Source organism: Oryzias latipes, chromosome 10, assembly GCF_002234675.1.
Source record: "Oryzias latipes chromosome 10, ASM223467v1".
In the NCBI taxonomy this organism is placed as follows: domain Eukaryota; kingdom Metazoa; phylum Chordata; class Actinopteri; order Beloniformes; family Adrianichthyidae; genus Oryzias; species Oryzias latipes.
Genome location: NC_019868.2, coordinates 14,878,685 through 14,950,773, shown reverse-complemented (window position 1 = coordinate 14,950,773; position 72,089 = coordinate 14,878,685). Strand labels below are relative to the sequence as shown.

Genomic DNA, 72,089 nt, shown 5'->3' with positions numbered 1-72,089 from the left:
TTTCAAAACTCTTTAGAACCATGAAACATTCAAAATAAAAAAAACATGTATATTCAAACTAAAAGCAGTAGACTGGATGGTAAAACGTTGGGTATGTTTGTGAGGTGAAAGTACTAGGCTGAACTGAATAGAAATGTGTTTGTGGGACATGGTAATTGTAGGGTGTTAGTTGAGTTGCTACTGCATTGATGACAGCACGAGGTTGATAGGATGGCTGGCCAAGGGCGTTGTAGGTGAATCTCTGACCAGGGCGCCTATTTCTGGTAGATTTCCTCAAGACGGGTGATGAGTGACTTTGGATATCTTCTTTTTCATCGATCTGAGGAACATTGTCATCTTGTTGTAAAGGCTGGTCTATGAATGGCAGACTTTCATTCTGCCTCGTCTGTTCTCCTACAGTGAAACTATTCCTCTCAGATACAAGTTCAGCTGGTTCCGATTCTTCAAAGTCAGCGTTATCATTTTCACACAATATTGGTTCATTGTAGTAAGCTGGTTGATCAACCAAACAATCAGCTGTCCTCTGTGTTTCCCTTGGAAATCTCAGCCAGTAAGTTGGTTCCTCTTCTTCCTCATCAGACTCATTTGAGTTATGTGACTGGATCTGTGTTGGTGTTAACAAGAGCCTTGTTGACATTTTTGCCTTAGCATGGGCTTTTTGTGGTGGTGGTGGTTGTTCAACAGGTAAGTCGTTCACCTGGAGCAACAGATTCCGGTGTAGAGTTCGAATGGGATGGCTGTTTGTTTCAGGACTTACTTTATAGACTGGGTTGTCACCTAGTTGTTCTCTGACAACATAAATGGTCTTCTCCCAGTAGGGCTTCAACTTACATGGTCCTCCACGTTGTGCTACATTGCGTACAAGTACTCTGTCCCCTGGCTGAAGAGTAACACCTCTATTTTTCTTGTCATAATAGCGCTTTCCTTTGGCACTCGATTGTTGGCTATTAGTGCTGGCTATTTTATATGCCTCAATCATCTTCTCTGCCCACTTGTCTGCATAGTCTGTGCCTGTTTGGGCTTTGTCTTCTCCAACCAATCCAAAAATGAGGTCCACTGGGAGTCGAGGGTGTCGGCCGTAAAGCAGATAGTATGGGGAGAACCCTGTTGATTCATGTTTGGAGCAATTGTATGCATGCACAATGTGGGGTAAGTGATCTTTCCAATTTTCTTTTTCTTTCTCACCCAGTGTGCGGAGCATCTGCAATAAAGTTCGATTAAACCTCTCAGCAGGATTACCCTGGGGGTGGTAAGGTGAGGTTCTTGAGTGGTTCACACCAGCAAACTGTCTGAGAGTTCTAAAGAGTTTATTCTCAAACTCTCTACCCTGGTCATGGTGGAGTTTATGTGGATATCCAAAACGGGGGACAAAGTCGTTGAAAATCTTGTCGGCAGCAGTTTTCCCAGCCTTGTTTTTAGTGGGATAGGCTTGGGCAAACCTGGTGAAATGATCAACTACTACCAGGATATACTCATATCCGCCTCGACTGGCCTCTAAGTGTAGAAAATCAATACACACTAGCTCTAGTGGCGAGCTAGATGTGATGCTCCCCATGGGTGCTCTTTCAGGGACAGCGGGTTTCTTCTGTTTAATGCAGCGACATCTGCGAGTTACATATTCTTCCACATCCCTTTTCATAAATGGCCAGAAGAATCGCTCTCTTACCAGGCTTAAAACCCTCTCTACGCCAATATGTCCCATATTGTCGTGCAAGTGTGTCAGTGCAACCTGCTTGTAGGTGTCTGGCAACACTAACTGTTTCCGACCTTGGGTTTTCCTGTACAACAGATCATTTTCCACATGGAGCTTGCTCCACTCTCTAGAGAGCTTTCTTGTGTTTGTGTCCAAAGATCTGCGTTTTTCCTCTGTTAGTTCTGTGAAATTTTTCTTCAACTCCAGAATCTTTCTGATTACAGGGTCCTTCTGTTGTTCTCTCACCAGTTCCTCATGGTCTATCACAGGAAAAGACTTTGTGTGAGTTGGTTGTTCGGATGTGATGCTAAGGGAGGCCACCCATGCCACATCATTCTGCTGGGCTGTCCTGCTACCATCCCAGGTGGCACCCACTGCCTCCTCAGAAAGTCTCTCCGAACACTGACTCATATAGGTGTTAATATCTAGAGGACAGCGTGAGAGAACATCAGCATCAACATTCAGCTTTCCTGGTTTGTAGCGTATGTCAAAGTTAAAATCTGCTAATTGCCCCACCCACCTATGACCAACTGCATTAAGTTTGGCGGTGCCCATCACATATGTCAAAGGGTTGTTGTCAGTATAGACAGTGAAATGGGGGGCATAAAAGAGGTAGTCTCTAAATTTCTCACACACTGCCCACTTCAAAGCTAAAAACTCAAGGTTACAACTGTGAAGGTGGTAGCTCTGCTCTGCTGGTGTTAATGTACGGGACCCATACCCAATCACTCTCATTTTCCCATTTTGGTTTTGGTAAAGCACAGCTCCAAGGCCATTTTGAGAGGCATCTGTATGAAGTGTGAAAGGTTGGTCAAAGTCTGGGTAGGCTAAGACAGGTGGATTGGTCAGGATATTGATTAGATGTTCAAGGATCTGTTGGTGTTCAATATTCCATTCCACTGGGGTAGAAGAGGATAATTGCGGACCTTTGTTGTTCTTTTTCTGATACTTTGTTTGCAGGTCACTGGGGTTTTTCTGTAGCAATTCATACAGCGGTCTTGCTATTCTGGAAAAATCTTGGACATATGACCTGTAATAGCTAAGGAAGCCCAAAAGTCTTCTTACATCTCCTACTGTTTGTGGTGCCTTCTCTTTCAAGGCCTGCACTGCTTCAATGTCCTTTGGATCCACTCTCACCCCATCTGAGGAAACAAGGCGACCCACATACCTGACTTCTTTGCGGAAAAACTCACACTTTTCCGGTCTCAGCTTTACCCCATGACATTTCAATGCTCGGAGTACATGGCGCAGAGACTCAACATGTTCCTCAAATGATCTGGAAATGCAAAGAACATCATCTAAATAAGGAATGCAACATTCGTCCCTCAGGTCTTGTAGCATCTCTTCCATGCTTCTCTGGAATGCCGCTGGTGCGTTTGATAATCCAAATGGGATCCTGATCCACTCGTATAATCCCCAGGGTGTAGTGAAGGCAGTCAGATGTCTTGAGCCTTCGGAGATGAAACCTTGATGATAAGCTTTGCCTTGATCTAAGATAGAAAACCAGCTAAAGCCTCCGAGTGAATCGATCAAGTCTTGTATGCGTGGAAGAGGGTGTTTGTCTGGCACTGTCTTTTTGTTGAGGAGACGGTAGTCAATGCAGAGTCGCAACGATCCATCCTTTTTTCTGACACATACAATGGGTGCAGCATATGGAGACTGTGACTTAATAATCCACCCTTTCAATAGCAGTTCCTGGATGTATTCTTTTACCTCTTTATAGAGTGGTTTTGGGACTGAAGAGTACGCTTTTTGCACGGGGATGTCATCTGTGAGTCTAATGGGCATTTGGAGGGATGGAATGCACCCAATATCAGTGCTGTCTTTGGCGAAAGCCGTACTCTCTTCATACAGCATTTTCTCAACAATCTGTTGCAGTTCTGGTTTGAGGTGACTGAGGTCAACAGGTGGTTGCCATAGCTCAACTAAGGATGTGACAGGGGCGTTGACATTGTTGACTTCAGCCGGGCTTGTTGGTTTTGATATTTCAACTTGTTCTTCTTCAGCACCCAATGTTTTTCTGAGCAGCTCAAAAACCATAGCATGTGCTTCAGCAGGAGACTCTTGTAAGTTAATCATAGCTTGGAGAACATTAGCACCTAATAGAGGCTGGGGCAGAGGGAGCTGACTGACCAACAATAATGCCAACATTATTGTTTCCCCAGTTCAAAGCTGTCTAACTGAAAAATAATTTATTTTATTGTCTTCAACTCTAGCAAAGTTCCCTATAGTCTCTTAGCTTTAGTATTAAAAAGTAAAACATCTATTTTCTCAAGAAGAAATATTTTTGGACTGTGGGAGGAAGCCGGAATGCCCAGAGAAAACCCACATTTACGAGAACATGCAAACTCCACATAAAAAGTCCTAACTCGTGGTCACTTAACTCTTTAAGGTGCCTGTTTGCTGAATTTAGAGACATTTTAATAAAGTATTGAAAATGATCACTGTAAATTACAATGTCAACACTCTCAAAAAATGAACCATAGAAATTTAAGCAAAAATAGATTTATTAAAAAAATACAAACGAAAAACTTTAAATGTTTAAAAAGGAAAATACACAAGCAATTATTTAGGGGCTTTGATTAATGACAAACAGAACCTTAATTATGTGTGTGGGACTCTTTTCGGTTTCTTTTTTCTTTTTTGTTGTTAGTTATTTTTTTTTACCAAATTAAACAGGGGGGGGGGGGGGGTTATGGGATATGCTGATAGTAATGAGCTTCCTTTATAAAGTAACCTATGGGTTCTGCTATGTGAAACTAGATTGCAATTTCAAAAGGAGATTAAACATTTAAGAGAGATATGCATAAAAAGCCAAACATAAAAAGTAGAACATAGTGTATTTATATGAAGAGGCTAGGCCTATAGCATAAAAAAAAATCACAAAAATATACAAAATACCCAAATTTATAGCTACCAAAAAAGAAAAGACAAGTTTTGTGTATTTCTTTATCATAACTCGTGGTGGCGCTGTACACCAACAGAAGAAAATCTCCATATTCTAGCCGTCAGAGAGAACAAACATTATTGCGCTTCTGGCTGCAGATTATAACAAAAAGGCGTCTACGATCGCTAGTCGAGTTCATTTAGCTACTTTGTTTTATTAACATATCAGATTGTTTTTTGTCTGGATCAGCGATGAAGTGGATCTTTCCTTTTGTTCATCTTCGTCGGGTTTCTTTGCTTCTCCTTTTGTTCCGGGCCGCTTATGGAGACGTGAGCTTTTCTTTCCCAGAGGAGATGAAACGAGGATCGGTCATTGGAAATGTCGCCAAAGATCTCGGGCTGCAGACGGCCGCACTGTCCGCCAGAAGAGCGCGCATCGACACCGACGGGACTGACAAACGTTACTGTGACATAAACCTGAAGAACGGAGAGCTGATTGTGGCCGACAGGATTGACCGCGAGGGGCTTTGCGGAGAAAAGGTTTCCTGCATTTTAAAACACGAGCTCGTGCTGGAAAATCCTCTCGAGCTTCATCGTGTGAACCTTCATGTTCAAGATATTAATGATAACTCTCCGCTATTCAATGAAGAATCGATCAATTTAGAAATTCGGGAGTCTGCGGACAAGGGAGCGCGCTTTATGATCGAGGAGGCGCACGATGCGGATGTGGGAGAAAATTCAGTGCAGCGATACAACCTTCAGAAGAACGATCATTTTATTCTGGCTGCGAATGGAAACAACATTGAGCTTGTTCTAGATAAAGAACTTGATCGTGAAAAGCAGAAGGAAATGGATCTGCTCCTCACAGCTGTAGATGGTGGATCTCCTCAGAAATCAGGAACAGTCGTCATCCACATCACCGTGCTGGATGCCAATGATAACGCCCCAGTGTTCAGCCAGGCCGTGTATGAAGCCAGTCTGCCCGAAAACTCCCCTTTAGAGACTGTGGTGGTTACAGTGAGCGCAACAGACGCAGATGAGGGAGTCAATGGAGATGTTTCTTATGACTTTAGCCACGTTACCGAAGAGGTAAAACAAATATTTAATATTAATCGTAAAACAGGTGAAATTCTGGTGAAAGGTGCAATTGATTATGAAAGTACAACATCATTTGAAATACGTGTTAAAGCGAAGGATGGTTTGGGACTTTCATCTTATGCTAAAGTAATTATTTCTATCACTGACGTGAATGACAACGCCCCTATAATCAGTCTGAAGTCTCTGTCCAGCTCCATCCCAGAGAACGCCCCTCCTGGTACAGAGGTGGGCATCATTAATGTGCAGGACAGAGACTCTGACAAGAATGGACAGGTCCGCTGTTCCATTCAAGCAAACGCTCCGTTTAAATTGGTTCCTTCCATCAAAAACTATTATTCTGTGGTGAGCACAGGACAGCTGGACCGTGAACTAGTGTCTGATTACAACATTACCATCAGTGCCACTGATGAGGGCTCTCCACCTCTGTCCTCATCTAAAACTGTTCACTTATCTGTAGCTGACATCAACGACAACCCACCTGTGTTTGAGGAACAGTCGTACAGCGCATATGTGAGCGAAAACAACCAAGCTGGCTCCACTTTATGTTCTGTGAGCGCTCGAGACCCCGACTGGAGACAAAACGGTACAGTGATTTATTCTCTGCTAGCTGCTGAGGTGAACGGAGCCCCGGTGTCCTCCTATGTCTCTGTGAACGGAGACACGGGGCTGATCCACGCTGTCAGGTCATTTGATTATGAACAGTTGAGGAGTTTTCAAGTGCAGGTGATGGCCAGAGACAACGGTTCTCCTCCACTGAGCAGCAATTTGAGTGTGAGTGTGTTCATCTCAGATGTGAATGACAACTCTCCTCAGATTCTGTACCCCGCCCCAGAGGGCAGCTCCTTCATGACTGAGCTGGTCCCCAAAGCTGCACATGGAGGCTCTCTGGTGTCCAAAGTGATCGCTGTGGACGCAGACTCCGGACAGAATGCCTGGCTGTCCTATCATATAGTCAAATCCACTGATCCAGGACTTTTCACCATTGGTCTGCACAGTGGAGAGATCAGGACGCAGCGGGACATTTCCCAATCTGACAGCATGAAACAGAACCTGATTGTGGCAGTCAAAGATAACGGACAGCCCTCTCTGTCTGCCACCTGTGCCATGTATTTACTGATCTCGGATAACTTGGCTGAGGTTCCAGAACTGAAGGATATTTCTTACAATGAGAAGAACTCCAAACTGACTTCCTATCTGATCATCGCTCTGGTTTGCGTGTCCACCTTCTTCCTGACCTTCATCATCATCATCTTGGGTGTGAGGTTTTGTCGCAGGAGAAAGCCCCGACTGTTGTTTGATGGAGCAGTTGCCATCCCCAGCGGTTATCTGCCTCCTAATTATGCAGATGTTGACGGCACAGGAACTTTACACAGCGCTTACAATTATGACGCATACCTGACAACAGGATCTAGAACCAGTGACTTTAAGTTTGTGTCCTCTTACAATGACAACACGCTGCCTGCTGACCAGACTCTGAGGAAAAGTCCCACTGACTTTCTCGAGGCTTTTGGAGATAACGAGGCTTCTCCTGAGGTACGCATTATTCTACTCACGTAAAGCAATTGAACAGTGTTAGCAATTCTTTGGAGACAAGACAAACAAAAATTGTTGTTTTTTTTCTCTTTTTTTTTGCCTCAGTTAATATTGTTGTTAGTCCAAGATGTATTGGTTTCAAGTAATTCTTGCTGATAATTTTCTCATTCTTATTTTTTCACAATATCTAAAATAATGTCATAATTTTGTCAGTTTTGTCAATTTTTTGTGACAGCATCACACAGTTGCAGATTTGCCAGCTGCCCATCCATGATACTATCAACCATCCCACCACATCCTAAGGGCGATCTATTGGGTTTTGATCATGTGATTGTGGGGGCCATTTGAGTCCAGTTTCATGTTGTCGGTGACAAATTATGACCCTACCATCTGAATGTCACAGCAGAAATGGAGGCTCATAAGACCAGACAACATTTTTCAATTTTTTTATTGTCCAATTTTGATGAGCCTGTGTCAATTGTAGCATCAGTTTCCTGTTCTTCGCTGACTGGAGTAGCACCCGGTGTTGTTTTCTGCTGCTGTAGTCCATTTGTCTCAAGGTTGGTCATTTTGTGCGTTCAGAGATGCTATTCTGCATATCTTGGTTGTGACAAGGGGGCTTTTTCTGCTCTATGCAAGACTGCTTTTCTGCTGGCTAATGTGACCTCTCCATGGTGCTGAAGACTAAGTCCAATTACCTGAAAACAAGATATTCTAGCTTCTAAAAGTTACTTTGTAGGTGTTTCATTTTTCTTTTCTTTTATTTTTTTTTCTTATACTGACTAGACAGGTTCATTAGTGCTCAAGTAGTGGACATTTGGTAAATTATTATAAGTTAACTTATAATTATTATAAATTATAAGTTTTTTCTCATTGTCCAGTAGTTAAGTTCACCTTTTACAATAAATGAGCCGTGTTTGGTTGTGTGGAACTTTTGCTAGCTATTCTTAACTGTTTTATGAAGACAAGAAGTTTTAATTATGAACGTGATATTTTGGATGTGTGCTAGTTATCCCGGTTTCTTTTTTATTTATTTGTTTTTTTGTTACTGAGAATTATTCAGGCTATTCAACACTGATTGTGCTCTAATAATGGAACATCGATGTTTTGTCAATTATTGATTGGAGCATTCATTTCAAATTGTTGTTTTTAATTTTCTGTTTCCTACTCCGTTTTGAATTTTGCGATACACATTACCTTCTGTTCTCTTGAAATATAACTAATTTTTAGCCTAATCTTCTCTTTAAAAGCTTTTAACCTTTTTTATATGCATTTTTAAAACAATAATGAAAAAATACAGTGTTGCAAATCCCTTAATATTGTTACTGTTGCTGTTTTTTTTTGTTTAGGAATCATTATGAACAACTTAGGTGGTCCCTGTAGGTCTGATTTTGTCAATGTTTGAAAATGTGAACAAGTGTGTTTACGCAGATGCTTTCTAAAGGAGAGTTTGTGACAAGGAATAACATTTAAAAGCAGACATTTATTATTCGGCAACAAGTAATTTACTTACACAGTGATGGTCTGCTTAGCTGTTGTAGATCAATGTAATACTATTTATCTTAGTGTGGTGGTGGTTCATTTATTCTGATGGTTTCACTATGTAGTTTTTATGTTATGAGGCAGAGAAATGGGACATTGTTGTTTCAGATACCATTTTCCATTTCTGTCATATAAACTTCAGTAATCTGCTCACTGTGTTTGTCTCTACTCTCTGGCTTGAGTGAATGTTTTAAATGCAGAGGTTTCAGCAAATTAGTACATGTTCCCCCAATATTGTTGTAATATAGATGCAAAAATGATATTGTAAAATTATTTAAATGTGAACCTGTGCAAACATGATTTGCCACACTTAAATCTTCCAATAGCTGCTGGTTCATTGAAAACATCTGGGTGAAAAGCTTTTTAAGTGATCATTTTAAAATTATTCTTTTATTTTGGTTTACTTTCATTGTAACTTATTGTCCATAAAAATAATAAAAACAAAAATATACCATGCTTAGAGTTAAAAGGACACATACTGCACCATCCTACACTCAATGTGGGATCTTGGACGGTATGTTTAACCATAAGTGATACATTTCAATTAGAGATTATTGTATTTATTTAATTGCTCTATTTGTTTTAATTTTATGGTATTTGAATAAAGCAAATATATGACATTATTGTTATTATTCAATGTTTTTATAATAATAATAATAATAATAATAATAATAATAATAATAATAATAATAATAATAATAATAATAATAATAATAATAATAATAATGCATTTTATTTGGTAACAGTTAAACAGTTTACAAATAAGAAGGGGGAAAAAAACAATTCTCTGGGAGATTGTTTTGGAGTCAGAAGTAACTGAAAGGCTCTGTCTCCCACTGTGGTTAGCCTGGTCAGTGGTTGGTGAAGGCAATGAGTAAAATTTGAGCGGAGGATTTAAGAAGTGGTGTGCGGGGAAAGGAGCTAACTAAGATAGGCAGGGGCAGTTCCATGGATGCATTGATAGGTGAGGAGAAAGAGTTGTTAATGAGTTCTGGAACGGCTGGGCAACCAGTGAAGTGACTAAAGAACAGGAGTGATGTGGTCAAATTTATGCCTCCTTGTCAGGACCCTAGCAGCGCAGTTTTGGATGTGCTGAAGCTTTTGCAGGCTCCTGCCAGGAATCCCAACAAGGAGAGTATAGTAGTAGTCGAGTCTGGAGGAGATAAGTTTTTCTGCACCGGACTGGGTGAGTGTGGAGTGGAGCTTTGCAATATTTTTAAGATGGAGAAAAGACACTTTGGAGAGGTGATGTATATGATGATCAAATGTGAGATTAGAGTCGATTTTGACACCAAGATTTAACATAGGTCTGGAAACCAGACTGAAATTTGTCATAGAAGCCACGCGTTGAGAGATGATGGTGGAGTTGAGCGCCAAAACATTTTTTGAGAACCTTGGACAGGAGCGGTAAGTTGGAAATGGGTCTGTATTCTGCCAAGTTATTGGGACCCAGTGTGATTTTTTTTTTTAAGTATGGTCTAATAATGGCGGTTTTGAGAGCTGGGGGAACATGACCAATTTGAAATGATTGCTTAATTATAGTTGTGATAGTTGGACTTACACCTCAAATGTTGTCTTTGATCAGGGCTGTTGGAAGGGGGTCAAGTGAGCAGGTTAAGAATTTCATAACCTTCAAGATTGCCTCAACCTCTTTCTGTGTAGTGAGTGTGAATTCAGAAGGGGTCCTTGGAGCGGTCAGGTTGCAGATGGGTTTGGAATAGAAGTTTGATCGTATGGAAGATATTTTACTGGTAAAAAAAATCCATGACTCTATCACAGCTGCTGACACTAGCATCACTAATGGTAAGTGTGGGGGGCTTAAGCAGAGAGTGTATGGTAGAAAACAGTTTTGAATTTCCAGTGTTACTGTTGATTTTGTAGGACTAAAACTTAGACCTGGCCATTGTGAGGGCTCTGCAATAGACTTTTTGATGGTCAAGATAGGCCTGTTTATGTACTGCCAAGTTGGTTTTTTATTAGTTTTTGTTCCATGGCTCGCCCAACTCTTTTAAGAATTTGCAGTACATTTGTGTACCATGAGGCTGATCTTGTGAAAGAGACGGTTTTTGATTTCAGGGGTGCATGGGATTGCAGAATGTTATGAAGTGTAAACATTTTTGTATGTCCTTTTATATGGTTGCATGATGACTGTTTTGTTATGTTTGTGATCTATTGCTAATTCTAGCAAAACAACATTATGGTCAGATTAGCCCAAGTCGTAGACTTCCATGCTGGTAGTAAAGGGCTGTGTCAGTGATAACCAAATCCAGAATGTGTCCTTTAGAGTGTGTGGGTTCTTCCTGTTCTCCTTCCTCTCAGAAGGAGATCAGGAAGTTGGAGTTAGTTTTACAATGCCTCTCCCCCTTAGTATGATCTATGTTATTATATATTTTGTATTTATTTGAATGTTTGTGAATGTGAGTGTGTGGGTTGTTTTACATGCTGTGTTAGTTGTAAGGTGTCAAGCAGTTCCAAAAACTCAACAGCAGAATGGTTGGTGGGAGTCCCTACATGTAAATTGAAGTCACCTATGAGTGTACTAGGTGAAGTTGCGCATAATGTCATCAGGAGGTCTTGGAGTTCATTGAGGAAGCCGGGGTGCATTTTGGGTAGTCGGTAAATAAGGATTATTGTTATTGTTGTTTTTCTGTTCTACATTTAATAACAAGCATTCAAATGTAGATAATGCAGGTTGTAAAATGGGTGTCAGTTGAAGTTTTCTGCAAGATATGACGGGTAGGCCTCCTCCACGACCAGTATTTCTGCTTTTTTCAAAGTAGGTGTAATCTGGGGAGCAGGCTTCATTTAGTGTCAGGTACAGCTCTGGTTAATTCCAGGTTTCAGTTAAACACATCACAACAATATTTATGTCAGTGATGTGTTCAAATATTCAAGATGATTTATTTGAAACGGACTGCAAATTATTATTTTTTTTTTAAATTGGGCATTGCTTTAAGTCTTGGAAGAGAGCGGAGCCCCTGGGAGTCCACTCCACGTTTTTTATTTCTCCAGTGATGCCCCAGATGATCATTTGTCCAGATAGTTGGCGTGTTCTGATGACGTAAGCGGCAGTGGAGTTTTGAATTTGCTGCAATAGGAGACCGGTAAAAAGTATTGCTGGGATATGTCCACATGTTGTTCAAAGTATTTGGTTTGTAAGGATATTGTGGGGGGCGCACATATCGACGGATCCCCGCGCTGTCTGATGTGGCAGTGGCGGAGATTTTTGAGGCCATCTTGTGGGGACTCTCACCTGAGGCGCTTGACTTGTGGGTTGGCATGACGTGGCCGGCCATAGTGATTCCCTGCTGTTTCGGGGCCGTGACGGCTTCATCCATCCAACTTCTGAGGTTGTTGAGGTCGCTGGTGTCATCACAGAGCTCATCGGGGGGATGAGAAGGTTCGGGTAAGTACATTGGTTCACTTCGTAGAGTGTGCACAGTGAATGTACCTAAAAGTTTTCGGAGGTGGTGCTCCTGTTGTTTGATCATGGTGTAGAGCACGGGTCTCAAACTCGCGGCCCGCGGGCTATTTGGGGCCCCCAAGATGATATTTTGCGGTCCCCGCCTTAATATGAATGTTTAATGTTCATGCGGCCCGCCAGTCTGTATGAATGACACATTTTCAGTGTCGTTCGCGGAGCTGACCAACCAACCAACCAATCGCAGTGGAGTATATGACTCTTGGGGGCGTGACATTGACCGGGCTTGAAAGCAGGAGAACAGTTAAGGCAGGACACCTGACAGCCCCCTCCCCGGACCACATTAAGGGGTTCCTTACTTTACTTTATTCATCTATTCGCTCGTAATTTTCTAAATACATGCAGTCAGTGCTGAACTTTTCTCTGGCCGCACAGACCCGGAGGAGGGTTAAGTTTAAGGCGGCGTATCAACCCCGACCAAACGGTTCTTTGCGCCCCCGCAGGAGATTGGTCGCTGCGGAGAATAAATGTCACACACAGGCGTGACAGCTAACGGGGCTCTAACATTAAACACGTGCGAGCAACAACACGACTTAGTCTGGGACACACTGAAAACACGTGGGGAAAATGCAACGATAGACGTGTTTAAGATAAACCAGCTCCGCGCCTGGATGCGGGGGGCGGGGCGGTGAAGGCGAAGCTGCAGCGAGACAGAAGGAGAACAGGAAGTTGGAGTTAGTTTTAATATGCCTACCCCCCTTAGTACGATCCGTGTTATTATATCTCTTATATATTTATTTGAATGTTTTGTAATGCATGTCGCCTTTTTTAATCAATAGGTATTTTAAATTATTTTAATTTAATTGATAACTCAACTACAAAAGCCATCAGGACCCATTTCCCACAATGCATTGGTTTGTAGTCATTTGGCAGCTTGCAGTCAGTGCAGTATTACATTTCCAGCTGTTCACTCAGGTTGGGGCGTTGCTCCCACTTCTTTCTGGTGATATTTTTGTGATGATTGACAGGTCATGTTGGAGCAAAAGCAAAAACATATGTCACACACCAGGTGATCTGCGCAGCGTTTTGTCCACCTGGGTGATCTCACGCTTATTGTGCATCTTGGCTGCACCTAGTATTTGGTGTCGCCCACATGAATTTCCATCCGTTTTTTTTTTAAATAAAAATATATGAGTTGATGACCGGCTGCTCTACGGTAACTTGTGACCAGGGTTTAAATGTGCAAAAAGTCATAAGAAAGAAAATCTAAAAATGGTTACTGAATTTTGTTTCTTCTTTACTGATTTGTGTTTTAAAAAGTAAACTTAAAAAAAAGTCATTCAGCACAGACTCAAAATTGGGAGTACATCCTCTCTGATGTCTCCACCTTCAATTTCAATAAGTCCAAGAACATCCAGATTTACAGACAATCATCTTCAACCACACTGAGTGTCTTAGCTGTTTGGGAGGAAGTGCTGCCAAGTGTCCAGCAGTAAGAAGAAGACAAGAAAAGCCGTGTTCAAAAGAACCCATTGATGTATTTACATAACTAGAATTGGAGTCTTCTTTTGTGGTTAATAGTTATAATTCAACAGTGTTAACTGAACTGTGTTAATAAGGACATTTAAATCAGAAAACAGTAGATATAGAAGACTAAATAAACAGAAATGTATTACTGATTTATTTACTTATTGATTTTTTTATTTATGTATTGTATTTGAATGAGAGTTTCATGAGTACATTTTGTACAGACAACAGTTAATGATATAGTATAGTAAAGTATAGTACATGTTCTATACAAATTTATTGGCTCTCAGACACTCACAAGTTGCGTATGTGTGTGTGCATTGAAGTTGCGGCCCTCCCTCAGCTAGACCCTGCCTTCAGTGACCTCCAGGTAAATTGAGTTTGAGACCCCTGGTGTAGAGAAAGGTGTCTCGGCTGGCAGCCGGTCCTGGGCATTGATGGATATCAGCGGACAGCAGAAGGTAGATGGCAATGACCAAAGCAGGGCTTTGTTGTGGCTTTATTTTAATTTCAGAGTGCGTTTTTATACGCCTGTAGAGATGTGGATGGATGAAGGTGGTAGCCAGGGCAAGATTCCCGAGTCCAAAATGTTTGTTTGGTTTGAATTCTGTTTTTGGTCGCATCTATGATGGCTTATTACTGCTGTTTAATACATTGAGATTTAAAGTTTGATAGTTGCCACTACACTTTAAACTGTTAAGCAATACATAAACAAGCAGAGCTGCGACTACACCTGCTGAACCTGGCATCTTGGCATTATTGTTTCACCAGTTCAAAGCTGTTTAACGGAAAAATAATCTATTTTACTGTTTTTAACTCCAGCAGAGTTGCCTATATTCTCTTAGCTTTAGTATTAAGAAATAAAACATCTATTTTCTTAAGAAATATTTTTGGGCTGTGGGAGGAAGCCGGAATGCCCAGAGAAAACCCACATTTACGAGAACACGCAAACTCCACACAAAAGTCCTAACTGGTGGTCACTTAACTCTTTAAGGTGCCTGTTTGCTGAATTTAGAGACATTTTAATAAAGTATTGAAAGTGATCACTGTAAATTACAATGTCAACACTCTCAAAAAATGAACCATAGAAATTTAATCAAAAATAGATTTATTAAAAACATACAAACAAAAAACTTTAAATGTTTAAAAAGGAAAATACACAAGCAATTATTTAGGGGCTTTGATTAATGACAAACAGAACCTTAATTATGTGTGTGGGACTCTTTTCTTTCTTTTTTTTCTTTTTCTTTTTTTTGTTGTTAGTTTTTTTGTTTACCAAATAAAACATTGTATTATGGGATATGCTGATAGTAATGAGCTTCATTTATAAAGTAACCTATGGGTTCTGCTATGTGAAACTAGATTGCAATTTCAAAAGGAGATTAAACATTTAAGAGAGATATGCATAAAAAGCCAAACATAAAAAGTAGAACATAGTGTATTTATATGAAGAGGCTAGGCCTATAGCATAAAAAAAATCACAAAAATATACAAAATACCCAAATTTATAGCTACCAAAAAAGAAAAGACAAGTTTTGTGTATTTCTTTATCATAACTCGTGGTGGCGCTGTACACCAGCAGAAAATATTCTTCCTATCCTAGCCTTCGGAGAGGACACACATTATTCTGCTTCTGACTGCTGATTTCAACAAAAAGGCGTCTACGATCGTTAGTCGAGTTCATTTAGCTACTTTGTGTTATCAACATATCAGATTGTTTTTTGTCTGGATCAGCGATGAAGTGGATCTTTCCTTTTGTTCACCTTCATCGGGTTTCTTTGCTTCTCCTTTTGTTCCGGGCCGCTTATGGAGACGTGAGCTTTTCTTTCCCAGAGGAGATGAAACGAGGATCGGTCATTGGAAATGTCGCCAAAGATCTCGGGCTGCAGACGGCCGCACTGTCCGCCAGAAGAGCGCGCATCGACACCGACGGGACTGACAAACGTTACTGCGACATAAACCTGAAGAACGGAGAGCTGATTGTGGCCGACAGGATTGACCGCGAGGGGCTTTGCGGAGAAAAGGTTTCCTGCATTTTAAAACACGAGCTCGTGCTGGAAAATCCTCTCGAGCTTCATCGTGTCAACCTTCATGTTCAAGATATTAATGACAACTCGCCAAAGTTTAAAGAAAAAAATATCAATTTAGAAATTCGTGAGTCTGCGGACAGGGGAGCGCGCTTTATGATCGAGGAGGCGCACGATGCGGATGTGGGAGAAAATTCAGTGCAGCGATACAACCTTCAGAAGAACGATCATTTTATTCTGGCTGCGAATGGAAACAACATTGAGCTTGTTCTAGATAAAGAACTTGATCGTGAAAAGCAGAAGGAAATGGATCTGCTCCTCACAGCTGTAGATGGTGGATCTCCTCAGAAATCAGGAACAGTCGTCATCCACATCACCGTGCTGGATGCCAATGATAACGCCCCAGTGTTCAGCCAGGCCGTGTATGAAGCCAGTCTGCCCGAAAACTCCCCTTTAGAGACTGTGGTGGTTACAGTGAGCGCAACAGACGCAGATGAGGGAGTCAATGGAGATGTTTCTTATGAATTCGGACATGTTACAGAAGAAGTGATGAAAACCTTCAGTATTGATGTGAAAGTGGGTAAAATTCTGGTGAAAGGTGCAATTGATTATGAAAGTACAACATCATTTGAAATACGTGTTAAAGCGAGGGATGGTTTGGGACTTTCATCTTATGCTAAAGTAATTATTTCTATCACTGACGTGAATGACAACGCCCCTATAATCAGTCTGAATTCTTTGTCTAACTCCATCCCAGAGAATGCCCCTCCTGGTACAGAGGTGGGCATCATTAATGTGCAGGACAGAGACTCTGACAAGAACGGACAGGTCCGCTGCTCCATTCAAGCAAACGCTCCTTTTAAGTTGGTTCCTTCCATCAAAAACTATTATTCTGTGGTGAGCACAGGACAGCTGGACCGTGAACTAGTGTCTGATTACAACATTACCATCAGCGCCACTGATGAGGGCTCTCCACCTCTGTCCTCATCTAAAACTGTCCACTTATCTGTAGCTGACATCAACGACAACCCACCTGTGTTTGAGGAACAGTCGTACAGCGCATATGTGAGTGAAAACAACCAAGCTGGCTCCACTTTATGTTCCGTGAGCGCTCGAGACCCCGACTGGAGACAAAACGGTACAGTGATTTATTCTCTGCTAGCTGCTGAGGTGAACGGAGCCCCGGTGTCCTCCTATGTCTCTGTGAACGGAGACACAGGGCTGATCCACGCTGTCAGGTCGTTTGATTATGAACAGTTGAGGAGTTTTCAAGTGCAGGTGATGGCCAGAGACAACGGTTCTCCTCCACTGAGCAGCAACGTGAGCGTGAGTGTGTTCATCTCTGATGTGAACGACAACTCTCCTCAGATTCTGTACCCCGCCCCAGAGGGCAGCTCCTTCATGACTGAGCTGGTCCCCAAAGCTGCACATGGAGGCTCTCTGGTGTCCAAAGTGATCGCGGTGGACGCCGACTCCGGTCAGAACGCCTGGCTGTCCTATCATATAGTCAAATCCACTGATCCAGGACTTTTCACCATTGGTCTGCACAGTGGAGAGATCAGGACGCAGCGGGACATTTCCCAATCTGACAGCATGAAACAGAACCTGATTGTGGAAGTCAAAGATAACGGACAGCCCTCTCTGTCTGCCACCTGTGCCATGTATTTACTGATCTCGGATAACTTGGCTGAGGTGCCAGAACTGAAGGATATTTCTTACGATGAGAAGAACTCCAAACTGACTTCCTATCTGATCATCGCTCTGGTTTGTGTGTCCACCTTCTTCCTGACCTTCATCATCATCATCTTGGGTGTGAGGTTTTGTCGCAGGAGAAAGCCCCGACTGTTGTTTGATGGAGCAGTTGCCATCCCCAGTGGTTATCTGCCTCCTAATTATGCAGATGTTGACGGCACAGGAACTTTACGCAGCGCTTACAATTATGACGCGTACCTGACAACAGGATCTAGAACCAGTGACTTTAAGTTTGTATCCTCTTACAATGACAACACGCTGCCTGCTGACCAGACTCTTAGGAAAAGTCCCACTGACTTTCTCGAGGCTTTTGGTGATTCTGCTGATTCAACAGAGGTAGGAATTATGACTTTTCAACAAAATTAAAAAAAAAAATATTCAGCCAATATAACATGAGAATATAAAGTTTTAAAGGAATAACTTGATTCTCAAAAATTTTTAGAAGGTAATCTACTGATTATCAATGTATTTAGGAAATAATAGTTTCGATCATGTCATTTTCTAGTGTCACTATTTGCATTGTCAAAAAAAAGGCTTTTTTTCTAGTTTTTTTCTGTTTTATTCATTTATTTATTTGTTTTTTTGTTTGTTTATTTCATATGCTGCACAGGGACACAGCTCAGAGGTTATCTCTCCTGCTTCACTTTAAGATGGCTGGTACCTGTCTGTGTGGAGTTTGCCCTTTTCTTCCATGCGTGTGTTCTCTCCAGGCACTCCGGCTACCTCCCACAGTTCAAAAACATGCTTCACAGATTAGTTGATGACTCTAAATTGTTACTAGTGTTGAATGTGTGTGTGCTTGGGTGAGTGATTGTGGCCCTGCTACAGTCTGGCAACTAGTCCAGGGTGTTCCCCACCTTTGCCCAGTGGCCAGGTTTGACTACGGCAGCCCCATAAGGGATGAAAGGGGTTTAGAAAATGGATAGATGGATTTTTGTTTGTTTTGTTCTTGTTTCTCTTCTTGTTTCCATTTTTTTTCTAAAATGTAGTTTCCTTTGACTTTGGTGAATTCATTTTTTTAGTAGCAATCATTCTGTTTTTTCAAAGTGTTTTTTTTAAGATATGTTGGTACTGTTATGGATGGATGGATGGATGGATGGATGGATGGATGGATGAACGGACGAATAGAAATAAACAGACTATTTCTAAAAGATATGAATATCATGGAAAAGTACATTTATTTTGATAATTCCATTAGCAAAAAATCCACTATCATTGAATATAAATTCAGGATATATTGTTTAATTTCCATGGAATGCCACAAACTAATTGTGGTTCAAATTCTAGATGGGACCTCTCTGTTCGGAGATAGAATGCTCTCCTTGTGCATGAGTGTGAATATGAGTGTGTAGCCCTGCATCAGACTGGTGATCTGTTTAGGCTGTATCCCACCAGATTGGCTCTAGCAGCCTAGTGATCCCAAAACGCAATGGCTGGGCTTAATTTGAATATGGATGTATGCATAAACTAAATGTTTTTTTCATATATGATCACAGTAGGATCTGCACGGAATAACGTAAAAAAATAATAATAATTGAATTGTATACAATAGGTTTCTATTCCTCAAAGTACGATAATTATTATTTAAAGCTTTTGACAAAACTGTTTATTTCACATTATAAGGGTCTTCTAGGAATTAAATATAATAATTGCCTATTAAAACCATGTCTATAATTGTTTGCTTTTTAAAAAAATTTGTGTCTTCTTTATATAAAAATTTTCTTTTTTACTTAAAGTGATTTTAAAAAAAAATTATATACTTGTCCAGATGTGAAAGTTCTATTTATCCTATGAAGTATTTGGTCTTCAATGTGAAATGCCAATGTAACTTTGGCTGTGAAGGTTTTGTTTTTTAAACTATAATGACGTTTCCAATTATGGACTTGGCATTCATGATGAATAGTGCAAAGTTGAGGATGTTTGTTCTTTCTTTTCCATCGTCTTGTTTCTTTCAGTTTTGAGACTTGTCGTAGTTTTGGGGAACATTCTCAGTCTCTTAGTTCTTATGTGGAGACACCCCATACAAAATACCGGCTCACACATTCTTTTTCTGCATTTTATTTTTTTATTTATCATCCTGCCACTATTAACATTTTTTTCCTTCAACATTTATTTTATTTCATTTTTTTTTCTTTTACTTTAGCTGATGTGAAAAATTGTTTTCAACATTTCAATAAAATAAATTAACAATAATTGTTGGTATTTTTGTTTCAGATCCTGTGTTGCTATGGGTTATGATATGGAAACATAGATATCTGATAAAATGTTTTGAACCGGATAATGATAAATCATGTACTCAAAATTGTTATGGTAGAACAGGTGTGAGATTATATAAATTTGCTTCCTTCCACTTCCTTTCAAACAATTTAATGCCTAATTATCCTAAACTGATCTGTTTTACTTTGATTGCTTGACATAAACAATTTCAAATCAAATCAAAATAACTATTAAAATGATGACTTGTTGGAAATGTCATCATTAAATGAAAAAATCAAATTTTGTTTTTTATATTTTACAAGTTGTTTGATTCTATATATTTTGACAGTTTATGGTATTTTTGTTATAATACCTGAGAGTTTGAAGAATGAATGTGAAAGTTTTGAATTGCATTAGTTTTTTTTTTTTAAGAATTCTTTTAAAATAAAGCTTTAAAGCTTCTCTGTTAATAGAAAAAAATGCTAAGGAAAAAATTTGGTTTTGGCTATATCTGCTTCTCTGTCTTGATTTAGCCTATTATTGGCAATTTGTTTTTCTCTTTACTTTTTCTCTTACCTCTTGTCTTGATTTGTCCTGTGCAAGAAAACAGGGTATGCTGGGGTCCAATCCCAGCCATACTGTCAGTACAATATAAGAATAATTGAAATTTTAATTAATTACAAGTTCATGCAAAATCCCTCAGGTCATTTAAATCTGTTAGTTATATAATGATTATCTACAAAGAAAAGGGGGGAAAAATGATATTTGTTAACTCAGACATAGGAGAACTCTTTGCATCCCACCACTTTGATTATGAACAGTCAGTTCATTTCCAAATAAGAGTGACCGCTCTTGATAGAGGCGAGCCTCAACTTTCCACTACCTGTACAATAAATGTTTTTGTGAGGGAACAAAATGACAATGCACCCGTTATTCTTTATCCAGTTCAAACATCTGGTTTTATTTCAGAATATATGGTGCCAGTTAAAGTGCCAAGAAGCTACCTGGTGACCAAGGTGGTAGTTGTGGATGCAGACTTTGGTCACAATGCTTGGCTCTCCTACAGAAAAGTTAAAGCAACCCAGCCTGGCCTATTTCTGGCAGATCTTTACACTGGTGAATTCAGAACTCTCCGAGCGTTCATGGAGGACGATGAACCAAAACAAACAGTCAGCTTTAGTAACTGTTCTGTTCAAGCATCATTGCATTTAACTAGTGATTTTCCTAAAAACCAAACAAACACATATTAAAATAATAATCTTTTGATACAGGATGCATTTCTTTGTCAAAAAAAAATCTTTTTTTGAAAAAAATATCAGCTTTGTCAAAATAAGATGAACAAAAATCTTGTGTTTTCTGTTTTGTGCTAATGGCTAGGATTTGTTGTAAACCTTAACTTGGTTGTTAAGAATTTTCTTTCAATTTTTAGAAATGATTATTATAATTTTATTTTAACTTTTTTGTGGCTGAATTGTGGATGTGTTAAGTGAGGAGCACTGCCCTTGGTGCTGAATTCAACTTTTTAAACCCGGGTTAGCTCCTGCTGAGTTTCTGCTAAAGATTAGTGTTAACATATATTAGTGTTTAAGTAGCGACAATGGGATTAAGTAGTAAATCCATAATTACTTTTTTAATGGTGTAAAGATGACAATTTTGATTTGATAATAAGTATGTTGAGTTTGCTTTTGTGTTACTTGTGCTTGTTGTCTCATCTGTGTTATGCAGAAAGAGAATTTTAACTGAGAGCCTGACATTTTTCAAGGGTTGTTAGTTGTACCTTGAACATTTTTTGAGATGGTTAAACTAGCTCTTATGCTATACTAAAAATAAAGAAATAAAAGCTATAATCTAGTAAAATGAAAAGCGCTGTCCGTGGTGCTGAATTCAACTTTTAAAACCCAGGTTTGCTCTGGGTTATGCTTTTGCTAAATAATGGTGTTATGTAGATTAGAGTTAAAGTAGTGAACATGTAGTAAATCTGGAGTCACTCTTGTTTTATTGCTTAAAGATGATCTTTTGCTTATACAATAAATAAGATATGTTGAGTTTGCTTTTCTGTTGTGCTAGCCAGCGTCTCATCTCATTGTCACAAACACAGAGAATTTTAATTGAGAACACAAAGTTTGGTTGTTTTTTTTTCAAATTGTTTTTGTACCTGAAACATTTTTAGATGGTTATATATCAAAAGCTTTATGTTATATTTTTAATTACTGAATTCAGAATGACATTCCCCTTTTTAACTCATATTCCTCAGTTGGTTGGTTACTAATATATCAACAGAAACAGATATTTTCTTTTGGTCGGCAATAAATATAAAAAAAAAAAAAAAACGGTTGTTTTTTTTTTTAAACTAAAATGATCAAGTGCATTTGTTTATCATAACTCGTGGTGGCGCTGTACACCAGCAGAAAATATTCTTCCTATCCTAGCCTTCGGAGAGGACACACATTATTCTGCTTCTGACTGCTGATTTCAACAAAAAGGCGTCTACGATCGTTAGTCGAGTTCATTTAGCTACTTTGTGTTATCAACATATCAGATTGTTTTTTGTCTGGATCAGCGATGAAGTGGATCTTTCCTTTTGTTCATCTTCGTCGGGTTTCTTTGCTTCTCCTTTTGTTCCGGACCGCTTATGGAGACGTGAGCTTTTCTTTCCCAGAGGAGATGAAACGAGGATCGGTCATTGGAAATGTCGCCAAAGATCTCGGGCTGCAGACGGCCGCACTGTCCGCCAGAAGAGCGCGCATCGACACCGACGGGACTGACAAACGTTACTGTGACATAAACCTGAAGAACGGAGAGCTGATTGTGGCCGACAGGATTGACCGCGAGGGGCTTTGCGGAGAAAAGGTTTCCTGCATTTTAAAACACGAGCTCGTGCTGGAAAATCCTCTCGAGCTTCATCGTGTGAACCTTCAAGTTCAAGATATTAATGACAACTCGCCAAAGTTTAAAGAAAAAAATATCAATTTAGAAATTCGTGAGTCTGCGGTGAGGGGAGCGCGCTTTATGATCGAGGAGGCGCACGATGCGGATGTGGGAGAAAATTCAGTGCAGCGATACAACCTTCAGAAGAACGATCATTTTATTCTGGCTGCGAATGGAAACAACATTGAGCTTGTTCTAGATAAAGAACTTGATCGTGAAAAGCAGAAGGAAATGGATCTGCTCCTCACAGCTGTAGATGGTGGATCTCCTCAGAAATCAGGAACAGTCGTCATCCACATCACCGTGCTGGATGCCAATGATAACGCCCCAGTGTTCAGCCAGGCCGTGTATGAAGCCAGTCTGCCCGAAAACTCCCCTTTAGATACTGTAGTGGTTACAGTGAGCGCAACAGACGCAGATGAGGGAGTCAATGGAGATGTTTCTTATGAATTCGGACATGTTACAGAAGAAGTGATGAAAACCTTCAGTATTGATGTGAAAGTGGGTAAAATTCTGGTGAAAAGTGCAATTGATTATGAAAGTACAACATCATTTGAAATACGTGTTAAAGCGAGGGATGGTTTGGGACTTTCATCTTATGCTAAAGTAATTATTTCCATCACTGATGTGAATGACAACGCCCCTATAATCAGTCTAAAGTCTCTGTCCAACTCCATCCCAGAGAACGCCCCTCCTGGTACAGAGGTGGGCATCATTAATGTGCAGGACAGAGACTCTGACAAGAACGGACAGGTCCGCTGCTCCATTCAAGCAAATTCTCCTTTTAAGTTGGTTCCTTCCATCAAAAACTATTATTCTGTGGTGAGCACAGGACAGCTGGACCGTGAATTAGTGTCTGATTACAACATTACCATCAGCGCCACTGATGAGGGCTCTCCACCTCTGTCCTCATCTAAAACTGTTCACTTATCTGTAGCTGACATCAACGACAACCCACCTGTGTTTGAGGAACAGTCGTACAGCGCATATATGAGTGAAAACAACCAAGCTGGCTCCACTTTATGTTCTGTGAGCGCTCGAGACCCTGACTGGAGACAAAACGGTACAGTGATTTATTCTCTGCTAGCTGCTGAGGTGAACGGAGCCCCGGTGTCCTCCTATGTCTCTGTGAACGGAGACACAGGGCTGATCCACGCTGTCAGGTCGTTTGATTATGAACAGTTGAGGAGTTTTCAAGTGCAGGTGATGGCCAGAGACAACGGTTCTCCTCCACTGAGCAGCAACGTGAGTGTGAGTGTGTTCATCTCAGATGTGAACGACAACTCTCCTCAGATTCTGTACCCCGCCCCAGAGGGCAGCTCCTTCATGACTGAGCTGGTCCCCAAAGCTGCACATGGAGGCTCTCTGGTGTCCAAAGTGATCGCGGTGGACGCTGACTCCGGACAGAATGCCTGGCTGTCCTATCATATAGTCAAATCCACTGATCCAGGACTTTTCACCATTGGTCTGCACAGTGGAGAGATCAGGACGCAGCGGGACATTTCCCAATCTGACAGCATGAAACAGAACCTGATTGTGGAAGTCAAAGATAACGGACAGCCCTCTCTGTCTGCCACCTGTGCCATGTATTTACTGATCTCGGATAACTTGGCTGAGGTGCCAGAACTGAAGGATATTTCTTACGATGAGAAGAACTCCAAACTGACTTCCTATCTGATCATCGCTCTGGTTTGTGTGTCCACCTTCTTCCTGACCTTCATCATCATCATCTTGGGTGTGAGGTTTTGTCGCAGGAGAAAGCCCCGACTGTTGTTTGATGGAGCAGTTTCCATCCCCAGCGGTTATCTGCCTCCTAATTACGCAGATGTTGACGGCACAGGAACTTTACGCAGCGCTTACAATTATGACGCGTACCTGACAACAGGATCTAGAACCAGTGACTTTAAGTTTGTGTCCTCTTACAATGACAACACGCTGCCTGCTGACCAGACTCTGAGGAAGAGTCCCACTGACTTTTTGGAGGCTTTTAGGGAGTCTGGCCATTCAACAGAGGTAGGGATACTGTAATTGTTTTTCAATGTTTAAGTTTTTAAACACATATTTTGTAGCCTTATAGATGGTGTTACTCACACTCAACTTTCTACGTCTGGGAAGCAAAGTCCTGAAACTAATGTTTACTATTATTTTTTTTTTCTTCTTTTAACTTCTGCTTTGACAAATATTAATTATAAACTCCAAAAATATTCTTCTATTAAGAAATTTAGGTGAGGATATTCTGTTTGTAAAAAATAGAAAGTTTTCTTCTTTTTTTTCTCATTCTTATTTTTGACCACTAATATGTCCTAATTCTGCCAATGAACCAATGCTAAATGTTTTTGTTTGTTTTCTTTTTTCCTGCTTATCAAAGTATAATTACTTTCAGAAGGTGTCTCTGTCTTTACACTTGAGTTGTTTGATTTACCTTCTATATAATCTATAATCTTCTATATCTACTATACTGAATGAATCAGATTCTAATGTTAAAACAAACAAAAAGAAACAGTTGATATAATAACATTTGGTTTTTTATTTTTCTGCCATAAATGTGCTGTTTGCTGTGGTTTTGTCGCAAATGAATTTAATACGAACTTAGTTTGTAGTGACATATTTCAAATAAATATTCACAATAGTGAAATATTTATCTTTTTACAGTGACAACATTTTTTCCTGCTGATCAAACTGAGTGAGCAAGTCCTACAAACTTTGGTGTTTTGTGCATGTAACTCTTTTGTGGCAAAACATAAGTGCAAAACGTCAATTATTTATGTTTTTATTGACATTACTTCATCTAATCTTATTTAGTTACTGCCTGTTTTTGTGTCTTATATGTTTGTGCTAAGAGCTTCTTGTGACATTTTGTAGCCTCTTCTGTGAGTTCAGTTTTAAGACAGATTTGAGTCCAGCTGAACCTTTGTAAAGCTCTTTATCACATTCTTATCTTTGGATTGTTTGCAGCTCACTCAGAATATAACAGCTTGAAGATGACATGACCACCTGACCCATGTACTCACTGCCCTCTCCTGTCTTCCAGTAAATCTTTCGCATCCAGTTTAAGATTTTTATAGCTATATGGTCCGCCTCCAACATTTTCAGCTGCTGCAGCCATACATTTAATTTAGGTCTAAAATTTTCCCCTCTGCTTTTGCTGAATATGGTCAAATGCTGTGGTGATGATGCATTTGCAGTATGTGCACAAAATTATGGAATGGTCTTCCACTCATAGCTTGTACAACATTTCTAAGTATAAAATCTTCGCTAAAACACACTTCTTTTCACTGGATTTTAAACTCAGTTTTGCAAGACTTTTATCCAAATAACTAAGGGTTAATTTTTGTTTTTAATTCATTTTTCTCGTATAACTTTATTTTTTTATCATAAAAATCGTTTAAAAATTTGTTTTTTTGTTTTTTCTTGTTTAATCATACAGTGTCTCTATTTTGCCTCACTGTACAGCTCTTTGGGCAATTAAAGGTTGTTTTTAAAAATGCACTTTTTAAAAAGAATTGATATTTGCCATTTAATTTCACTGTCTATAGACGGTATTCATAAAATGTAGCTTTTCCCTTTTTGTTTTGTTAGTCTCTCCTTTATGCTTCATTTTTTTGTCCCCTTCCTTTAAATGTCATGAGTGGTCAATATTGGGTTACACGTGAAATTCTGGAATGTGATCCTCTGGACTGTGCTACTTTATGACTCTAACACTAAAATTTGAGTGTGTTTCCATCTGTCATCTATTTATCTTTTTTTTTTAAACCTGCTTGTAATTGTATCATCAGTCTCTAGATGACGCCCTTCTATTGCGCCTGACTCGTGCATGTTTGTGCCTTTCTGTGTCAGTGGAATTAAAGAAGTGGGTCAGAGCAGAGAGCTCTGCAGGCGTGCAGGTCTGTGTGCCAAGCAGAGATGCTGCATGGCTGTACGAGTCTGAGAGGCAGAAAAAAGGAAAGATACCAAAAGAGAGAAAAAAAAGGGGAGAGAGAGGGAGGGAAGAGAAACAGTGACCGAATGGGAATAGAGATGTAGGAATCCAAGCTGACAGCATCCTTAATAGAGCATGATTAACTCAGCAAGAGAAGCACAGTGCTCTGGATTACAGCAGCAGTATAGCCTCCATTTTGCTGCTGCATTTTGAGGATTGGTTTACAATGTCGACAGAATATCCATTTCTGGAAGCAGTTTTACTGGTGGATCGTCGAATATGTTTAAGATGGTGGATCAGGTTGTTTTTTTTTCTTTCCCATTTCAGTTTTTTACTGGGAGAAGTGCGTTACGTTCTTCCAGAGGAGATGAAAGTGGGCTCTGTCATTGGAAATGTTGTGCGAGATCTTGGACTGGAGGTGTCGCAGCTTGATGGTCGTCGAGCACGGATTGTTGCAGAAGGAACCAGTCAGCTGTGTGAACTGGACCTGGTAACAGGAAATCTCTTGATCAGCCAACGAATAGACCGAGAGGAGCTGTGTGCGCAAGTCAGCATTTGCATCCTGCAGTTCCAGCTTTTACTTGAAGACCCTCTTCAAGCGTCCAGTTTGGTTTTGGACATCACAGACATAAATGACAACAGCCCAGTTTTTACTGCAGGAGAGATAAACCTAGATTTGGTTGAATCTACAGTTCTGGGACTACGATTTCCTTTGGAGAGTGCCCATGACCCGGATTTGGGCAAGAATTCTATCCAGGAATATAAGCTGAACCATAATGACCATTTTGCACTAGAATTGAGCACCCAGATAAATGGGAATTCTTATCCCGAACTAGTTCTCAAAAAGCCATTGGATCGAGAGGCAAAAGCTGAACATGTACTGAAGATCATTGGGATTGATGGGGGGGAACCCAACAGATCAGGAACTGCTTCTATTCATATTCGGGTTTTGGATGCCAATGATAACGTCCCAGTTTTTAGCCAACGGGTTTACAAAGCTTCTGTGAAAGAGAACTCCGCCATTGGGACTGTCATCATAACCTTAAATGCCACAGACTTAGATGATGGTGTCTATGGAGAAATAACATACTCTTTCAGCCATCTTTCTGACAAACTGGCAGGAGTGATTGAAATCAACTCTCAGAGTGGGGAAGTTCGTGTGGTGGGCACCATTGACTACGAAGAGGCTAGCTCGCTTGAGCTTGATGTTCAAGCTAAAGATGGCGGTGGACAGGCTTCTCACTGTAAACTTATAATTGATGTGATTGATATGAACGACAATAAACCAGTGATAGAGATAAAGTCTGTCTCTGCCAATGTGGCAGAGGACTCCAAACCAGGAACCATGGTTGCTTTGATCAATATTTTTGACCTAGACACAGGCAGTAGTGGGCATGTCACATGTTCAATACCAGACAATGTTCCCTTCAAATTAGTTTCAGAAGTAAAAAACTATTATATGTTAGTGACTGATGAGATGTTGGACAGAGAAAAACAGTCAGAGTATAACATTACTTTAACTGCCATAGATGCAGGCTTTCCATCTCTTTCAAGTGATGCAGTTTTATCGATTCAAGTAAGTGATGTAAACGACAATGCCCCAACTTTTTCACAGAGTGAGTACAATGCAAACATTTTGGAGAACCAACCAGTTGGCACTTTTGTGATAAATATCAGTGCACAGGACAGTGACGAAGGGTCTAATGCAAAAATAATGTATCACATATTAAAGGACATGAATTTGGATGCATCTTCCTTCCTTACAGTTAACTCAGACACCGGAGAACTCTTTACATCCCGCCACTTTGATTATGAACAGTCAGTTCATTTCCAAATAAGAGTGACCGCTCTTGATAGAGGCGAGCCTCAACTTTCCACTACCTGTACTATAAATGTTTTTGTGAGGGACCAAAATGACAATGCACCTGTTATTCTTTATCCAGTTCAAACTTCTGGTTTTATTGCTGAAGATATGGTGCCGGTTGAAGCGCCAAGAGGCTACCTGGTGACCAAGGTGGTAGCTGTGGATGCAGACTCTGGTCACAATGCTTGGCTCTCCTACAGAATAATCAAAGCAACCCGGCCTGGCCTGTTTATGGCAGATCTTCACACTGGTGAAATCAGAACTCTCCGAACATTCATGGAGGATGATGAACCAAAACAAACACTGTCCGTTTTAGTAACTGATAATGGGCATGAGGCTCTCTCTGCAACTGCAACAGTCAGCATAACACTGGGTGATGGCCTGCCTGTTTTAAAAGCGCATTTTGAGTTTGTAGATGAATCACAGAACAGTGACGATTTAACGCTCTATTTAATCATCGCTCTTTCAGTTGTTTCACTCATGCTCATCATCTTAATCAGTGGAGTGATTTATTTTAAGCTCTGCCGGCGAGGCTATGTTTACCGATCAACCACGGCCAATCTCCCAGTGTTCCCATCCACTTATTACTCCACTGGTTTTGCAGATTTTAGTCGTTGTGGGACTTTGCTAAAAGATGATCGATATGACCCTTTCATGACTACTGGTTCATGGAGAGGCGATTTTCGTTTTGGATCAAACACGGACACCGATACACTAAAGAAAAGAAGTGCAGTCTATCAAAAAAATACAGTGAGGCGCCTCAGCACTGACAGAGCCAGTCTGAAGGCCAGAGCAGGTCCTCAGCATCCTTGTTACATTTTTAAGTAAGAGTTTGTCTTCATTTGAAACTTACATTATAGGTGCATCATAGATGCTACAAAATGATATATGACTAAACTTATTGTGCACTTTTTTTTTTAAACGCAGTCAATCTAATTGTGAATTGTAATATAAATATTGTCAATAGTTGTCTGTTTTTTGGGTATTTTCTCTGCAGAAATAACTAGGCATGAATATATGTTTTCCTTTTTTTTCTTTTAGTGATGGCAACATCTCTATTCCCACTGGCCATAAGCATGGGAAGCAAAATGATGTCTATTGATTTGTATTTTTATAGAATTATGCATAAATCAAGTTTATTAAGCATTTGCATATATTGTTGTTGTGATTATTATTTTCATTATTATTATTATAAGTTTATGTCTTATTTTCTGGTAAATTAAATTTAACTTAGGTTATGTATGTTTTAGCAAAAGTATTATTTTTTCCAAAAAAAGTTAACATATTGTATTTTTTAATAAATAAATTGATGTTGTATTAAATACTGCAGTTTAGGATTGCATCTTTTTTCTGACAATCATAAATAGTCTTACCCTTTTTAAACTTGGTTGTTACTTTTCCTGTTCAGTATATAGTTGTTTTTTGTCTTGTTTTTTAAAGTACAATGTTTTTCCTTTTGCTTTGACTTTTGAAGATGAGTGTCTTTGGAGAATGGATTTATAATTATGTGTAAAATAGGGATCTTTGATGCATGATTTATTGTACATTTTAACGTAGTACCTACACATAAGCACATCTCATCATTCTTCTTAAAAGCGACCTTCCTGTTTGATGTCTGACAAAAACACAAGCTTTACAACATATACCAACCAAAGTCATTAACTGAAAAGTATGTAAAGACTGTATGCATCCCCTAAGAAATAAATTTTCTAAAAATACTTTGACATTGATTATGTTTCATTGTTTATGATTTCAATCTAAAGTTCTCATTGCTAAACTTTGTGGAACAGTCTCCCTCCTTGGTTATCCATTTTTGCTGGATCACCTTTACAACAACAGGCACTTGCTGCTAAATGCACAAATGTCTAATAGCCCTTTATATTTTATTATTATGTTCTGGCAAAACATGACTCATTATGTAGGTATATTTCATTAAAAGTTTTATAGAAACATAATTTGAAAAACATTCATTTTTAAGGAAATATTCATGGTAAGATTTTAATGGAAATATTACATTTGAGAGACTATCAAATTGTATTAAATGTTTCCCCTTTAAATGCAGGTGGGTCCGTCTTATGTGAAAAACTGATGTCATAAAATGATTTAAGACTTCAATTTAAAAAACATTCCAAAGCTGCAAACTGCATGTTTATGATGCAAAAACATAAACGTATTTCTGTGTGCATGTTTCTGTGGTTTACTGTGTCACTGTCATGAGTAACACCACAGTGAATCTATAAATTTCCTATGTAGCTTCAGGCTTATTTGTGCTCCTGATTCAAGCCACAGAGGGAGGAGAGAAAAAGACAGTTTTCCTGCTGTATGTAGGCCACCAAAGCTCTGTAATAAAGATGTAGATTGGCGGTGCTGGAAAATTTTATAATAAGACTATTTTTAATTGTGGACTCTACTAATGCTTTTGCATTTTAAAGTACAAACGGTGTTATGGATTTATTCTACAGACTGTGATTTTGGTAATAGGAAAAACATGTTTGCTGGCATGACAGTCTTTTTTTAATCTAGAACACATGCAGTCTGGTTATGAGAACATTATATTGACAAAATCTGACTAGCGAATTGAACAGTTCGTTAACAGATTTATTCTTTTTCTTTCAGAAAGCATCACATAAAGTGTGGGCGGAAAGCATTAACCAATATTTGAAATATGTGAACAATCTACCTGACACCTGACATGCATTTCTGGCCTTTAAATTTTTTTTTTTTGTTAATATTTTAGCATTTGAAACTATGCTCTTTGCAAAACCAAATATCTATTTTTAAGTGATTCCAGAAGGGGTACAGAAGTCCTTCAGAAGGCAGCTTTATTTGAAGATTTTGTGTTTCCCACTAACTTTCTTCTTATTTGTCTTTTCATGCTCTTCTTCTTGGTGCTCTGTATGGTTATAACGTCTACCTTGATCCAAAAGGTAAGCTAACTTTTGATATAAACCTTGTTAAGATACTTAATATACTCATCACACAAGTTATTTATCAAGACCTAATTTCAACACAACTTAATGGAGAAACCACACCCACAATAAAACAAACATATCTTCTTTGATTTCATCTCCTCTTTACATCAAATAACCACCTGCTATATGTTTGTCTTTATCATTTTATCCATAACTGTCTCAAGACTGCAACCTACAAAAATGCATACCGTTGAAATGTTCTCAATTTGGCTCTTCCTCTGGCTTTTTACCGCATGAATATAAATAAGCTTTGCTGCCTGCAAAGTGCAGTCAGTGTTTGAATAATACATAATCACAGTGCACAGGGTGCTCTGCTCTGCAGTAATGCCCTAGTGTATGTGATAATACTATGATGTGATTCATGATACATTAACAATGCATTTATACATTATTTTATCTATATGATGTGTACTAAATCGCAGTGCTCCATGATTGGCGATGACTGCTGCAAGATTTTGCTTTGAATCCATGGATTCATGCTTTGCAAAGCTCAAAAGTAGGTCAGAGTGGTTTGTCAGATTAGAAGGGGGAAAAACTGATTATTGGACACATTTTTATTCTTACTTGTCTACTTTTCTCTTTACAAATGTGAACAATACAACTTTTCTCTTTATTTTCTTTCTTTCTTTTTAATGAAGTTTGTTTTCTTGCATCGTGATGGTTACTTTAATAGCCTAACCTTTATGTTACTGCGACTATTTGAGGGGGAAGTAATCATTTTAAACGCTGTGTGCTGTGAAAGAAAAATTATATGGCTCATTTTACCAAAAACGAATATTCTTTTTTTTTTCAATATTCCAATATTCTTTTTACTTATGTATTTATTTATTTTTACAGTGTAACTGACTTTAAATTACTAATAGTCTTTGCTTTATATTAAGGTGTTTGTGTTAGCAATGATGACAAATAAGGTTTATTGAATAAGGGCGCCTGAAGTTTGATAAACACCAATGCAGGACTTGTAAAAAATATTAGTGGACATCCTATGGAGTATGTGTACCTACAGCGACTGTTGGTGGTGCTATTGCCTAAGCATAAAGCTGGAGTGCAATAGCTCACCAATACACAGTCACCACCGCCCATCTTTGCAACAAAGGAACGATATCTGTAAAAGCAGACGGCAACCAACTCTCTTGTATTAAAACATCATATTTTTGAAGGAAGGACTTTTTATTCTATTTTTGCTATACGATATTTTACTTTTTTATGTTAAGAATGGATTATTCTAAAAGAAGACAACACCCTCCGCATTTGAAAATCTCCATTTTGCTTTACTGTCTTCTCGCTCCCGTCGACGGACAAATTCGTTATTCTATTCCAGAAGAGATGAGGAAAGGAGTGTTTGTTGGAGATGTTGCAAAAGACCTGGGTTTGGATGTCAGAAGGTTGGTGGCCGGTCAGGCTCGACTTGTTATAGACGGTGAAATCAAATACGTCGCACTGAATCCGAACAAAGGCCACATCGTTGTCAATGAACGAATTGACAGAGAGAAATTGTGCGCCAAGAAATCTCCATGCAGCTTTAGTTTAGAAATTGTCCTCGAAGACCCACTCGAATTGTTTTCCATCACAATTGAAGTACAAGATGTTAACGATCACGCTCCTGCTTTTCCCAAGAAGGAAATTAATTTGGAGATTAGTGAATCGACTCCGGTGGGGAGCGCGTTTCTCCTTGATAGCGCATCTGATCCTGACGTAGGGATAAACTCTCTGCAGAGCTACTCTTTAAAACCAAACGAGCATTTTGTTCTAAAACAACATACTCGGCCAGATGGGAGTAAATATGCAGAAATGTTGCTTCACAAAGCCCTGGACCGAGAAAAACAAAGCGAGCACGCGCTTGTATTGTCTGCTGTTGATGGTGGAGAACCGCAGATGTCCGGGACGGTGAAGATTCAAGTGTCCGTTCTGGACGCAAACGACAACGCACCCGTTTTTACACAGCCCTTGTACAAAGCCTCTGTTTCAGAAAATATTTTGCGCGGCGCGATCATACTCCGAGTGTCTGCCGTGGACGCAGATCAGGGTTACAATGGGAACGTCACGTATTATTTCACCCACTTAGAGGAGGGTTCTTTTCCTTTTGAAATTAATTCATTCACGGGGGAGATTAAACTCACAGGTGACCTTGATTTCGAGGTTTCGCCAAGTTACGAAATAAATATTCAGGCAAAGGATCCGTGGGGGTTAGTTGGAGTTTGCAAATTGATGATCGAGATATTGGATGTCAATGATAACTCTCCAGTGATCACTATGGCTTCATATTCAGGAAAGATTTCAGAAGATTCTCCCCCTGGCACAGTTGTGGCATTGATTAGTGTCCAGGATAAAGATTCAGGTAAAAACGGACAAGTGCGCCTTGCTTTAGAAGAAAATCTACCATTCAACATCAAATCCACTTTGAGAAATTATTACACTTTGGTAACAGAACGAATTCTTGATCGAGAAAGTGATTCAAAATACAGCATCACCCTAACAGCCACAGATGAAGGCTTCCAACCCTTATCCAGCAAAAAGAGTTTTGTTTTAGAAATAACAGATGTTAATGACAATTCTCCAGCTTTTGGACAAAATGTGTACATTACTGAAGTGATGGAAAACAACTCTCCGGGGGTCAATCTGTTACAAGTTCAGGCCACGGACCCAGACCAGGGCCAGAATGCACGTCTGACTTATTTTCTTGTGGACACTGAAATTAATGGAAATCCTGTCTCCAAATATTTCTCAATGAGTGCAGAAAGCGGCACAATACAATCTTTGTATTCATTTGATTATGAACAAATAAAAGAGTTCAGACTGCAAGTAAAAGCTGTAGATGGAGGTTCACCCCCACTTAGCAGCAACACAACAGTTATTATTAAAGTTCAGGACCAGAACGATAACCCGCCTCAGGTTCTGTATCCGGTCCAGACTGCTGGCTCTGTGGTGGCTGAAATGGTACCTCGTTCAGCTGATGTGGGCTACCTGGTGACTAAAGTGGTGGCTGTAGATGTGGACTCTGGACAGAATGCCTGGCTCTCCTATAAACTGCAGAAAGCCACAGACAGGGCCCTGTTTGAAGTGGGCTCACAGAATGGAGAAATCCGAACTGTCCGCCAAGTGACGGAGAAAGATTTGCTTAAACAAAGACTGACTGTGATCGTGGAGGACAACGGGCAGCCCTCTCGTTCAGCTACAGTCATTGTGAACGTGGCGGTGGCGGACAGCTTCCCTGAAGTGCTGTCGGAGTTCACTGACTTTCCACACGACAAGGATTACAATGACAACCTGACTTTTTACTTAGTGCTGGCTCTGGCTGTGGTTTCTTTCCTCTTCATCATGTGTTTAGTGGTCATCATCTCCGTCAAAATCTACAGATGGAGACAGTCTCGCATCTTGTATCACTCCAGCCTCCCAGTGATTCCATATTATCCTCCACGTTACTCAGACACTTTGGGCACAGGGACTCTGCCACACACGTACAATTACGAGGTGTGCAGGACCACTGACTCCAGAAAGAGTGACTGTAAGTTCGGCAGAGCTGGGAGTCAGAACGTGCTGATAACGGACCCCAGTTCTACAGGAACCATGCAGCGGATGCAGAATGAGAAGAGCATCCTGGATGAACCAGATTCTCCTCTGGAGGTTAGTTAATCCAATTTACTTTAGACAAAGGCAGTGCTGAAAAACAAGACAAGTTTGTTGCTTGGGGTTTTCTTTGCTTGGATGTTGACAGCTTGCAGTGTTTGATATGGCTTTTCTAAAATTCCCTGTAAGGTTTATGCAAATCATAAAACAACAATAATGTCTGTTTATTACATGCAATGGATCCTGTGGTATACAGCGTGTTTTCTAATTAAGACTTTTCTCGTGAAGTCTCCTTTTTGGTCGTTGCTGTCCGTGGTGCTGATTTTTTAAATGAGTTTAAGAGAATTCTAATTAAATAAAAATTTCAAATACTTATTGGTGATTACAAAATAATAAAACGATTTATCAATAATATTATTCATCTATACTCTTTTCTTTATTCTTTATGCTCCTCTATAAATGTGACACTTTTTCCTAACATTTTTTTCCCTACGAAGTATAATATAGACTCACCTTGTATTGTATTATTAACAGTAAATGCATATTAAATATAATTAGTTATTTCTTTAACAATACCAGATTTAAAAAGAGTGTTAATGGTGTTGTTATCTATACTATAAATGGTTTTGGATGCGTATTTAATTAATTTTTTTATATTTTTTTATCAGACACTGGTTTGTTTTGTAGTGTAAAACGTACCGACATGTTTCGGTGGAATGTCTTCCACCTTCATCAGGGTCGTCATCAGGTGGTAGCGTGTGACGTCTTTAAAAACAGCTGATTGTGACTGAGGCGGAGTCACCTGTCAAACTTTGACAAGGGACTCCGCCCCATCGGAGCATCCGGTTTTGGATGCTTGAAGTTCTTGCTTTGGCCCCAGAGAGAAGCTGTTGGCAGTCAACTCTTATCCTCTCCTTGAATCAGAGACCTCTCTCTTTCTCATATCACTGCACATTTTGTCAGCAAGAAAACAATTCTTTTTCTGAAGCTCATTCGATCGATGATAAATTTGTATTTTTGAAAGATTAGTCACCTTTGGAGGAATTATTTGTTGACTTGAAATCCTGAGTTCATTGTTGGTATCATTGTTCATTGTAGGTTTAATTTTTTACATGGAGTTCCAAGAACTGCGCTGTGATGGATGTGTATGATAGCGCGACGGGTGTTAAAGTTCTTTTTCTTTGTCTTTTTCTTTCTCAATCGAAAGCAAAGATTCGATATTCAATTCCAGAGGAGCTAAAGAATGGATCTCTGGTAGGAAACATTGCGCAAAATCTTGGTTTGGATTTATAGATGCTTTGTTCAGGGCCATATTGTGGCCAGTGAAAATATCCAGTGTGCCCTGCTGACTGCAGACAATGGGGCTTTGGTTGTTAATGACAGACTTGACCCCGAAGAGCTCTGGGGAGATGTGACGCTTTGTAGTTTCACCTTTGATATTTTATTGGAAAACCCAATGGAGATGCATCCTATAACTGTAAAAATAATGGACATAAATGATAACTCTTTAGCATTTCAGAACAGCCAGTTGGAATTTCAATTTCATTTCATTTCTCAGCTCGCGTTTTGTTTTGGAGAGCGTCATCTGCGCTCTCCAAACAAAACAGTTAATTTTATTATGATAGAATATTATATTTTTAGAGTATATACACATGTTTGTTTATCTACGATTGCATACTGTTTTGCAAATCCTCTTTCTAATATGTAGCAACATTTTTCTTATGATTAAAAATAGAAAAAGAGCAAGTTTCCTATAACTATAACTACGGTGTCACAATACTTTGTGTGTTGGTAGATATATTATTTGAAAAATATAATTGAGTGAATTGGTTCCCTTTGTTCCCTTAGAATTTGCTTGCATCCAGCACTACTAAGAGTGGTGATGGAGTTTGGACATGGTGACCTGTTACAGCTATTTTGTTGACTTTATTTGCAATAATATCCCACCTAGCTTTATTCTATTTGTTGTGTAATACCAATACAGTTAACAACAACAATACTCATAAAAATGTTTAATTGATTGCTATAAGATGCATTCAATAAACACTCTTGTTTTTTGTGCTCTTTTCTACGTGTGTAGCTGGAGTTCTTCCATTTTATCTCATTTGACGTGTAAAAAAACAAAACAAAAACCAATCTGAAGTAGTTAAAAAGAGTAACTTTTTTTTAAATTAAATGGCAGATAATATAAAACAACCATAGTAAAGTTCAATCATTTTAGTCACCAGTCTTACAATTTAATTACCTTTTTTTTTTTTCCAATCTATTTAGTGATATACAGTATTTTTTTAATATGCTGATTCAGCTTTCTCTAAGTCTGTAATTACTGACAAAACAAACAAAAGGATTTTTAACAGAAGTGCTGTTTCATGTTCAAAATTCCGTCTGAGCGATATGTAGGCTACATTGCCGTGGTATGAACTTGTTGTTTTATTTATTTTAACTGTTGTCTCTTGGAGGAAACTATCTATTCTGTTTGTTGTGTTAGACTGCAAGGGGAGCTGTTGGACAGCAAAACACTTAGTTGGCTGCATCAACATTCGGTCCATCCCCTCACAGAGAGAGCGATCTGCACTGGACTGCAGACCACATTTAGCATACGCTGGTTTGAGGAGACATCTGATTCACAAACCGTCTTTTTAAAATGTTGGGAATCTTTTAATCGCAAAAGAAAACATATTTACTCGTTTTAATTGCATAGAGGGATATTATTTTCCCTTTCTTTTGTTTGATTTTTTTTTTTCTTGTCATGGCGCCGAAGATCCGTCTCTCCCTCATTGCGGTCAGATTACGATTTATCTTTGGATTTCATCTGAATATCTGCCAGCTTCTTGTGTTTCTTAATATGGTTATCACGGTAGGCGGACAGATTCGGTACTCAGTGGCGGAGGAAATGAAGAAGGGCTCTGTCATCGGTAATGTAGCACAAGATCTGGGCTTGGATCTGCGAAGGCTGCGCTCTGGGCGAGCCCGCATCGTGACAAGAGAAAACGTTCATTACGCCGAGCTGAAGGCAGACAAAGGGATTCTCGTCGTGAACGAACGGATTGATCGGGAGCAGCTGGGTGGGGACGTGACGCCGTGTAGCTTCATTTTGAGATGATTTTGGAAAATCCGATGGAACTTCACAGAATTACTGTGGAGGTTTTGGACATAAATGATCACGCGCCCGTTTTCCCAAACAAAGAAAAGCCGATCAGTTTTAAAGTGAGTGAATCGGCAGCTGTTGGAGTCCAGTTTCCACTGCAGAGCGCGGAGGATTTGGATGTGGGCCAAAACGGTTTGCAAAATTAAGTTTTATCACCAAACGACAATTTTATATTGAAGCAAAATGCAAATCCAGATGGAAGCAAAAACGTTGAAATGGTGCTTCAGAGGCCTTTAGACAGGGAGCAAAATCAACACCTGACCTTAAAGCTAATAGCAGTTGATGGCGGGACGCCGCAAAGATCTGGTTCAGTAAATATAGATGTCACTATTCTAGATGCCAATGACAACATTCCAGTTTTCAGCCAGTCTGTGTACAAAACATCTGTGGTGGAGAACACAGCAAAAGGCACCAGTGTAATCACTGTCAATGCTACTGACGCAGACAGTGGCTCAAATGCGATCATTACCTACAGTCTTTCAAAAATTAAAGGCAGCACCACAGATATATTCAGCATTGATGAAAATCTTGGTATAATTTTTGTGATTGGTGTGATAGATTATGAAAGAGAAAAAATATATGAAATTAGAGCTGAGGCAAAAGATCAAGGTGGCTTGATCGGAACAAGTAAAGTCATAATTGATGTAGTTGATGTAAATGACAATGCACCAGTCATAAATGTGATGTCTTTCTCCAGCGTAGTGTCAGAGGATGCACCTGTTGGAACAACTATAGCTATTTTTAATATAAAAGATTTTGATTCCGAAAAAAATGGGCAATTCAGATGTTCTGTTGATGGAAAACTCCCTTTTAAAATTGAATCCTCAATGACAGACTATTATAATTTAATCTCCAATCACCAGTTTGATAGAGAATCTATGCCGGAATACAATATAACAATATCAGCAACAGATGTTGGCTCTCCTCCTCTTTCTAGCAGTACACATTTAAACCTTAAAATCTCAGATATAAATGATAATGTTCCAGTTTTTGAAAAATCAAGATACTTTGCACAGATTAGTGAGAATAATCCTACAGGAGTTTCTGTATTTTCCGTGAGAGCACATGACTCTGACTGGGGTCAGAATGCTAGAATTACTTATCTGTTGGAAGATACACACGTGGATGGAAGTCTGATTTCTACCTATGTGTCCTTAAACTCTGTGACAGGAGTTGTTAGTGCAGTTCGTTCTCTGGATTATGAACAAATCAAACAATTTGAATTTGTGGTCAAAGCGCAAGACGGAGGCTCTCCTCCACTCAGCAGCAACGTGACAGTGAAAATCCAGATCCAGGATCAGAACGATAACCCGCCTCAGGTTCTGTATCCGGTCCAGACTGCTGGCTCTGTGGTGGCTGAAATGGTGCCTCGTTCAGCTGATGTGGGCTACCTGGTGACTAAAGTGGTGGCTGTTGATGTGGACTCTGGACAAAATGCCTGGCTCTCCTATAAACTGCAGAAAGCCACAGACAGGGCGCTGTTTGAAGTGGGCTCACAGAATGGAGAGATCCGAACAGTCCGCCAAGTGACAGAGAAAGATTTGCTCAAACAAAGACTGACTGTGATCGTGGAGGACAACGGGCAGCCCTCTCGTTCAGCTACAGTCATTGTGAACGTGGCGGTGGCGGACAGCTTCCCTGAAGTGCTGTCGGAGTTCACTGACTTTCCACACGACAAGGATTACAATGACAACCTGACTTTTTACTTAGTGCTGGCTCTGGCTGTGGTTTCTTTCCTCTTCATCACGTGTCTAGTGGTCATCATCTCCGTCAAAATCTACAGATGGAGACAGTCTCGCATCCTGTACCACTCCAGCCTCCCAGTGATTCCATATTATCCTCCACGTTACTCAGACACTTTGGGCACAGGGACTCTGCCACACACGTACAATTACGAGGTGTGCAGGACCACTGACTCCAGAAAGAGTGACTGTAAGTTCGGCAGAGCTGGGAGTCAGAACGTGCTGATAATGGACCCCAGTTCTACAGGAACCTTGCAGCGAATACAGAGTGAGAAGAGCATCCTGGATGAACCAGACTCTCCTCTGGAGGTCAGTAAAAATAAGCTGAGTTTACCATTGTTGTTTTTTTTTCTGTAACCATACGGTTGAATTAATTCAGCACCATGAACAGCGAAACACAGTGCGCTATCTCCCACATTATATTATTTAAGTCTTTTACTTTATTCTTTTTAAACAAGGTTTCCGTTAAAAAATATACATGTCTGTTTCTAAATATTTTTGTCTATACTTTTTTGTTCGATTTATTATTTGTGTTTATATGTTGCATTTTCAAATCTGCTTGGAAGAATACATACAATAATAATAATAATAATAATAATAATCTTTATTTGTATAGCACCTTTCCCGATAAAAGTGCTTCACAGTACAACACGATAAAACAACAGTAAAACACAGTAAAAACACATGTTAAAAAGAAAATTGAGAAAAAGCTATTTTAAAAAGATATGTTTTTAGCTGCTTTTTAAAAGAAAACACTGAGTCCTCCTATCTGAGGCTAAGAGGAAGAGAGTTACAGAGGGATGGGGCCACTGATGCAAAGGCTCTGTCTCCTTTAGTTTTTTAACCGGGTGCTCTTAACAGCCAGCTGGTCACATGATCTCAGTGACCTGCTGGGAGTGCTATATATATATATAATATACTGCTAACGGACACAATTAGTACTTTGTACTTTCCTGTAGACCCCAGTTCTACGGGAACCATGCAGCGAATGCAGAGTGAGAAGAGCATCCTGGATGAACCCGATTCTCCTTTAGAGGTCAGTTGGAAAACAAAAAACCTTAATTTACTCTTGAAATTGTTCCAAAGTTTTGCTGTAAAGACTGTCCGTTCAGAACCATGGACAGCGTTAAAAAAAAATTTTTTCTTTTCTTCCTGCTACTCTTTAGTCAGAGCAAGACATTTTTACACTGCTTTATATCTGGTGCTTTCTTTCATTCTAAATTATGTTTAATTTTTTTATATTAATCTCAATACTCTAGACATTTATAAAATAAGATAAACACGTTTCTTTATTTATGTATTTTTTGGTATGTTGTTTCTTGTAAAGTGATTTTTCCTGAAATTATAAATTTTCACCTCACCTCAGAGATTTGAGCCTTTATTGGGCGTTTTAAGAGTTTAGCCTTTTTGCTTCACAGTCTCTTTTCTGTCCAACCGTTCGTTCATTTCCCACTGAAAACAAGCAGATATTTTTTGCTAAATAATACACTCGAATTTTTTTTATATTCTGTAACCTGTATAAAGAGCTGTTTTTATTATATTTTCATTTTTCTACTTTCAACTTGTTTTTTCATCATTTGTACTCTAAGCGACGCTGTTGGTTAGGATAACAAGTGCTGCGCCACATTGTTATTGAGTCCATCCTCTCTGTGAGGGGAGAGGCTTTGGCTGTCTTTTCTCAGTTTGGATTGAACAACCCACCGACGCGCGACTCAATTTTATCATGATTTTAGACCTTTCCATAAGCATGAAGGAGGAAAGTCGTTCACCAAGATTTGTTTGGATATTTTAGCTTGGGAATCAATTGAACAAACGAAAATATTTGCATTTTTAGAACAGTTTACAGCTATAATGACGTTCGTGAGCATTACCTACAAGGCCGTTGGACGGCGGTGGATTTTTCAGCGGTCTCTAGTGGGAGTAATTTTGTTCCTGTGTCATGCTATAACCAATGCGAGTGGACAGATTCGGTATTCGGTTCCAGAAGAAATGAAAAAAGGCTCTGTCATCGGTAATCTTGCACACGATCTCGGCTTGGGTTTGGAGAGGCTGCGCTCTGGGCGAGCCCGCATTGTGACCGGAGAAAACGCTCAGTACGCCGAATTGAAAACGGACAAAGGGATTCTAGCCGTGAACGAGAGGATTGATCGAGAGGAACTCTGCAGAGATTTGACGCCGTGCAGCTTCAGCTTTGAGATGATTTTAGAAAATCCGATTGAACTTCACAAAATTACTGTGGAGGTTTTGGACATAAATGATCACGCACCCGTTTTTCCGAACAAAGAGAAGCCGATCAGTTATGAAATAAGTGAATCGGCTGCACCTGGAGCGAGCTTCGCCCTGCAGTGCGCGGAGGATCTGGATGAAGGGCAAAACGCGCTGCAACGTTACATCCTCTCTCCCAACGACTACTTTGAATTGAAGCAGGTTACCAATCAGGATGGGAGCAAGTCTGTGAAAATGCTGCTGCAGAAGCCTTTAGACAGAGAGCAACATGCGCACTTACATCTAAAACTAATTGCAGTTGACGGAGGGACGCCGCAAAAATCCGGTACAGTAAATATAGATGTTACTGTTCTAGACGCAAACGACAATGAACCAAATTTTAACCAGTCAGTGTATAAAGCATCTGTGCCAGAAAACACAGCGAAAGGTACGAGTATAATTAAGGTTCATGCAAAAGACGCTGACAGTGGTTCTAATGCGCTTATTACCTATAGCATTTTTAATATAAAAGGGAGTGTGAGCAACATATTTAGCATAGACGAAAACAACGGAATTATCTATGTAATCGGGCATATAGACTACGAAAAACAGACTAAGTATGAGCTGAGGGTGGAAGCAAAAGATCGCGGTGGCCTTACAGGGATCAGTAAAGCGGTTATTGACGTCATTGATGTAAATGATAATGCTCCGATTATTCATGTTATGTCATTTTCAAGTGCAGTTTCAGAGGATGCGCTTCCTGGTACAACAATAGCTGTTTTAAAAGTCAGAGATGCTGATTCAGAGAAAAATGGTGAAATCAAATGTTCCATCGACAAAACACTTCCATTTAAAATTATGTCCTCAATGACAGACTATTACAATTTGATCTCAGAACAGCAGCTGGACAGAGAAACTGTCTCAGAATATAACATTACAATAACCGCTACAGATTTTGGAACTCCTTCTTTATCTAGTTCCACACAGTTGCACCTTAAAATCTCTGACATAAATGACAATGCACCTATATTTGAGAAACTCAGCTACATTGCTCACATCCAGGAGAATAATTCCCCTGGTGTTCCTATATTTACTCTAAGTGCGCATGATTCTGACTGGGGACAAAATGCTAGAATTACATATCTATTAGAAGATACTTACATAAGTGGGAGTCCGATTTCTACCTATTTGTCTCTAAACTCTGAAACAGGAGTTGTTAGTGCAGTTCGCTCGTTGGATTTTGAGCAAATCAAACAGATTGAATTTGTGGTCAAAGCGCAGGACGGAGGCTCTCCTCCACTCAGTAACAACGTTTCTGTAAAAATTGTAATCCAGGACCAGAACGATAACCCACCTCAGGTTCTGTATCCGGTCCAGACTGCTGGCTCTGTGGTGGCTGAAATGGTGCCTCGTTCAGCTGATGTGGGCTACCTGGTGACTAAAGTGGTGGCTGTTGATGTGGACTCTGGACAGAATGCCTGGCTCTCCTATAAACTGCAGAAAGCCACAGACAGGGCGCTGTTTGAAGTGGGCTCACAGAATGGAGAAATCAGAACTGTCCGCCAAGTGACGGAGAAAGATTTGCTCAAACAAAGACTGACTGTGATCGTGGAGGACAACGGGCAGCCCCCTCGTTCAGCTACAGTCATTGTGAACGTGGCGGTGGCGGACAGCTTCCCTGAAGTGCTGTCGGAGTTCACTGACTTTCCACACGACAAGGATTACAATGACAACCTGACTTTTTACTTAGTGCTGGCTCTGGCTGTGGTTTCTTTCCTCTTCATCACGTGTTTAGTGGTCATCATCTCCGTCAAAATCTACAGATGGAGACAGTCTCGCATCCTGTACCACTCCAGCCTCCCAGTGATTCCATATTATCCTCCACGTTACTCAGACACTTTGGGTACAGGGACTCTGCCACACACGTACAATTACGAGGTGTGCAGGACCACTGACTCCAGAAAGAGTGACTGTAAGTTTGGTAGAGCTGGGAGTCAGAACGTGCTGATAATGGACCCCAGTTCTACAGGAACCATGCAGAGGCTGCAGAGTGAGAAGAGCATCTTGGATGAACCAGATTCTTCTCTGGAGGTTAGTTGTCTTCAATCTAATGTAATGTAATGTAATGTAATGATTTAATGTAATATAATATAATATAATATAATATGATATGATATGATATGATATGATATGATATGATATGATATGATATGATATAATATATAATATAATTTAATATATAAGCTATCACTTTCATAATCAATTTCTGCCCTTATACATTTTTTTACTATTACAGGCTATAGACTTTAAAGTGGTATACTTGTAGGGTCATGTCACTCACAGCATGACAAGAAGATTACGTAACGTTTGCTTTCATTGTCATGAAAGCTGCAACATGCTATACGTGGTTCATGTGAATCATCTGTCTAGATATTTTTCTTTTTAGACTGGTCTTAACCTTGAAAAAAAATGTATACTCTTTCTAAAACGGTAATATTTATGATAAATATTTTAACAATAAACAAATCAGTCAACCAATAAATATTTTTCAAGATGTTTTTTTGTTTATTTTATTGTGACTAGTTTTTGTTTCCACGCTATTTTCTGGACAGCTCCGCTCTGTTTTGCTTTCACCAGTTTACCTGTGAGAGACGCTGTTGGTCTACAAATTGCTTTCGATCTGTCGTCATTTTGTTCTTCCTCTTTTCCTTCTTGAAGAGAAGTGAGCTCGTCGTTTTTTCTGTATGAGAGACACCGTTGAAGCAGGCTCTTGTCTGACGGTTGATATTTTTTCTGCGGAAACGGGTGAAGTAAAAGCGTTAGTTTTATTTTGGAAAAAAGACAATTCCCGACTTATGTTTTGAATAGGGGAGTGGTGACCTCGAAATATTCCTGGAATATATAATTAAGACGACGATCGTTGTACAGACTGCGACAACGAATGGAGCTGATTGTTTTTTGTGCTTGCGCAATATCCTTTGCGGCTGGACATATTCGCTACTCAGTTCCAGAGGAGTTGAAAAAAGGTTCGCTGATCGGTAATGTAGCACAAGATCTGGGCTTGGATCTGCGAAGGCTGCGCTCTGGGCGAGCCCGAATCGTGACAGAGGAAGACGTTCCCCACGCCGAGCTGAAGGCAGACAAAGGGATTCTCGTCGTGAACGAGCGGATTGATCGGGAGCAGCTGTGTGGGGACGTGACGCCGTGTAGCTTCAGTTTTGAGATGATTTTGGAAAATCCGATGGAACTTCACAGAATTACTGTGGAGGTTTTGGACATAAATGATCACGCTCCCGTTTTCCCAAACAAAGAAAAGCCGATCAGTTTTGAAGTGAGTGAATCAGCAGCTGTTGGAGTCCAGTTTCCACTGCAGAGCGCGGAGGATTTGGATGTGGGCCAAAACGGTTTGCAAAATTACGTTTTATCACCAAACGACAATTTTATATTGAAGCAAAATGCAAATCCAGATGGAAGCAAAAACGTTGAAATGGTGCTTCAGAGGCCTTTAGACAGGGAGCAAAATCAACATCTGACCTTAAAGCTAATAGCAGTTGATGGCGGGACGCCGCAAAGATCTGGTTCAGTAAATATAGATGTCACTATTCTAGATGCAAATGACAACATTCCAGTTTTCAGCCAATCTGTGTACAAAACATCTGTGGTGGAGAACACAGCAAAAGGCACCAGTGTAATCACTGTCAATGCTACTGACGCAGACAGTGGCTCAAATGGAGTCATTACTTACAGTTTGTCAAAAATGAAAGGCAGTCCAGAAAATGTGTTTTCTATAGATGAAAACACTGGTGTGATTTCAGTCTTCAATGTGATAGACTTTGAAAAAGACACCAAATATGAGGTCAGGGTGGAGGCAAAAGATCGAGGTGGCTTAATTGGAACAAGCAAAGTCATAATTGATGTAGTTGATGTAAATGACAATGCACCAGTCATAAATGTGATGTCTTTATCAAGCTTAGTGTCAGAGGATGCACCTGTTGGAACAACTATAGCTATTTTAAATGTTAAAGATGCAGATTCCCAGAAAAATGGACAGGTTAAATGTCAGATTAACACTAAGCTCCCTTTCAAGTTTGAGTCATCGCTAACAAATTATTATAATTTGATTACAGAACAACAGCTAGATAGAGAGTCTGTACCAGAATATCAGATAACTATAACAGCAACAGATTCTGGTTCTCCTCCTTTAACCAGCTCTAAAACAATAAATCTAAAAGTTTCTGACATTAATGACAATGCACCACAATTTGACAAAAACTTCTTTTTTGCACACATCCAGGAGAACAATTCCCCTGGTCACTCTATTTTTACAGCCAGAGCATATGATTCTGATTGGGGTCAAAATGCTAGAATTACATATCTATTAGACGATACACAACTGAGCGGAAGTCCGATTACTACCTTTGTGTCTTTAAACTCTGAAACAGGAGTTCTTAGTGCAGTTCGCTCTCTAGATTATGAACAAATCAAACAGCTGGAGCTTGTTGTCAAAGCTCAGGATGGAGGCTCTCCTCCTCTCAGCAGCAACACAACTGTTATTATTAGAGTTCAGGACCAGAACGATAACCCCCCTCAGGTTTTGTATCCGGTCCAGACTGCTGGCTCTGTGGTGGCTGAAATGGTTCCTCGTTCAGCTGATGTGGGCTACCTGGTGACTAAAGTGGTGGCTGTTGATGTGGACTCTGGACAGAATGCCTGGCTCTCCTATAAACTGCAGAAAGCCACAGACAGGGCGCTGTTTGAAGTGGGCTCACAGAATGGAGAAATCCGAACCATCCGCCAAGTGACGGAGAAAGATTTGCTCAAACAAAGACTGACTGTGATCGTGGAGGATAACGGACAGCCCTCTCGTTCAGCTACAGTCATTGTGAACGTGGCGGTGGCAGACAGCTTCCCTGAAGTGCTGTCGGAGTTCAGTGACTTTCCACACGACAAGGACTACAATGACAACCTGACTTTTTACTTAGTGCTGGCTCTGGCTGTGGTGTCCTTCCTCTTCATCACGTGTTTAGTGGTCATCATCTCCGTCAAAATCTACAGATGGAGACAGTCTTGCATCCTGTACCACACCAGCCTCCCAGTGATTCCATATTATCCTCCACGTTACTCAGACACTTTGGGCACAGGGACTCTGCCACACACGTACAATTACGAGGTGTGCAGGACCACTGACTCCAGAAAGAGTGACTGTAAGTTCGGCAGAGCTGGGAGTCAGAACGTGCTGATAATGGACCCCAGTTCTACAGGAACCTTGCAGCGAATACAGAGTGAGAAGAGCATCCTGGATGAACCAGACTCTCCTCTGGAGGTCAGTAAAAATAAGCTGAGTTTACCATTGTTGTTTTTTTTTCTGTAACCATACGGTTGAATTAATTCAGCACCATGGACAGCGAAACACAGTGCGCTATCTCCCACATTATATTATTTAAGTCTTTTACTTTATTCTTTTTAAACAAGGTTTCCGTTAAAAAATATACATGTCTGTTTCTAAATATTTTTGTCTATACTATTTTGTTCGATTTATTATTTGTGTTTATATGTTGCATTTTCAAATCTGCTTGGAAGAATACATATAATAATAATAATAATAATAATAATCTTTATTTGTATAGCACCTTTCCCGATAAAAGTGCTTCACAGTACAACACGATAAAACAACAGTAAAACACAGTAAAAACACATGTTAAAAAGAAAATTGAGAAAAAGCTATTTTAAAAAGATATGTTTTTAGCTGCTTTTTAAAAGAAAACACTGAGTCCACCTATCTGAGGCTAAGAGGAAGAGAGTTACAGAGGGATGGGGCCACTGCTGCAAAGGCTCTGTCTCCTTTAGTTTTTTAACCGGGTGCTCTTAACAGCCAGCTGGTCACATGATCTCAGTGACCTGCTGGGAGTGCTATATATATATATAATATACTGCTAACGGACACAATTAGTACTTTGACAATTTTTTTTTCTTTTCTTTTTTTTTTTTTATGTTTTTGGACATACACAAAAAACCCTGGTAAGAATAACTTAATTTCGCCTTTTTTTCCTAATTAAATTGTTCCAGTTCAAGTATGTTCTATACTCGCACCGGACTCTGAGAGACGCTGTTGGTCAAGATAAAATTGTCTACTGAGCCCTATGATCATTCTCCTCCCTCGCCCTTCTCCTAGAAGAAAGAAGCAGTTTTCATTTTGCCTGACACCAGCAATCATTTTAGACTCAATTTCTTCTTAAATCTAAGCGAGCATAGTTTTCCTTAGAATATTTTTTTAGTCATCGTGATCCAATATTGTTTTTTTTTTTAACTTGTGGACCCATAATTATGGAACGAGGAACACAGCCGTGTCAACGCGTCAAAGGGCGGCTTCTGCGCGACGGTGTGCTCTTTTTCCTTCTCTGTCTGTGTCAGCTCGCCTTTGGACATGTCAGATATTCGATTCCAGAGGAAATGAGGAAAGGATCATTTATCGGGAATGTGGCTCAAGATCTCGGCTTGGATCTGAAAAGACTCCGTTCTGGTCGGGCCCGTATTGTGACCGGGGAAAACACCCAGTACACCGAGCTAAAAGCAGACAAAGGGATTTTAGTCGTGAACGAGAGAATCGACCGGGAGAAGCTTTGCGGCGACACGATGCCGTGCAGCTTCAGCTTTGAGGTGATTTTAGAAAATCCTATGGAACTGCATCAAATAACTGTGGAAATAACAGATATTAATGACCATTCGCCCACTTTTAAAAGAGAAAACATTCTCTTTGAAATTAGTGAATCGGCTTTAACAGGAGCACGATTCTCTTTAACAAGCGCAGAGGACGCAGATGTTGGCCCGAACGGTCTTAAAGAATATGTCTTGACCGAAAATGATCATTTTATTCTTAAACAGCACTCAAACGCAGATGGTAAAAAATACGCGGAGATGGTGCTTCAGAAGCCTTTAGACAGAGAGACAAATCCGAACCTTTTGTTAAAGCTAATCGCTGTTGACGGAGGGAATCCGCAGAGATCAGGAACAGTTAATATAAATATAACTATTCTTGATAATAATGATAACGCTCCAGTATTTAATCAATCGGTGTACAAGGCTGCGGTCACCGAAAACTCCCCTCGAGGCACTTACGTCATCACAGTAAATGCGACTGACGCAGACTTCGGCTCCAACAGCATCGTGAGGTATTATTTTTCTGATCTCAACAGCGGATCAAATGATTTGTTTGAAATTGATGAAAAAAGTGGTAAAATCTCAATGACTGGTTCCATTGATTATGAAAAAATCAAAAAGTATGAACTCAGGGTGGATGCAAAAGACCAAGGAGGTTTGACGGATTCAAGTAAAGTGATCATTGATGTGATGGATGTGAACGATAACGCTCCTGTTATAAGTGTGATGTCATTCAGCAGTCCTGTCTCTGAAGATTCTCCTCTTGGTACAACCGTTGGAATTATTAATGTGAAGGACCCGGATTCGGCAGACAACGGAGAAGTGAGATGTAGGCTTGAAGGAAATATCCCTTTTAAGATCAGATCTAGTTTAAAAAATTACTACACTTTGCTCACAGATTCTTTATTAGATCGTGAAAGTGTTTCTGAATATAACATCACTGTAACCGTAACAGATGCTGGAGTGCATCCTTTGTCATCTAAAAGGACTTTTAACTTGAGGATTTCTGATGTTAATGATAATTCTCCACGTTTTCTAAAAGGCGTTTATGACGCGTTTATCTTTGAAAATAACCTTCCAGGTGTGTCTGTTCTCACCATCAAAGCTAAAGATCCAGATGAAAATCAAAATGCTAGGATATCCTACATTCTGGAAGAAAGTAAAGTTTCTGGCGGGCCAGTCTCTGAATATGTTTCAGTAAATGCAGAAAGTGGGGTTATTCACGCCTTACGCTCATTTGATTATGAGCAAATTAAGCAGCTTGAATTCGTTGTCAAAGCGCAGGACGGAGGTTCTCCTCCACTCAGCAACAACGTGACAGTGAAAATCCAGATCCAGGACCAGAACGATAACCCGCCTCAGGTTCTGTATCCGGTCCAGACTGCTAGCTCTGTGGTGGCTGAAATGGTTCCTCGTTCAGCTGATGTGGGCTACCTGGTGACAAAAGTGGTGGCTGTTGATGTGGACTCTGGACAGAATGCCTGGCTCTCCTATAAACTGCAGAAAGCCACAGACAGGGCGCTGTTTGAAGTGGGCTCACAGAATGGAGAAATCCGAACTGTCCGCCAAGTGACGGAGAAAGATTTGCTCAAACAAAGACTGACTGTGATCGTGGAGGACAACGGGCAGCCCCCTCGTTCAGCTACAGTCATTGTGAACGTGGCGGTGGCGGACAGTTTCCCTGAAGTGCTGTCGGAGTTCACTGACTTTCCACACGACAAGGAATACAATGACAATCTGACTTTTTACTTAGTGCTGGCTCTGGCTGTGGTTTCTTTCCTCTTCATCACGTGTTTAGTGGTCATCATCTCCGTCAAAATCTACAGATGGAGACAGTCTCGCATCCTGTACCACTCCAGCCTCCCAGTGATTCCATATTATCCTCCACGTTACTCAGACACTTTGGGCACAGGGACTCTGCCACACACCTACAATTACGAGGTGTGCAGGACCACTGACTCCAGAAAGAGTGACTGTAAGTTTGGCAGAGCTGGGAGTCAGAACGTGCTGATAATGGACCCCAGTTCTACAGGAACCATGCAGCGGATGCAAAGTGAAAAGAGCATCTTGGATGAACCAGACTCTCCTCTGGAGGTCAGTAAAAAAATTAGCTGAGTATATCTGTTTTTTTCTCCACTTTAGCAGCCCCTTAGAATAGTTTAGTACCACGGACAGCGAACCTGTGGGTTTAAAAACATGTTTATTCATGTTTTCCTTTTTTATACCTGCAGGTATATTAAAGCTATTGTTTAGAACTATGAACAGCATAAAGTTCACTAATACATTATGACGTCAGCAATCATATATGTATTGCGAACCATTGATTAATGTGCAAGATTTGCTGTTTTTGAAGGAGGGTGAATATTACAAGTGTAACTTACCTTTTTTATGGTAAGTGCTAAATCTTGATTTGATTTTGCTTGTTTGTCTCGATAAACTGTTGTTAGTTTTACTATGATGGACCTTGTTTGGCATACATCTTTGTCTAGAATGATCACTTTTTTAGAGTCCATATTTTTTTAAAGCTTCAATTGGCTTCAATTTTTTATTTTGTTTTATTTTTGTCTTCTATATGTTTTAGGTTTTTTATGTTCTTTTCAAACTTCTGATGAGCGCTAATCAATGACTTACAATAATTACAGCCAACAGTGAGTGTTTTGAAAAATCCCAGACATCTACAAATATTAGAATATTAGCACACATATCTGTTATCACTTTTTTTATCCTTGCGTGATATAGCTGATTTTGGACTGTAAGGGACGCTGTTGATCAGCCTAAAATTTTCTTCCACTGCCTTGCCTTCATTTTTTACCCTGATCGAAGAGAGGACATTAGGTTGCTCACTGAGCGGTCTAAAAAAACAACAGCCATTTGCATTCGGAGGTAGAACGAGAAACATATAGGGTCTTTAATAGTAAGGATTACAGCTGTGTTCTGTTCGCCACACTTAAAGAGCAATCTTGTTTTTTTCTGCAACTATGTCAAGTGGAATACGAGCTGGCAGACGGGGAAAATGCCTTTATTCCATTGGACAAAATCTGCAGCTTTTGTTTTTCCTTCTTTGCGAGTTTGGCATTGTGAACGGCCAAATCAGATATTCGATTCCAGAGGAAATGAGGAAAGGATCATTTATCGGGAATGTGGCTCAAGATCTCGGCTTGGATCTGAAAAGACTCCGTTCTGGTCGGGCCCGTATTGTGACCGGGGAAAACACCCAGTACACCGAGCTAAAAGCAGACAAAGGGATTTTAGTCGTGAACGAGAGAATCGACCGGGAACAGCTTTGCGGCGACACGATGCCGTGCAGCTTCAGCTTTGAGGTGATTTTAGAAAATCCTATGGAGCTGCATCAAATAACTGTGGAAATAACAGATATTAATGACCATTCGCCCACTTTTAGAAGAGAAAACATTGTCTTTGAAATTAGTGAATCGGCTCTGAGCGGAGCGCGATTTCCTCTCACAAGCGCAGAGGACGCAGATGTTGGCCCGAACGGTCTTAAAGAATATGTCTTGACCGAAAATGATCATTTTATTCTTAAACAGCACTCAAACGCAGATGGTAAAAAATACGCGGAGATGGTGCTTCAGAAGCCTTTAGACAGAGAGACAAATCCGAACCTTTTGTTAAAGCTAATCGCTGTTGACGGAGGGAATCCGCAGAGATCAGGAACAGTTAATATAAATATAACTATTCTTGATAATAATGATAACGCTCCAGTATTTAATCAATCGGTGTACAAGGCTGCGGTCACCGAAAACTCCCCTCGAGGCACTTACGTCATCACAGTAAATGCGACTGACGCAGACTTCGGCTCCAACAGCATCGTGAGGTATTATTTTTCTGATCTCAACAGCGGATCAAATGATTTGTTTGAAATTGATGAAAAAAGTGGTGCAATTTTCATAATTGGTTCCATTGATTATGAAAAGGACAAAAAATATGAGCTTCAAATTCATGCAAAAGACCAAGGAGGTTTGACGGATTCAAGTAAAGTGATCATTGATGTGATGGATGTGAACGATAACGCTCCTGTTATAAGTGTGATGTCATTCAGCAGTCCTGTCTCTGAAGATTCTCCTCTTGGTACAACCGTTGGAATTATTAATGTGAAGGACCCGGATTCGGCGGACAATGGAGAAGTGAGATGTAGGCTTGAAGGAAATATCCCTTTTAAGATCAGATCTAGTTTAAAAAATTACTACACTTTGCTCACAGATTCTTTATTAGATCGTGAAAGTGTTTCTGAATATAACATCACTGTAACCGTAACAGATGCTGGAGTGCATCCTTTGTCATCTAAAAGGACTTTTAACTTGAGGATTTCTGATGTTAATGATAATTCTCCACGTTTTCTAAAAGGCGTTTATGACGCGTTTATCTTTGAAAATAACCTTCCAGGTGTGTCTGTTCTCACCATCAAAGCTAAAGATCCAGATGAAAATCAAAATGCTAGAATATCCTACATTCTGGAAGAAAGTAAAGTTTCTGGCGGGCCAGTCTCTGAATATGTTTCAGTAAATGCAGAAAGTGGGGTTATTCACGCCTTACGCTCATTTGATTATGAGCAAATTAAGCAGCTTGAATTCGTTGTCAAAGCACAGGACGGAGGTTCTCCTCCACTCAGCAACAACGTGACAGTGAAAATCCAGATCCAGGACCAGAACGATAACCCGCCTCAGGTTCTGTATCCGGTCCAGACTGCTGGCTCTGTGGTGGCTGAAATGGTGCCTCGTTCAGCTGATGTGGGCTACCTGGTGACTAAAGTGGTGGCTGTTGATGTGGACTCTGGACAGAATGCCTGGCTCTCCTATAAACTGCAGAAAGCCACAGACAGGGCACTGTTTGAAGTGGGCTCACAGAATGGAGAAATCCGAACTGTCCGCCAAGTGACGGAGAAAGATTTGCTCAAACAAAGACTGACTGTGATCGTGGAGGACAACGGGCAGCCCCCTCGTTCAGCTACAGTCATTGTGAACGTGGCGGTGGCGGACAGCTTCCCTGAAGTGCTGTCAGAGTTCACTGACTTTCCACACGACAAGGACTACAATGACAATCTGACTTTTTACTTAGTGCTGGCTCTGACTGTGGTGTCCTTCCTCTTCATCACGTGTTTAGTGGTCATCATCTCCGTCAAAATCTACAGATGGAGACAGTCTCGCATCCTGTACCACTCCAGCCTCCCTGTGATTCCATATTATCCTCCACGTTTCTCAGACACTTTGGGAACAGGGACTCTGCCACACACGTACAATTACGAGGTGTGCAGGACCACTGACTCCAGAAAGAGTGACTGTAAGTTCGGCAGAGCTGGGAGTCAGAACGTGCTGATAATGGACCCCAGTTCTACAGGAACCATGCAGCGAATGCAGAGTGAGAAGAGCATCCTGGATGAACCAGACTCTCCTCTGGAGGTTAGTTGTTTCATGTCGGTGTTTACTTGCAAATTACAGGATTTTTAGTGGGCAGGGGAAAAAAATTGCATGTAGCACCTTGGAGAGCGACTGAAATCATTTTCTCTGTAGTTTTGGTTATTTTAACTCATAGACATATTTTGCATACGTTTGTACGTTGATATTTAATATTGTATTATTTGCTAAACACAATTTAGTGCCATTGATTTTTTTCTACGTATGGTAAAGAAATGTGCTATATGCTCCTGTAGATTTTTACATCTTTTTCAATGCACCTGCGAAATAAGATGTTTGGTTTTTTTTTGGATTTTAGTTAGTGTAAACGTACTTCAAACGACAATACAAATTTAAACAACTCTTTTTAATATAACTACTCAAGTTCCCTCACAGTTATAAAATATATGCACCCTCATAGTTTTTTCATTGACCATTCATAAAACATTCAGTCAAGGCTGCAAGGAATATTAATGTGACTTTTTCCCTTAAAACGTTTTTGTGATTTAGTCTAATGGTTCAATAAAAGCGATGCAGACAATTTTGAAGTTCTTTTTGAAAAAAAAAAAACGCTTGTCTTCTTATTCTTAAGCAGAAAGTCATTCATAATTTTCTCTGTTTAAATATATCTCATATTTTCTTCTTATTGTGTTTTCTTGAATAGGTAAAATTATTCACAGATTTAGACCTTAGACCTGTGTTTTATGTTCAACGGTTTTTATATTATATTGTTCAAGTTTTTTGGAGTTAGATGCGGCATTTTAAAATTGACCCTGGTCGTTTAGGTTTTCATGAAACGTTTCTCTTAGAAAACTGTTTTCTAAAAAGCTTAATTTAATCAGAATGTCTAAATTTTTCATTTAGAAGTTGTTTTTAGCATTCCTGTTCTTTATTACACGTTACATTGAATTTAAGATCTTGCTGATAGAAATTCACGTTTTGCACTCTAAGCGACGCTGCAGATCAACAAACCATTTGGGTGTTAAGAGCCAGTGCCCCCCTCCCGCTGTGTTTTTTTTTCACAGTGCGGGCGTATTTTTTACTATCGGACAGCAGAAGAAGGCGGAATAAGGATTTTCACCGCAGTCTTTTTCCTCTAACGCAGCGCGATCACCTTGCACAGCGGCTTGTGGATGCACACTTATTTTTCTTTTGATGCTGAAATGGAAATCTGCTGTCTTTATTCTCGCAATGTAAGGTGTCGTTTTATTTCCATATTCAAATGGGAGCTTGGATTCCTTTTTCTTCTCTCATCGATCGGTGGCCGCGTCTCCGGCCATATTCGCTATTCTATCCCAGAGGAGCTGAAAATTGGTTCTGTTATTGGCAACGTTGCCAAAGACCTCGGCCTGAATGCAAGCAGGTTGCATATGGGCCGTGCCCGCATTGTAAGCGGAGGAAACATCCAGTACACCGAGCTGAAGGCAAACAAAGGGACTCTTGTCGTGAACGAGAGAATAGACCGAGAGCAGCTCTGTGGTGACCTGACTCCGTGCAGCCTCAGTTTCGAAATAATTCTGGAGAATCCGATGGAACTTCATCAAGTCACCGTTGAAATATTAGACATAAACGACAACACTCCTTTCTTTCCTAATCCAGTCATCCGGTTTGAAACGAGCGAATCTGCTACAGTCGGCTCCAAATATCCCATCGAGAGCGCGGTTGATCCTGACGTCGGACTAAATGCTCTTCAAAATTACGTTCTGTCTCCTAACAATTATTTTGTTTTAAAGCAGCACACGAATCCAGATGGTAGCAAATACGCCGAATTAGTGCTTCAGAGGCCACTAGACAGAGAAGAACAGCCCAGTCTTCTTTTAAAGGTGATAGCTGCAGACGGTGGAACTCCGCAGAGATCCGGTACAGTCAATATAAATGTTCTGGTGTTGGATGCAAATGATAATGCTCCTGCATTTAACCAGTCGGTGTATAGAGCCACCATAACGGAAAACTCTCATAAAGGGACATACGTTGCAACAGTAAACGCCACGGACGCAGATGTTGGAGCAAACGGTGAAATAATGTTTTGCTTTTCTAAAATTAAAGGCAGTGCAGTGGGTGCGTTTAATATCGATGAAAGCACTGGCGTAATATCTGTGGCTGGAGACATAGACTATGAAAAAGAGAAGAAATACGAGCTGAGATTAGAAGCAAGAGACAGAGGAGGTTTGACAGGGACGAGTACAATCATAATTGATGTCAGTGACGTCAATGACAATGCTCCGGTCATTACGATCATGTCATATTCCAGTGCAGTATCAGAGGATGCCCCTGTTGACACAACAATAGCTATAATAAATGTCAGAGATGCAGATTCAGAAAAAAATGGGCAAGTCACGTGTGTTATAGAAAAATCCCTCCCGTTTAAAATCGTATCTTCATTAACTAGCTATTATAATTTGGTGTCAGACCGAAGTTTTGATAGAGAACTGATTGCTGAATACAAAATTATCATCATAGCAAAAGACTCGGGCTCCCCTCCTCTCTCCAGCTCCGTCATTTTAAATGTAAAAATATCTGACATAAATGACAACCAACCTCTATTCGAAAAGCATTTCTACTCTGCTTATGTCATGGAAAACAATTCTCCCGGCACGTCCATTACCACCGTAAGGGCAAAAGATGCAGACTGGAAACAAAATGCAAAAATTTCATATTTTCTTGTAGACACGCACATAGGTGGAACTCCAGCTTCTCACTATGTGTCTGTAAACTCGGAAACTGGAGAGTTAAATGCAGTGCGCTCATTTGATTATGAAACATTAAAGGAAGTAGAACTCACTATTAAAGCACAAGACGGAGGCTCTCCTCCACTCAGCAGCAACGTGTCAGTGAAAATCCAGATCCAGGATCAGAACGATAACCCGCCTCAGGTTCTGTATCCGGTCCAGACTGCTGGCTCTGTGGTGGCTGAAATGGTTCCTCGTTCAGCTGATGTGGGCTACCTGGTGACTAAAGTGGTGGCTGTTGATGTGGACTCTGGACAGAACGCCTGGCTCTCCTATAAACTGCAGAAAGCCACAGACAGGGCGCTGTTTGAAGTGGGCTCACAGAATGGAGAAATCAGAACTGTCCGCCAAGTGACTGAGAAAGATTTGCTCAAACAAAGACTGACTGTGATCGTGGAGGATAACGGGCAGCCGTCTCGTTCAGCTACAGTCATTGTGAACGTGGCGGTGGCGGACAGCTTCCCTGAAGTGCTGTCGGAGTTCACTGACTTTCCACACGACAAGGATTACAATGACAACCTGACTTTTTACTTAGTGCTGGCTCTGGCTGTGGTTTCTTTCCTCTTCATCACGTGTTTAGTGGTCATCATTTCCGTCAAAATCTACAGATGGAGACAGTCTCGCATCCTGTATCACTCCAGCCTCCCAGTGATTCCATATTATCCTCCACGTTACTCAGACACTTTGGGCACAGGGACTCTGCCACACACGTACAATTACGAGGTGTGCAGGACCACTGACTCCAGAAAGAGTGACTTTAAATGCATGCAGCCTATCAGTCAAAGTCTGTTAAGTATCGATGAAGATGGGAGTAATACACTACAAGGGGAGAATCAACAGTCAAGCAATTCCAGAATTCAATCAACTCTGGTAAGTCACTGAAAAACAGTTCAAACTTTTGTAAATGAAATCTGCCAAGTGCTCTCTTTTTCGCTGCATGCGTGCTTATATGTAGCTGTCCGTAGTGCTGAATGAGTAGAATCGTTTTGGTTTGGTCATGGGTGTATTATAAACATATCAACATAATTGGTTATGGTTTTTATTGTGGCTATTGCTCATTGGATTAAGTGTTTTGTTGAATGACTTTGTTTACAGATTATTATTGCAGTTTAATGCAAAAATAAGGTATATTCTGTAAGCACACTTATAATCAATTTGCAGTTTCACTTCTACATTTCGTTTTTTAGACATTTTTGTTTCTGTGTAGTGTAATTACAACAGTACCGTTAACTATCTCCGAGTGCCGCTGTTGATCCATGGGTGAGACCATCACTAAGCATAAAACGCAGGAGTCTACTCCTTTTTAGCCTTCAGTCGTTCTTTCGATTGGAAACAGGAGGCTGTGAACATCGGAGGTTTTATTTCTCAGATCGCTTTTTCAATAACATCTCTGAAATCTTTTTTTTATATATATATTTACTCATATAAGATTTTCACTAAGAAGGATAACTGTTTTTCTTGGATTGACGATGACTTTTCTGGCTCGGTCTGGAGTGCTAGTTGTTCTTTGTTTCCTCAAGATCCGCTCAGTCACTTCTCAGGCTCGGTACTCCATACCCGAGGAGCAGGTTGAAGGGTCTTTTGTCGGGAATATTGCAAGAGATTTGGGTTTGGACGTTGGGCGACTGGTGTCAGGTAAAGCTCGAATAATTACTAAAGGAGGCCGAGAATATGTCGGGTTGCAGCGAGACAAAGGAACGCTAGTTATCAAAGAGCGAATAGATCGAGAAGAATTGTGTGGGAAGACGACGCCCTGCAGCTTCAGCTTTGAGGTCATTTTAGAAAATCCTATTCAGCTTTACCGCATTACTGTGGAGGTAGTTGACGTAAATGATAACAGCCCAGCCTTCCAAAAGGATGAAATCCTCTTAAAAATGGTTGAAAATGCAGCAACGGGTACTCGTTTTGCACTCGAAAGCGCCGACGACCCTGACGTCGGAGTTAATGATATACAAAAATACGTTCTTAGACCTTCAGACAATTTTAAACTTGAAGTAAATACACAGTCCGGTGGTGACAGATCTATCGAAATAGTTTTACAAAACCCGTTAGACCGAGAAAAGCAGGAGACACACACACTTCTGCTCGTTGCTTCAGATGGCGGTGAGCCGCACAGATCTGGGACAGCGCGTATTCATATTACAGTGCTCGATGCAAATGATAATGCGCCAGTGTGCAGCCAAAAAGCGTATAAAGCGGAAGTCAAGGAGAACTCCCCCGAAGGAACAATAATTACCACCGTTAGCGCTCATGATGACGACAAAGGAGTAAATGCAGAGTTGTCGTTTTCTATAGCGCACGGTGCCAGAGAGACAAAACAGCTGTTTCAGGTACATCCACGAACAGGGGAAATAAAAGTTGCGGGCAAAATAGACTTTGAAAAATCTAAGTCATATCAACTAAACGTCCAGGCTAGTGATCATGGGGGGCTTACTGACACGTGTAAAGTCTTTATTCAAATAGTTGATGAAAATGACAATATTCCAACCATACAGCTTATGTCTTTTTCTAACTCTGTTTCAGAGGATTCTCCCCCAGGAACTACTATAGCTGTTGTTAACGTGAATGATGAAGACTCAGAAAATAACGGCATTGTTAAATGCATAATTGACTCAGATGCACCTTTTAAGATAGAGTCTTCATTAACTGGATATTACACCATAGTGACAGATGACGTTTTAGACAGAGAAAATATTCCAGAATATAATATCACCATAAAAGTAACTGACCAAGGCTCTCCGCCTCTGTCAAGCATTAAAAACGTTAATGTAAAAGTTTCTGACGTAAATGACAGCCCACCAAAATTCGATGAAACACACTACAGCATTGCTGTATCCGAAAACAACCCTCCTGGGTTCTCTGTGTTCGTCCTCAGTGCAATTGACGCAGACTGGGGCCAAAATGCGCGAGTGTCTTACTTTCTGGAGGAAAAAGAGATTAATGGCGCAGCTGTTGCATCACTGGTGTCAGTTGGTTCCGATACAGGTGTAATTCATATACTGAAGTCACTGGATTATGAACAGATTAAATGGTTTGAATTTAATGTAACTGCTCGTGATGCTGGATCCCCTCCTCTGAGTTCTGTGGCAAAAATTAAAATTCTAATCCAGGACCAGAACGATAACCCGCCTCAGGTTCTGTATCCGGTCCAGACTGCTGGCTCTGTGGTGGCTGAAATGGTGCCTCGTTCAGCTGATGTGGGCTACCTGGTGACTAAAGTGGTGGCTGTAGATGTGGACTCTGGACAGAATGCCTGGCTCTCCTATAAACTGCAGAAAGCCACAGACAGGGCGCTGTTTGAAGTGGGCTCACAGAATGGAGAAATCCGAACTGTCCGCCAAGTGACGGAGAAAGATTTGCTCAAACAAAGACTGACTGTGATCGTGGAGGACAACGGGCAGCCGTCTCGTTCAGCTACAGTCATTGTGAACGTGGCGGTGGCGGACAGCTTCCCTGAAGTGCTGTCGGAGTTCACTGACTTTCCACACGACAAGGATTACAATGACAATCTGACTTTTTACTTAGTGCTGGCTCTGGCTGTGGTTTCTTTCCTCTTCATCACGTGTTTAGTGGTCATCATCTCCGTCAAAATCTACAGATGGAGACAGTCTCGCATCCTGTACCACTCCAGCCTCCCAGTGATTCCATATTATCCTCCACGTTACTCAGACACTTTGGGCACAGGGACTCTGCCACACACGTACAATTACGAGGTGTGCAGGACCACTGACTCCAGAAAGAGTGACTGTAAGTTCGGCAGAGCTGGGAGTCAGAACGTGCTGATAATGGACCCCAGTTCTACAGGAACCATGCAGCGGCTGCAAAGTGAGAAGAGCATCCTGGATGAACCAGATTCTCCTCTGGAGGTCAGTCTATTCTTTTAGGTGCTTGTAATTCAGTCAGTGAAAATTCTTCAATGTTCCATTTCGGTACCATGGACAGCAACTAACATTTGCATATGTGGTCTTTTTGTTATAAAAACTGTGATCACATCACCTGAATTAATGTTTTTTTTACATTATAATTCATACATTCATCTTCTAATCCCATTCTGTCCCTTTTCGGGGTCTCGGGGCTGCTGGAGCCTATCCCAGCAAAACATTGTAATGTAGTTTAAATATTTCTTAAAATGATCTTCACGATTAATGCAGAAATGTATATATTTTTAAACTGTTTTCATTGTAGACTTGTCTTTCATAAATGAGAAGTGTTTCAACTGAGCAAAGCCTAATTATGTAGTGTGTGTTTGTGTGTGTTTTATGATATACACATACTGTGAACCTTTTCCTTTTTGATTCATACATTTTTACTTGTCATAATAATGGTAGACTCTAAGGGCCGCTGTCGGTCTTTGTATATGGCAAATCTTTTTTTGCGCTACACCCCTCTGAAAGCCTAGATGCAGCTTTAAGAAGGCATTCAGTCACCATTGTTAGTCTCTACGCATGCTCATTTTTTTCTTCTTTTTTCTAACGGTGGAATATAGATATTCGACGGAAAATACTGGACTACAAACATAGATCTTTAACGAAAAGTGGATTCGGATTCCTACATTTCGGAAAATGGATCTGATCAGCAGAAAACTGATGGTTAAATGGCAAGTAAATGCCTTGATGCTTATTTTTCTCCTTGCGACGGCCCATTGCCAGATCCGATATTCTGTTCCCGAGGAGATGAGGAAGGGGTCTTTCGTGGGGAATGTTGCCGAAGATTTGGGAATGGATGCGAAAAGATTGAAATTAGGTGGTGCCCGAATTGTAAGCAGCGAGCACAGCGCATATGTTAAACTAGATGCAGACAAAGGGAACCTGCTCGTGGGAGAAAAAATAGATCGAGAGCAGCTCTGTGGGCAAACATCGCCTTGTAGTTTGAATTTTGAAATGATTTTGACCAATCCAATGCAATTACACAGCATTGTAGTAGAAGTCCTAGATGTTAACGATAATGCTCCGTCTTTTCATGAAAAAGAAATGCGCGTAGAAATCCTAGAGTCCGCTCTCCCAGGAACCCAAATATTGCAAGTTAGCGCAACGGATCCTGACGTCGGTATTAACGCTTTGAGTGGTTACACATTGCATCCTGTAACACCCTTTAATATTAAAGTGCTTTCAAGCCCAAACGGTCATAAATATGCCCAGCTTTATCTTTCTGGGGCTTTAGATCGAGAGAAAGAAGAAACGCTGCTTCTTACGCTCACCGCCACTGACGGGGGAGACCCGCAACGCTCAGGCGTTATGAAAATACACGTCAGAGTGAGGGACACAAACGACAACGCCCCTGTTTTTGCGCAGCAAATCTTTAAGGCGTCAGTTAAAGAAAATATGCCAAAAGGAAAATTAATAGTGAGACTGAGCGCAACAGACGCGGATGAAGGCATGAACGGCCGCATTACGTATCACTTTAATCGGATGTCTCGTGACGTTGCTGAGTTTTTCAGTCTGGATGAAAACAGCGGAGATTTAACTGTGAACAGCGCAATTGATTATGAGAATGACAAAATATTTGAGATTGGCGTGCAGGCAAAAGATCAGGGTGGGCAAAGCACTTCCACAAATGTAATAATTGAGGTTGTGGATGTAAATGATAATGCGCCCCTGATCACACTAACATCATTATCTAGCACAATCCCTGAAGACTCACCTATAGGGGCTACTGTAGCAATAATCCATGTTAAAGACATTGATTCGGGCAAAAATGGTAAAGTAGACTGTTCAGTTAACGCAAATATACCTTTCATAATACAGACATCTCTGAAGAATTATTTTACTCTGGTCACAAATGGTGTCCTCAATAGAGAGAGTGTCCCGGAATATAACATCACTTTCACAGCTGTGGATGAGGGGAGTCCTGCTCTCTCCACAAATAAAACAATATCTTTCAAAGTATCTGACGTAAATGATAACGCCCCCATATTTGAATCGAGTTTTTATGACGCAGATGTTGTGGAGAATAATTCTCCAGGATTATCTGTGTTTTCAGTGAAAGCAAATGATGCAGATTTTGGACAAAATGCGCGGGTGTCTTACTTTCTAATTGATTCAGAGTTAAATGGCAGCCCTAGTTCATCCTATGTATCTATAAATGCAGAAAGTGGAGTCATTCAAGCAGTTCGATCATTTGACTATGAGCAGATCAAAACTGTAACTTTCTATGTGAAAGCTCAGGATGGGGGGTCCCCTCCTTTGAGCAGTAACACCACTGTTAGATTAACTATTTTGGACCAGAACGATAACCCGCCTCAGGTTCTGTATCCGGTCCAGACTGCTGGCTCTGTGGTGGCTGAAATGGTGCCTCGTTCAGCTGATGTGGGCTACCTGGTGACTAAAGTGGTGGCTGTTGATGTGGACTCTGGACAGAACGCCTGGCTCTCCTATAAACTGCAGAAAGCCATAGACAGGGCGCTGTTTGAAGTGGGCTCACAGAATGGAGAAATCCGAACTGTCCGCCAAGTGACGGAGAAAGATTTGCTCAAACAAAGACTGACTGTGATCGTGGAGGACAACGGGCAGCCCTCTCGTTCAGCTACAGTCATTGTGAACGTGGCGGTGGCGGACAGCTTCCCTGAAGTGCTGTCGGAGTTCACTGACTTTCCACACGACAAGGATTACAATGACAATCTGACTTTTTACTTAGTGCTGGCTCTGGCTGTGGTTTCTTTCCTCTTCATCACGTGTTTAGTGGTCATCATCTCCGTCAAAATCTACAGATGGAGACAGTCTCGCATCCTGTACCACTCCAGCCTCCCAGTGATTCCATATTATCCTCCACGTTACTCAGACACTTTGGGCACAGGGACTCTGCCACACACGTACAATTACGAGGTGTGCAGGACCACTGACTCCAGAAAGAGTGACTGTAAGTTCGGCAGAGCTGGGAGTCAGAACGTGCTGATAATGGACCCCAGTTCTACAGGAACCATGCAGAGGCTGCAGAGTGAGAAGAGCATCCTGGATGAACCAGATTCTCCTCTGGAGGTCAGTTGTTTTGTGCCAAATTTTGAAATGATTTAAACTTTGATTCTGTCTTAATTATTTTTTCTTGGTTTTTCTGGCACTTACTTATAAAATACCATTTAAATATTTTGAATATGGATTACTTATACAAAACATTTGCTTAAATTTGATATTAACAAAATGTAACAGTGTTATAAAAACATTCCATTTTCCTGTAACTGAGCAGTTTTAACTTAAAGCAAAAAAACTTTTACTCGAAATTTAGTATTAAACTAGTAAAGTAGTCTTCAATAATAAAGAAAACAGCAAAATATCTGGTTTTACCTACACTTAAGCCATAAGGAAATTAGTTCATATTTCAAATAGTCCTGGTATACACAATCAACTGCATTAGTGTTTTTTTTCTTCAGTTTTTAAACTTTATAAGTGCTTTCTATGTTATCGTTTACTGCCGTCATCTTTTTTATTCTTAATTTTAACCTCTCTGTTTTACCCAATATTTTCTATTTAAATCTAGAATTGATACAGTTTATAAAGGGACTTCGTTTTTACACACTTTTATGTTTCTGAAATTGAGACAGAATAAATAAAACCAGGAGTAAAACCAAATGTTTCATATTTCACCCTGGAAGTTAAGGTTGTTTTGCTTGTCAAAGTTAATGGAGAACCTAGATTGTTTTTAGATTAGACCTTTGTTTTGCACAATGTCTTTTGGGCACTAATTTGGAACTATTTCAGCACCAACTGTATTGGACAGCTCCTCTTGCAGTTTTTTAAAAATATTTGGCATACCATGAAAGAAATTTTTTTCTAAATCAGGTAGTTATTTTTTACAGTATTCAATATTATCACAGCTGTATTGTTTTCAAATTTGCTTTTCTGTTTTTTTTCTACTTTTGGAAAAATCAACAGATTTTCCTTAAACTAATTTAAAGCAAAATAGTAGTATCGTTGATCTATAAATATGTTTAACTTGTCAGTGTTAATAACATACGTGCTATGAACAGTGAGGGACGCTGTTGGCCAATATAACAACTGATACTGAACGATGGGTAAGAGGCAGAACCTCATTTTTAGAGCTAGAGGAAATGCAAGTGCTGCATTCACGTAACGGACACAGAAACGGATACTACAGACAAAGAATTTCAGACCATCGGATATTTTGCTGCACTTAAATGCTTTCTCTTTGAATTTTACTACCCAAGGTTTTTATTTATCTTTTTCTATGAGCAATGGCGCTTGGAAAAGCTCTGCTTTCATGTGACAAAGGGCGTTTTCCCAGGTCAGTTCTGTGTTTTCTGCTTCTTCCGTGGTTTGTCGTCGTCTCAGGCCAGATCAGGTATTCAGTTCCAGAGGAGATGAAACAGGGGTCACTTATCGGAAACGTTGCTCATGATCTTGGTTTAGATGCGCAAAGACTTCGCTCTGGCCGAGCCCGTATCGTGACCAGACAAAGCATTCAATACACCGAGCTGAAAACAGACAAAGGCATTTTAGTGGTGAACGAGAGAATCGACAGAGAGAAGCTTTGCGGCGATGTGACTCCGTGCAGCTTCAGCTTTGAGGTGATTTTAGAAAATCCCATGGAGCTGCATCGTATAACCGTCGAAATAACCGATATTAATGACAACTCCCCGACATTTAGGAATGCTGACATCAAATTTGAAATAAGCGAATCTGTGGCAGTGGGATCGAGGTTTTTACTGGACACTGCGGAAGATGCAGATGTCGGCGATAACGGGCTTCAAAAATACATACTTAGTCCAAATGAAATCTTTGATTTAAAGCAACACTCAAGTCCAGATGGTCGCAAATATGCAGAAATGATTCTGTTAAAGCCGCTAGACAGAGAAACGGAGCCCCGACTCAGTCTGAAGCTCATCGCTGTTGATGGTGGCAATCCACTTAGATCTGGCACAGTCAATGTGCACGTTACAGTGCTAGACGCAAATGATAACCCTCCCATTTTTAATAAGCCTTTTTATAGAGCTACAGTTTCAGAAAACGCCGTAAAAGGCACATTAATAACAACAGTTAATGCAAGTGACGCAGATGTGGGATCAAACGGCCTCGTAACATATCGCTTTGCAAAAATGACTCCAGAGATCGCTGATATATTTAAACTAGATGAAGTTTCAGGATCCATAACGCTGAAAGGACAAATTGATTACGAGAAGGAAAAAAAATACGAATTAACAATTGAGGCTGTGGATCAAGGAGGTCTAACAGATTCAAATAAAGTACTGATTGAGGTAACGGACATAAATGATAACGCGCCTGTTATAAACGTAATGTCGTTCTCCAGCCCTGTGCCTGAAAACTCTCCTTTAGGTACCACAGTGGCTATTATTAACGTGATTGACGCGGATTCTGATCAAAATGGACAAATTACATGCGCAATTGACCAAGTGCTCCCATTTAAGATAAAATCAACCATAACTAATTACTATGCACTCCTCACAGAATCTTATTTGGACAGAGAGGTTATATCAGAGTATAACATCACAGTGCGCGCGTCAGATTCTGGATTGCCCTCTCTGTCAAACACGACGATATTAAGATTGAAGATCTCAGATGTAAACGACAATAATCCGTTGTTTAAAGAAACCAGCTACGTAGCTCAGATTATGGAAAATAATTCACCTGGAACGTCTATTTTTTCTGTCATGGCGCATGACAGGGATTGGAATATGAATGCACGAGTGTCGTATTTTTTAGAAGAAACACGGATTCATGGAAATCCCTCTTCTGCATATGTTTCTATCAATAGTGAGACAGGTGTTATTTATGCAGTGCGCTCTTTTGACTACGAGCAGATCAACCAGCTGGAGTTTGTAGTAAGAGCGCAGGACGGAGGCTCTCCTCCACTCAGCAGCAACGTGACAGTGAAAATCCAGATCCAGGACCAGAACGATAACCCGCCTCAGGTTCTGTATCCGGTCCAGACTGCTGGCTCTGTGGTGGCTGAATTGGTGCCTCGTTCAGCTGATGTGGGCTACCTGGTGACTAAAGTGGTGGCTGTTGATGTGGACTCTGGACAGAATGCCTGGCTCTCCTATAAACTGCAGAAAACCACAGACAGGGCGCTGTTTGAAGTGGGCTCACAGAATGGAGAAATCCGAACTGTTCGCCAAGTGACGGAGAAAGATTTGCTCAAACAAAGACTGACTGTGATCGTGGAGGACAACGGGCAGCCCTCTCGTTCAGCTACAGTCATTGTGAACGTGGCGGTGGCGGACAGCTTCCCTGAAGTGCTGTCGGAGTTCACTGACTTTCCACACGACAAGGATTACAATGACAATCTGACTTTTTACTTAGTGCTGGCTCTGGTTGTGGTTTCTTTCCTCTTCATCACGTGTTTAGTGGTCATCATCTCCGTCAAAATCTACAGATGGAGACAGTCTCGCATCTTGTATCACTCCAGCCTCCCAGTGATTCCATATTATCCTCCACGTTACTCAGACACTTTGGGTACAGGGACTCTGCCACACACGTACAATTACGAGGTGTGCAGGACCACTGACTCCAGAAAGAGTGACTGTAAGTTCGGCAGAGCTGGGAGTCAGAACGTGCTGATAATGGACCCCAGTTCTACAGGAACCATGCAGCGGATGCAGAATGAGAAGAGCATCCTGGATGAACCAGATTCTCCTCTAGAGGTTTGTCTTTTTTCCCCTCAAATGTCTCATGTAACTCTGTTTGGCTAAAATGTAATTTTATTTTAGTGTTTGATTTCAGCACCACGGACAGAAATCATCTTTCCTAAATATTTTTACTGGTTTTGTAAATCAGTTAGTGGTCCCTTATTAATAGTAGAATTTCTAAAGGAATCCATAAACTGAAAAATCTGCTAACTGGTCAGCTTATTCTCAGCAGAGACAGAAATGATTGACGTTTGTCTAGAGCTCATCACGACGCATAACACAATACAACATTAAAAACAAAGGAGGAAAAAAAAGAAAATCAGGTTTGCACAACAAAAATCTCCAGGCCGCGAAAGGAAAGGCGCTTTAAAGGGAGAAATTTACCAAGAGTGACTGCTGAGGGCGCATTTATGCATGCTTTTGTTTCTAGTGCAAATGGGTAATTTATTCTGATTTTCTGCCGTCCATTGTCATTCACTCTCTTCCATGTCGTGTCTCTTGTAGAGTACAAAATGCGTCCAGTTTGCCAATTTTACAAAAATCTTTGATACTTTTTTTTTCACTTCATACTAGCTGACTCCTTTTTCTGTGAAACTTTGAGAGTTTAAACAAGAGAGAAAAGTTGGTGGAGGCTATAAGGCTTCTATTTTTCTATTCCACTGTTTGGACTCTACGCGACGCTGTTGATCAGGAAAACCCTGAGTCGTGTTGCAATAAAGACGGAGGAGAGAAAGGATTGTCCCAAAGCGTCATACTGGGCGGCATCTGAGAGAAATTTGCTCGTGGACGTCGTCTTCCTCGCCTGTTTTGCACCCTCGTCAAAAGTGTATACGGTGAATGATGGTTTTAGTGCGTTTTTTGTGAGTTTAGGAGGGCTCGGACTTGTTTGTTTGTTTGTTTTTTCAAGACAACATGGAAACACGCCGATGTTTGTGGATTTTGAGTCCGCAGTGGAATCTAATCCTTTTTCTGTGGATAGTTTCTGCAACCAGCGGACAAATCCGTTATTCCATTCCAGAAGAGATGAAGAAAGGTTCACTGATCGGTAATGTTGCGCAGGACCTTGGTTTGGATGTGAGAAGGCTCCGTTCTGGTCGGGCCAGAATCGTCAGCGGAGAAAACGCTCAGTACACGGCGCTGAATGCAGACAAAGGGATTCTAGTCGTGAGTGAGAGAATAGACAGAGAAGAGCTCTGCGGAGAGATAACTCCGTGCAGCTTCAGCTTTGAAATCATTCTAGAAAATCCCATCGAGCTTCACCGAGTCACAGTGGAAATCCTAGACGTAAATGATCACGCGCCGTCTTTCAAAAGTCGAACAATTAATCTGGAAATAAGCGAATCTGCGACCATAGGATCTCTTTTTGATTTAGAGAGTGCGTATGATCCCGACGCCGGGATCCATAGCTTGCAGAATTATATTTTGTCCACCAATGATAATTTTGCTTTGAAACAACATTCTAACGCTGATGGAATCAAATTCGCTGTCATGATTTTGCAGAAGCCTTTGGACCGAGAGGTGCACCCCCACATCTCATTAAAGCTGTTAGCGGTAGACGGAGGAACTCCACAGCGATCTGGTTCAGTAAATATCGAGATTACAGTCCTTGATGTAAACGATAACCCCCCTGTCTTTAGTCAGTCGGTTTACAAAGCGAATGTGGAAGAAAATGCCCTGAAAGGCACATATATAACAACTGTTAATGCTTCTGATGCTGACAGTGGTACGAATGGTTTGGTTACTTACAGTTTTTCAAATGTAAAGGGGAAATCTGCAGAAAAATTTGAAATTGACAGTTTGTCTGGCAAAATAAGTGTTTGTGGTGATGTTGATTATGAAAAAGACAAAAGATACGAATTAAGGGTCCTTGCCAAAGACCAAGGCGGCCTCAGTGACGCAACCAAAGTTGTTATTGAGGTTGCTGACATAAATGATAATGCTCCGGTTATTAATATAATGTCCTTCTCTAGCCTAATTTCAGAGGACGTTGCTCCGGGAACAACAGTTGCAGTATTTAATGTGAAAGATGCTGACTCTGAAAGAAATGGAAAAATAGCTTGCTCCATAGATACCAGTCTTCCCTTTAAAGTTCAGTCATCTTTAAGTGATTATTTTAGTTTACTCTCTGATGCCGTTTTTGATCGGGAAAAAAAGGCTGAATACAATATAAGTATTTTAGCAACTGATTCAGGGACACCTCCACTTTCTACTACAGTAACTTTACATTTAAAAATTTCTGATGTCAACGATAATGCTCCTGTTTTCACCAAACCCAGTTTTTCAGCCAATATAATGGAAAACAACACTCCAGGAGTGTCAATATTAAATATTAAAGCAAAAGACGCAGACTGGAAACAAAACGCAAGGATTGCATACTTTCTTGAAGATGCAGATGTGAGTGGAAGCCCTGTATCATCTTATGTGACATTAAACTCTGACAATGGTGACATCAGTGCAGTGCGGTCGTTTGATTATGAACAGATTAAGCAGCTTGCGTTTATTGTAAGGGCTCAAGATGGAGGTTCTCCTCCACTCAGCAGCAACGTGACAGTGAAAATCCAGATCCAGGATCAGAACGATAACCCCCCTCAGGTTCTGTATCCGGTCCAGACTGCTGGCTCTGTGGTGGCTGAAATGGTGCCTCGTTCAGCTGATGTGGGCTACCTGGTGACTAAAGTGGTGGCTGTTGATGTGGACTCTGGACAGAATGCCTGGCTCTCCTATAAACTGCAGAAAGCCACAGACAGGGCGCTGTTTGAAGTGGGCTCACAGAATGGAGAAATCCGAACTGTCCGCCAAGTGATGGAGAAAGATTTGCTCAAACAAAGACTGACTGTGATCGTGGAGGACAACGGGCAGCCCTCTCGTTCAGCTACAGTCATTGTGAACGTGGCGGTGGCGGACAGTTTCCCTGAAGTGCTGTCGGAGTTCACTGACTTTCCACACGACAAGGAATACAATGACAACCTGACTTTTTACTTAGTGCTGGCTCTGGCTGTGGTTTCTTTCCTCTTCATCACGTGTTTAGTGGTCATCATCTCCGTCAAAATCTACAGATGGAGACAGTCTCGCATCCTGTATCACTCCAGCCTCCCAGTGATTCCATATTATCCTCCACGTTACTCAGACACTTTGGGCACAGGGACTCTGCCACACACGTACAATTACGAGGTGTGCAGGACCACTGACTCCAGAAAGAGTGACTGTAAGTTTGGCAGAGCTGGGAGTCAGAACGTGCTGATAATGGACCCCAGTTCTACAGGAACCATGCAGCGGATGCAGAGTGAGAAGAGCATCCTGGATGAACCAGACTCTCCTCTAGAGGTCAGTTGTTTTACTTTCAGTGACTTTGTCTCCGTATCTGAAGCTCAGTTGTTCAGATTGTTCTAGGTTTTCTAGCACCATGGACAGCAACAGCGTGTCTTTACCTTTTGGGTGAATAAACAGAATACATAACTTGCTTTTCCAAAAATTCCTTATAGTTAATGTCAAAATTAAAGCACATATGCCTTTAGTTTAACTTTGTATGCATTTTTTCTGTTAAATGTATTATTTATTTCTTAGTATAATTTTTATCATAAGTTACTAATTTTTTGGCAAAGCTTTTTTTCCTTGGTCAAAAATACTAAGGCTGTTGCCTTGTTCATTATTTCTATCTGATTTATCTACTTCAAAACAAAAAGCAGATTTCAATTTTTGATTATTTGCTATTATTTAACAAGTTATGAATGATTTTCCTTTGGCCATGCCACTGCATTCGTTCAAGCTCAACCACTTATCTAAATCCTCTTGTTTAAGTTTGCCACATTTCCATCATGCCTTATTGTTGTTTCGTTTATTGCATTTAAGTTCATTGATTAAATGCCGTTCTACTTCACAAGTCTTGCTATTTGTTTTTTACTCAGATAAGAGCTTGTGAGTGTTTATCATGACCTTGTCAGAAATGTCATAATGATTCACAAAAACTTGCCTTTCTTTCTTGCGGCGGAAATTATTTAAATTATTATTTTTATATTTTATTATATTTTTGCCTTAAACATTTCATAGTTGGACAAAGACATTTAGGTGAAGATTGTTCTATATTTTCTATATCTACACAATTATTTGCTGCCAATCAGCCTATTTGATCTCCAAAACTCGTCTTCATAAAGTTTTTGAAGACTAACTTAAAAGCCATGTGTAGTTTTTCATGACAATTATTTTTACTTGAATTCAGGAGTTCACCATGTACTTTTTCCGTTTGTGCAGTTCGTCTTTCTGGACTCTTAGGGCCGCTATTGGCCAGGCTGTTTAAGTGTAGATGGTAAATCAGCAGTACCTCCCTTCATTTTCCACGGAGAGCTACAGACAATGACTTGAAGGCAGAGGACAAGAAGCCGACGATCTGCATGTTCGTTGCAGCCGTTTGGAAGGGTTGTTTGGTTTCAATTTGCTGTTTGCGACACAAGCTCCTTGCGACACAAGCTCCTTCGAGGAAGGAAAAAAAAAACGAAGAAAAGGATAGGTACATTTTTTTGGCGATGTGATTTTAACTGGATCCGACACGGACTGTTCATTTTTCTTTCTTTTTTCTTCTTCTGCGTAATCACGGAGATCAGAACAATGAAACGACGAGAGTTGTTGTTGATCTTTCTGCTTTGTTTTTGCTCGGAGAGTAATCAGGCCAGCTACTCTATTC

At 40.5% G+C, this 72,089-nt stretch overlaps 3 protein-coding genes and 1 pseudogene across 3 annotated transcripts; all 4 read left to right on the top strand.

Moving 5' to 3' along the window:
• Positions 1–14,922: 14,922 nt before the first annotated feature.
• Positions 14,923–18,459, top strand: LOC111948002 (protocadherin gamma-A12-like). Its single transcript, XM_023959161.1, has 2 exons — positions 14,923–17,815; positions 18,090–18,459. The coding sequence occupies exons 1-2, from the start codon at positions 15,437–15,439 to the stop codon at positions 18,126–18,128; spliced, it is 2,418 nt and encodes an 805-aa protein (XP_023814929.1). The 5' UTR covers positions 14,923–15,436; the 3' UTR covers positions 18,129–18,459.
• Positions 18,460–37,480: 19,021 nt separating this feature from the next.
• On the top strand, positions 37,481–40,282 carry LOC111947995 (annotated as a pseudogene).
• A 13,821-nt stretch (positions 40,283–54,103) lies between these two features.
• LOC111947993 (protocadherin beta-16-like) lies at positions 54,104–70,897 on the top strand. Its single transcript, XM_023959153.1, has 2 exons — positions 54,104–57,548; positions 70,594–70,897. Exons 1-2 carry the CDS (start codon positions 55,219–55,221, stop codon positions 70,799–70,801), a joined length of 2,538 nt encoding a protein of 845 aa, XP_023814921.1. The 5' UTR covers positions 54,104–55,218; the 3' UTR covers positions 70,802–70,897.
• On the top strand, positions 61,224–64,105 carry LOC111948000 (protocadherin gamma-A5-like). The gene has a single exon (XM_023959158.1). The coding sequence runs from the start codon at positions 61,377–61,379 to the stop codon at positions 63,822–63,824; it is 2,448 nt and encodes an 815-aa protein (XP_023814926.1). The 5' UTR covers positions 61,224–61,376; the 3' UTR covers positions 63,825–64,105.
• Positions 70,898–72,089: the final 1,192 nt, after the last annotated feature.

Coding starts and splice junctions, on each gene's coding strand:
- LOC111948002 (XM_023959161.1), top strand. CDS start 15,437: ATGAAGTGGATCTTTCCTTTTGTTCACCTTCATCGGGTTTCTTTGCTT. Junction 17,816..18,089: donor ATTCTGCTGATTCAACAGAG/GTAGGAATTATG, acceptor TATGCTGCACAG/GGACACAGCTCAGAGGTTAT.
- LOC111947993 (XM_023959153.1), top strand. CDS start 55,219: ATGCACACTTATTTTTCTTTTGATGCTGAAATGGAAATCTGCTGTCTT. Junction 57,549..70,593: donor AATTACGAGGTGTGCAGGAC/CACTGACTCCAG, acceptor GGTGTGCAGGAC/CACTGACTCCAGAAAGAGTG.
- LOC111948000 (XM_023959158.1), top strand. CDS start 61,377: ATGGATCTGATCAGCAGAAAACTGATGGTTAAATGGCAAGTAAATGCC.